Source organism: Catharus ustulatus, chromosome 8 (assembly GCF_009819885.2).
Source record: "Catharus ustulatus isolate bCatUst1 chromosome 8, bCatUst1.pri.v2, whole genome shotgun sequence".
NCBI classification, from domain to species: domain Eukaryota; kingdom Metazoa; phylum Chordata; class Aves; order Passeriformes; family Turdidae; genus Catharus; species Catharus ustulatus.
Genome location: NC_046228.1, coordinates 21877499 through 21949587, shown reverse-complemented (window position 1 = coordinate 21949587; position 72089 = coordinate 21877499). Strand labels below are relative to the sequence as shown.

Genomic DNA, 72089 nt, shown 5'->3' with positions numbered 1-72089 from the left:
AACTCTAACTGTGGCTCGACTGCAGGTAAGGGAGAGATTCTACTGCCTATTACCACATTTCTTCATAATATATGCATCTTGAAAGAAGCAGCAGGACAAGCAGGCTTCTCCATGATACTGAAATATTAGTGTTCATTCCTTTCCTTTCCAGTCCCAGTGCACTGAGACACTGCACTGACAAATACAGGTCAAATCACAACTGATGGCTCTCTGAGCCATTGCTGTGTTTGGAGAAGTTACACCTAGAGAGAATTGGGTCAATGTGTTTATTGACAACATTCTAAGGAAAAGGCAGGCTGTAGCAAGAAGTGATTAAAGCTATTAATTTACAAGCATTTCCCCCTTTTGAATCACTAATAAACCCTAATAAATGTGTCCACTATTAAATAAGTACCTGTTAAAGGGATGCCATCTTGCACAGCTGACATCCTGAGAAATGTGATGACTGCCAGTTCTACTGTGCTCTTGCAAAAAGTTCTGAGCAAATTCCAGTCTGAGGAATTACATTGCATGTACCCCAGCTTCCCCATTAAATTTTAGCTGAAAAAAATTGCATCTTATATAGTGAACATATAAGGGTTAGCTAGCTCACAAGGGACTGTATTTTGTCATTACTGTGAGGAATGATTCACTCATACACTCTTATGCTTGGAAACAATTGCTCATGGAAGCACTTTTATCTGTACATTCATCAAAAAGTTAAGGAGTTGTGTCCCAGAGGAGTCAGCTGATGGCTCAGATCCTACCTTGCAAATGATTTTCCAGAATTTCTAAGTATGCTAGGCACACAACAAATTAAACAGGCATTTAGTACACAGTGAGGCCATTCAGTGACTGTACAGGAACAGAGTGACTAAGCACTCAGCAATAGCAATGAGTGTTGGCATGGCTCGGAACTGTTGTCAGTGCAACAACATTTGCAAACATCTCTTTTTTGCAGGCTGATTGCAACACCTGCTTTCCATTAATAGCAAACCAGAGGAAGTGAAAATCACCAAGAATTTCTTACTAGCATAACACCAGTTTAATTTAGAATGCAACTGCTATGGAAATTGGTTCCTAAACATCTAGAAGCTTTCAGACCTGCAAACTTTACCCATTGCTCCATCTGAATTGACAGTTTGCATCCCTGATACTTTTCACACCATGGCCCCAAGAGCTCTGTCTATACTTTCACTTGTAAACCAGATTCTGACTTTCTGGCAAAACTCACTTTCATATATGGAATTAGATTCACTTATGAGTTCAGGGCCAGCAGGATATAGACTTTGTATGGATCTTCTGGACAGGAATCAAATCCATTTTATAGAAGGTGGCTAAATTCCCTAAGTGAACTAGCCTTAATATGGGCAGAGCATTTTAAGTTCTCGCTACAGAATACCAAATTTTCTTGGAAGAGGTTGATCTGACAAACTTGGTCAGAAGAATCTGGGAAAAATCTACCCAGCTGTAATTGTGATGCAATGGCTCTGCAAGGGAAGGCCATGAGGTTAGAAAAACCTAGATACTGTTAGGCTCTTTTTTTATTTTCCAAGTGTATGCTTAGTGTCATTCTTGGTTTCCAAAGGCGGAAAAAAAAGGCACCTTCTGGCTTCAAGCTATGAGCATATTTTTCACTGATGGTCAAAACAGCTATGATATCCTCTCACTTTAGAATGAGATTTTGAAAGACTCAACCTTAACCTTTGAAACCTGAAAGGGACATTTGGGTAAGAGTCACCTCTTTTTAGGTTTGGGTTTTGTTTTTTTTATGGGGAGAAACCTACAGAATTGATTTCTAAACATATTCTAATCTCTCTAGACCACGCCAAATATTTATCCCCCACAGAAAAAATATGAATTGTACAGATGGATATCATTATCTTCACATGGCACAGTAGCCCTGCGCATTGCTTATGAATAAGAGTGAAGGCTAATTTAAACATATATTCCTAATTATATACAGGAACACCCTTCTTCAGGTGATTGGTAGGTATGACAAGCTTTATTATTTTGGTAAGCTGTTTTATGGCTTGCAATACATTTTCTTGTAAATTTATATTTCGGATTTAACATTTCTAAATTTTGCAGCATCCGTGACACAATCAGCAATTGTTCTCCAATCTCACTCTTCAGATACCTTTATGTAATGTTCTCAAGTGATAAATATTTCTACCTAGCTGCAGATATTGTATAATTTGAAAAAGAAGGATTTTCAAGTAAGGAGAAACTGAAAAAAATTAATATTAATAAACTGCACAGAAAGAGAAAATGATAAATACTGTATGGCTGAGATCCATGAAAAGAGCAGGGCATCAATTTGTAATGGACAAATAATTCATAACAAGTAACACATTCAATACATTTAATCTTTTTTTTTTGTATTCTGGCAAATTGCACACCAGCAGATAGCATTTTTCTCTAATTCACATACTTGCAATTCACATTTTCCAACTATGTACTTTCTGCAGAATTATTGGTCTTAAACAGTTTGTTTCAAAGTATTCCATAGTAAATGATATGATAAAAAGAGGAGCTAAGTTGAGAGAAATTATGAATTCAAACTTTAAATAAGTGTTTTATTTCTTGACTAGACAGGTGTAACAGTTAAGGTTTAATTTTCTGATCTAAATTTTCATGTTTACAGGCTTCTTTGCTTTCAAGAAACATTCCCTACATCTAATTAAAATATTCTACTAGCTCATTGTCTTGAGTAACTCTAGAAGGTAATAGAAAAGAAGCAAAAAAACCCACAAGCAAAATGAAAATATCTGAAAGAAAGAAAAAGGAATTGATATTTGACAGGGAGTTACAGCAGTTTTAAAGTATGCCATAGAGTAGTATTTATCAAGAGCTTTAAGACAGTCAATACATTCAATAATTTTCTATATTAGTTAGTAAAAGAGATGGGCAAGAAAAGACAGGTCCTTCCTGCAATATGGGAATGAAAACACATATGCAGGAGTGAGAAAAAGCTTTCTTTTCTTCTGTATATTATGGACCTGGGCTTTTTTCTGCATTGGTGGGGCTTGTTTGGAGTAATCAAAAGGTAAACAGAAAATCAGAACTGATACTGAAAACCCATAGCTGAGAGAAACATCAGCATTTTTATGTAACTTGAATGTCCAAGGAGATATCTTACATAATATCTTTATGTTAATAATGTTCAGTCTTTTCTGAACTCATACAAACTCAATTAAAAAAAATCCAAAGCTCTTCCCTATTCACTTGCCTTATTCACTCACAGTTATGAGGCAGGATGCCCAGAGTGACCACTCCAGTTCTGTGCACTGCCCTGGACACCTCTTGGCAACACTGACTCTGTGCCTTCAGCAAGGGACAAGATGCCATGGGTGAGTCCTCAGCAAAAGCAGCCAAGTTGCAGTGATGTTCTGATAGGTGTGTGTCTGTGTGTTAAACGGATCCTGCATTCACATGTGCATTAGTGTGGGAGAATTGTCTCATTTCACAATGGAAAGAGGAGACAATTTTAGCTCTTGAACAGAGCTCTTCCATTATGAAGTGGGCTGAGGAAAGAGCCACAGAGCCATCTTTCAGAGCAGAGCTCAGACACTGCTTGAAGAAGTAATGTGCAGTGACATGAGCCTGGCTGCAGCAGGAAGCATGAGGCATATGTCTTTACACTTACTTGCACTGCCACTAAGAGGGAATTCTTCCCAGTATGACACAGTAGTCTGCTGAAAGCATCTATTGTAAGAGTTGCACGTTTTTAAGTACATTGCTCGTTCTAAATTAGAATTCTCCTTTCAATAAGCAGCAGAAGAACATATATGCCTTCAATAAACACATATCACAAAAGTCTATACAGGTCATGCAAGCTCTGACATGCCCAGGTGGAGGCTCATGAATACACTGCTATCAAACCTCAGTCTCAATTACAGTGTGTGTGAAAGATTGATATCAAAATTCAGACAACTTTGTCATTTATTAATATGATCTTAGGAAGGGCTTGTTTGGTCAGATCTATTTTGTTATCTGCAGTTCTTTGCTTTTGGTTAATGAATATGATGTTAAAACTCATTACTGTCTTTCCAGTAAGAGTGATATTTTTACTTGAGCTTTCAAGGCATGCAATAGCACCATCAAACAGCGAGAAATCCTTTTCCATGGGAAGTAAAACATTGATAAATGTCTTAAGGTCCTGTCTTTTGCATTTCCTTCATGTACTGCAGTCTTAATCTCAGAGACATTTAACTTATAGTTCTGGCTTAGACCTCATAGTACCTCATCAAGTATGTTCAAATTGTCCCTAACCTCCCTGGCAGGAGTTCTGAGATCTCTAGCCGTATCCTGCAGGTGCTATGAGTCATACAAGCTTATTCAAAAAGTGAAAGATCTGTGGGAATTTCCCCAGGAATGTAATTGCATCCACCATGAATACTGCAATACCATTAAATACACTTGACCAGTTTTGGGAAGACAAAGTCAAAATGAGTGGCTATTCTTCTATCAAACTTTTCTTACAATGATGCCATTTGTTCAGCACTCCATAGACTTTCTGTGTACACTCAGTGCAACGTGTAACCACATTTTCCTAATTTCTCACCCAAATTAACCACATGGTACCAAAACAGAGTAAGAGGAGTCATTTGAAAAAGCATGAGTCAATGCAGAACTATCCTAAATCTGATTTTATGAAAGGAATGAATGTAATAGTGAAGAACTAAATTTTGTTTTGTTAGAGTTCTGTAGGCAAAAGTGATTCTGCTGCCCTCAGATAAAGAACAGTATTATTTGTTTTGAATTTGTTGCTGGGAGCAACAGCATTCCAAGCTCTGGCAAAGGAAGAGTGCACTGAATGGGAAGAAGTTTTCACCCTTTTCTCTCAGACTGTGAAATAGAAGAGAAAGTCTAGGGTGTGGGAAGATCTGAAGAACCTAGCAGAAAAACTCGTTTTCTCACTTAGCTTTTCACCACTTCACTGAATAGCCTTTACCAACCCCTGGTCATTCCAATTTGTTGGGACCTGATTTTGTCTCCTCAAAAATGGTCCTTCATCCAAGCCCTTTCCTCCAAACCTATGCAGCCATAATAAGGTATTTTAAATACAAATATGGAAGAAAGATGACAAGACAGACTACTACATACATTAATTGCGCCAATGATATTTCTACTTACAGTAATTTCACTATTATAAGCCGCACTGAGTATAAGCCGCACTTCTGGGTGTCATCAACTTTTCATTCTTTGTCCATACATAAGGCACACCTGATTATAAGCCGCACATTACAATACAGAGTGTGATAAAAGGTATCTATTCTATCACCATCTGTTGAGAGTGGGAGCAGTGATCCTTATCTCAACGGCAGATATTCTGCTAATGGGCCATCCATTGAAACCAGGCAGGGCATTGTTCTTTATCTTTTCACAACCCATCCTTCCTCCAGCCAGTCATTTTCTGCTAATGGCCCATTGAGTCCCACTGTGTGACTGATTAAATTACTGCATCCCATTGGAAGTTGCTTCAGCCAGGGGAAAGAGCCCAACATTTCTTACCAAGATAAAAACAGAGGTTTTGGGACACTAAGGGAGCCCCTTTCTCCACTGGACTCCAGTGGAAAACCGGATTTCTCCACGTCACCACTGGACCTCCGGAGGGAAACTGCACCTTCTACAGGAGCACTGCTCCAACTGAACCACATCTGTCACTGCAGGAGGATGCAGCCACCATGGAATGGGACTGCTACCAACACCCTTCCTGACAGGGTGTCAGGTTGTACTCTGACTTTGTCAGGGTTTGGAGTTTGTTTCTTTGTAGTACTGTATTTCTATTTTAATTTTCCTAGAACTGTTATTCCTAATTTCCATATTTTTGCCTGAAATCCCCTTGATTTCAAAATTATAATAATTTGGAGGGAGGGGGTTTACATTCTCCATTTCAAAGAGCAGCTCCTGCCTTTCTCAGCAGACACCTGTCCTCCAAACTAAAACAGCAACTTTTTATTTTTTGTCCATATATAAGCTGCACCTGATTATAAGCTGCACTTGGGGTTCGGACCAAAATTTTAGTCAAAATGGTGCGGCTTATAATCGTGAAATTACTTGAAGACTTTTTGGAAGGGGGGTGTGTCCCAAAAGACATGAAAGTTTGAGCTGACTACTTTCTGGTGTAGTCTTTCCCATAACTGGAGTTTTTCAACCGACCTTTCAGTTTAGGGTAAGCTTTTCACATTCAGGTGGTCTTTTTGAATTTGTCATCAAGGTTCCTATGCCTTGTCATTTGTTGTTCACCAAGAGAAACTTCATCTCAAATTAAAAGTTAGCATGATATGGTGTCCATCAAAAGTAGCAATTTCTTTTTATTAGAGAATATTATTAAATTTTTTATCATTATGCCTATCATATAATATGTAGCTTGGTAGCTAGTTTGCGTCTCTAGTTAAACCAGTACAGCTCATGTGACTCTGTTAAACTACTAGTTTATCATTTTTATCCTTCCTTCTCTTTTGTTCTCTGTTGGAATCACCTCCATCTCCAAATATGATTAGGAATTGATGGACATAAGTTTTCCCATGCTTACTTGGACACATTTCAAATGACTTATGAATAAATTAAATTCCCCACACACGAAGTCCCATTGCTTAAGAAATCTCAGTGTACTGCTGGAAACAATCCTGGCTGGATGGGAAGATGAAACTGATTATTTAATAGAAGTTTTCCAACTCTCCCTTTTTTTTTCTTTACCCTGTGGGCACAATGCTTTGAACTGGACAACTTCTGAAGTTTAATGAAATTTCTCCTACTTCTATCAAGGCTGAATCTAGCTCTTCAACAAAAGCATTTTGTTTTTCATGAGAAGTACCTTTTCCCTTTAAAAGATAGTCAGAATGCTTTTTTCAAACAGTGGAAGGAATACAGGATTGGAATAAATCAAATAGTAGTGTTCCCAAATTGGCGCCAGTTTTTTTTCTGCTCTGTATTCAAACAGAATTCACCATGATGTAAATGGCAGGTTTGTTTGGTTGAGACAAACTGACTGGTCTATGCATGGAAACGAACAACCAACACTTTCAATATATAAGGGTGTCTTTTCACTACAAAGACAGCTTAGGAGGCAGGTTTATCATTTGACACACACAAAAAGGAAGGTTTTATGGACAATTCTGTAAGAACAAACACTCATTATTGACTTAGTAAATAATAATGATAACAGCATCAGACTGGTGACTGCCATGAATGAGTAACGAGCTTATACTCTTTGTGTATTTATTATTAGATTTTCTGTGCTCATCAGAAATTGAGTGTAGCTTCGTTCACTATATATATCTTCATATTCCAATCAATATAATGGCACACTTTTCATAGACATCAGACTTTAATATTAATTTGCTCATATTTATACATCACAGAAAGACACAGAACATCTTCACTTCTATGATAAAGCCTTCATTCAAAATAAAGTATGGTTATATCATCACTGGGGTTAAGAAGATTTTATGTTTACTACTCAAAAGATTAATGGGTCACTCAAGCATTTACATTCTCATACATTTTTATGACAGTGCTATGAAGTAAATTTGATGTATGTTCAGAAGAGAATGATAGGTTTAAATGTCTAACAGCTGCTCTTTTGAATTTCAGCAATGTTTTAAGTGTTGCTACCATTTAGCACTTCCACCGTTCACTGCAATTTACTGTTTGCCTGCATTAGTTATTTGTGTTTGCACAGGAAGACAAAGGAAAAGAATTAGGTGCAGCATAGAAACAGTTTGACTTCCTTTAAGCCACCTGAATCTAATCAATCTTACAGCACGCACTGCTCAGGAAAAAAACAACACTTTTCAGAGTGTTTATTGAAAGACTTCACTGAAAAAGCGTACTAGGCTGTGGGCACAAATACACACCCTTTCTTGGATGTAGTTTGAAGCTTATTCCACGTTTTGAAATGCATTTGATGGTCCCTAGATCGCAAAACCAGTTTTGATGAGTAAACAACCCGGAGGGGGGCTGATTTCAGCAAAACAGCCCATTGAAATTGCATGGAGTTGGGAGTGGCAGTAGCAGCAGGAAGTTCTGGTCTTTTAGCTCCAGTCAACTGAAACGGCTTCAAATGCTGCTGCAGTCCTTTCCTATGTGACACATACAACACTAAATGCAATGCACTGGTACACTTCACTTAAGACAAGACTGTTTAACACAGCAGGGAAACACGGTTCTCTAATCACCCCCTACTACGAACCACAGCCAACACAGGGGCAATTAAATAAGAAAGATCAGAATGTCACTACAGGCAGGAACAAGCTGTGTCAGGGGACAGGGCAGTCATCATTAGGGACCACACAGACCTGCTTCCACTTGCTTTTGGGATTCCATATATAGCATCAGTTGTTTCATGAGTACCTGTAGTCTATAGCAGGCCCCCCAGCAAATACAGGAGGAGTGGACAGAGCAGGCAGCTGGGGATGCTGCACAAAACCCTTCTCTAGCCCACTCTCTACTGCATAGAGACTCAGTTCTGTAATGAAGTTACATGTGTGACCAAACATTCTCATTTGTCCCCATTTTGAAGAGGGCTTAGTTCACCCCTGAATCAGAGTTTCACAACTGCCTCATTATGTGAGCAAGCAAAAGACAACTACACTGAATTCCAAAAGCAGACAATAAATCTTTCAGAAGCCTAATTTTATTTTAGGAATGATGCCTCAGGCAAGACTTGTGTGGCTTAGAAAGAGAAAATATTAAAACATTTGCAAAAGTTCTGTAAACCTGGTTTAGCCAGTTTCTGCTCTGTGTTACACTATTCTGAAGAGACTTAAAGCTTAATGGCTCCATCAAGTTGGGAAATAGAAAGAATACTTTGCCACTTATAGGAGACAGGCTCTTGTTAAGTCTAAGGTTATCATTGCAACACACTTATTCCACTCACTTCAATATTGTGACAGCCTGGAGGAATATAACATGGAATTTAGTCAAAGAAGGACTCTAACAGAGTTCTAAAATTACAAGGCAGAGTTCATCACCCATGCTACCATTACTTTTTGGTCATGCAGAACAGAAAACTCAATCCTAGTAAATACTAACTATGCATCTTGCTAGGTTGGCTCTAACCTTCCTAACAAGGTTTTTGCTGTTCCAAGCCACATCACACAACCCAGTGACATCCTCTGGTCTAAGAACAGAACAGAACAGAAAAGTAATCATAACAATTAGATTTAGTCCCTGGCACGTCACAGCACCTCTAATCCCTCAGTACCTGGTCCACCATAAGACATCCCCAACAACAATCCTGTAACTTCTGCAGAGACAATCTGTGACTACCTATCATGTCTCAGTGAAAGGCACTTTGCCATGTGGGAATTAAAATAGAAAATTACTTACTAACTCTGCAGCAATAGCATGATACTTTGGAGATGCAAGAGAGACTTAAAGGAGAAAGAAGGAAAAAATAAAACCTAAGAAAATATTTTTATAACATGGAAACTAAAGGAGGGTGGAGTAGATAGTTTATTTATCATTCTCAGAGTGATGCGCATCTCAGAAGAGTCTCTGTACAACAGCATTAGCAGCCATCCAAAAACTTATGAAAATTAAAACACAAAAGGAGAAAATGTCTTGTGAGCTTTTAGATGCTTCAGAGGAGTGAGGGCCAGCTGACTCAGGCATACAGAGTGAAGTAACTCACAACTGCAGAACAGAAATAACACAAAAGAACTGCCCATTGTGATCTGGATGCTGGCTAAGCGAAGCTTTGAAATAATTCAGAGTGGCAAAAAAAAAAAGAAAAAAGATGCAGAAAAAGTTTACACATGTCCAGTACAGATAAACTGACTTCTTTAGAAAATTTAAGTAGAGCACACAAAAATTTGATCATTCAAATTATTGGTTACTTTGCCTAAATTCATTGTCCCTTGTTTCCCTATGCTTGGGGCTTCTGCTGTACACAGTGAGGCTCTTATTGGTTTTCCACCTATCTCATATATTGATAAATGATTTTAAAGCATTTATTCAGACTGAAGATGTGTCAGCAGAAATACAAATTTTTAAGTTGTTTAGGATATGGTATGATTTCTAAGAAATAACTCACTCCAATAGAAAAATTTAGACAATCAACTTCCCTAAGTTTGTAAAAATGCTCATATCAAACATCTTCCCACAAATATCTTCCAGCAGAGATTAATTTCCATAATGAATTATTAAATAATTATAAATTAGGTTGACATTGGGTTGCATTAACATGCGAATTTGGAACAAAAAATTTCTCAATATCATTTTTTGACAATTTAATTTCCAGGATCAGACTCAGAATTCTTTTCAACTTAAATACTTATTATGTGGGCAGCTGTCCCTGAAAATAAGTTTAAAAATATATTAAAAACCATAATCACAAATGTATATTATTATTTCTATTCAGTAAATCAGATTCAGCCTCTCATTATTATAATGATACTGTTTAACATTTTCTTCTGTACATAGATTAGTTGCACAATTTCTCCAAACATGCTTCATTATGACTAATAAAAAACCACAGATAAATAAGTTTACATGCACAAATTAGGAAATATAGAATGTTATTAATGCTATTTTAATTTATACTCCCAAGAAAACTTACAGCAAAGTATAAATTTACTTGCTGAAGAAAAGAAATGAAAAGATAATTAAACTCTAATTAGAATTACACTCTGATGTACAGATGCACGGATGAGCAATTCCAGCTAGAGCATCATTAACCATGTACACTAACATTTGTTCATACTTATAGCTAGGCATGAATTTATTTTAAAAACCCCCAAGACCTCATTTTAGTATCCAAATACATGCTTAGTGCCCCCTAAAGATGGTGTGTTTAAGGTACTCAATAGCAGCAGATTATCCACATGATGAAGAGCAAGCCCAAGTGAGTGCTTTGCTGAATTCAAGTCAAAATGTGACTGTCCCAGGCTTAATTTGTGCTTCTGTGCTGCAGGAGGGGTGGAGTGGGGAGATGTGGAAGCAGAGTGCCTCATTCTTACATAATTTTGTATCAGCAGTGTGAATTGTGCCAGTCCTTGAACTCCTAGGGCAGAAGTGGGAGGGTTTAGCTCTAGGAGGTGGACAGACACAGCAAGAGCATGGCTCACACACTGCTTGACAGCCAGCACAACTAGACTGATAGATATGCACTTAAAAGCAGAGGTGGGATCAAGATGTAAAGCACAGCACAGGGAGATCACAGTGTCAGCACTCTGCGTGCAAATTATGTAGTGCCTGCCACTGATACCATGCCATGCACAGCTGCAATTCTTTATGTGTCTCTTTGCAAGAACACACCATAGCTAACCCTGCATGCCAATTGGCTATGCAAAACAAATATGCAAAGTGAATGCATATTTGCTTATACATAAAGATCAAAAGCAGTGTCATACCATTTTTTGAGTCATGTAATGAGTCACTGAAGAGCCACGAGTAGAGGGTAGGAGTCCTCCTTCAAGTACATCTAGATACACCCCTACCACAGTCTCTCTCACCTACTTGATCTAAAGCTGAGTATGTAGGGATTGTACACCTCTGTTCTCTTTGAAGTCTTCAGACACCACAGATGATCCTTATATCCTACAGCACCCTAGCAAACCAGCCTAGGCTAAATAACTCAGTGGATGCTCTTCTCTCTCCCTTCATTACCCCAAGCATACTTTTTGGTTTCCATGTTTCATAGCACACTGACGTTTACCCTAAAGAAAACTGACAGATCAGTGAAGAGACAACAAATACTTGCCTCTGTAAGCACAGAGAAGGAGGGAGTGAGTAAACATGTACCCTTCTCCACTTGCTGGGGTTGGAAAGGTATTTCCAAATGACATGAAATGAAATTCTCTGATTTCTACATTCAACACAATCTTTTGATGACTCTAGAGTAGCTGGAGTGAATCATCTAAGATGTAAGGATGCTACAGCTTTGTTCTAAATTGCTCTGAAGTTTGTGCCACACTTTGCAACTGCAAACAAAGTGGATCTAAAACCCTGCAAGTCAGAACGATTTGGTTTTACATTTGCTTTGCTAGGCTGATATGATGCAAAGATACTGATAATCTAGAATTACTCACTAATTTTTACATGCTTCTGAATAGTCTTTATAGAACTAGAAACCTAAGACATTTCATCTAGTTACAATGAGTCCTTTGTTGTCAGCAGCTGTTTATATGCTTATGTTTTCACCATTATCTACACAAAACATTTTCAATCATAAGAACAGGCAGCATTCATTTTGGCTTTTGACCTATTTTTCATGCCACTGATTATCTTGACCTGCCTTTAGACTAGCAGCACCATACTTTCACATTTTTCGCTATGGGAAAGGTCTCTCCTTTGGAGTCTATGGAAGAAACATCATGGGACAAAATACAAAACACTCCAGACTCAAGGCTTCAGCATTCACACTGTGGTCAGCATTAAAGACTGGATTATATAGCTAGAAAATTGACAAACAAAGAGACATCTCTGATGGTCTTGAATTCATTCTTATGGAGAAGGGAAATCTGTTACAGTTTTTCTAAAAGGCTTCACAGGGAAGGAATACTTATGGAAGCCTCTAGAAAAAGCATTTTAAATTATTACTTCCATTGAAATTAATGATACAAAAACCTGTTGACCCCAGGAACATGACTGCAATGTCTGTAAATAAAAGATAATTGTAGGAAGCCATACAACATAACTGATGCCATCTTTCCTTTAATCTAATGGAATTAATCTACCCATACTGCATTTTAAGGAAACTCTACTGCAGTTTATTCCTCCCACTGTACAATATTTTGTTTAATTTCTAGTCCTTTCAATAATCAAAAAGTTCAAGTCTGCCTAAATATTTATTTGTTTCAGGCAAGAAAGATTTGAGCACCAACAATTCTGCCATATCTCATCCTCCCTAGTTAAGGTTATTCTGATTTGCAAAGCTAGTTCAAAGATTTCAACATCAGAACGTTGTTCTGAGCACATATGCTGCAAAATACTAATAAAAAAAGGTTCAGGCAGAGCTAACACAGGATACAGAGCAGATGCATCAAATTCATAAGGAGAATGTCTGTGGTGGGAAAAGGCTCTCAAAAAGGTGCCAGTGCTCTTTGAACCTTTAGACACTGGGTGACAGTCTGGCCCCTGCCCTCCACATCTTGTACCATTATTTTGCTGAGGTCACTCCAACAGCACACCTGGCTGTATAAGAAAAGCTCAAGCAGTCCCAGGGCAGACCCTGTGGTGAAGAGGGGGAAAGGGGAAGGCAGGCTGCAACCAGCAAAGTTGGGCTTCACCCAGAGGGACAGCACCAGCAGCTGTCAAGGCCCTTGCACAGTTCTGTGTTTGCAAGGGGGGACAGTGGCTCAGAGCACTTTGAAAGCCATGAATTTTCTGACCTGTCTTGGGAAAGAGACAGAGCTTGACCAGTAAACCTTTATTTCAATTCTCATTCCTGACTGATGAAAATGTTTTCTGCTAGTTGCCTTAAAGAAAAGCAAAAAAGAAATGAAAGCAGACAAGCTTTTTTAGCATTATTTGTTAATATTTTTTGGCAGCTGTACATATACTACTCTCTTGCTGTGACCATAATCGAAGCCTAATGTTGCTCCCAAGGAATGCTGTGGCAGTATTCCCACTGACTGCACTGCAAGCAGATTTGGGGCCTTTGTTTGGTCAAAGCTGTTCCAGATGGAGTCCAGAGGATTCCCACCCAGCATTCCAGTTGTAAAGAATGACTCTGCCTTTCCCTTCCAACAGGACTTCTCTGGCTCCAGGTACAGCTGACCTGTTAGGATCAATGGTGGAAATGGCCCACTACCATTGTGCAGAATGACCTCTTGGGAGAAAAGGGCAATGCCACGATTTATTACCTACATACCTGTCTAATCAATATTTAGGTGGTTATATTCAGTATAATTCAGTTTAATGTTGCATATATTGAAAGGGATTCTGGTGCTCACAGGATAGCTGCTCCTAGGATAGAAATACAATTGTAGTACACCAATGGAACAGATTTTTGAAGGATGTGAACACATAAATCCTGGTACTGGTGTACCTACCCACATGAAACCACACCAGGAGTATTATGCAGGAAAAATGTAAGGTACCTCAGAAGGAAATCTGAAAATCAAAAAAGAGAAAATTCTTTCTTTCTTCTGGGGTCTTTAATGGTGAAAAATTGCTTAGAAACTTATATTTGCATCACACTTCATAAAGTACTAATATTTTCTGTCATTATTAGTGAGATACTAGCCTAGCAGTAATTTTTGTGATGAGCTGAAATGGGGCTAGTTGTCAGATGACAGATGTGCAGAAATAGCAAGCTTGCTCATATTTTCTATTTCAAAACTCACTGGTCACTTCTGAAAATTTAGGCTGCTATTATCATTATATATTACTTTGAAACAAAACTCTCCCTCCCTCAATTTTGTTAGTAACTCACTGCTGATCTATGGCTCTAATTTTTTTAAGCAAAATTATGTTTGTTCATAAAAGTAGGACTTATGAGCAAAGACTGAAAATTTAGGCCAGTAGAAAAATAACCACCCAAGTTACCACAATACCCAGCTTGAAATTTTGGTCCAAAGCATTTGATTTAACAATACCATAAAGCATTGCCAAGCTCTCAATTCAGATGAGAAGAATCACCAAATCATGCATAGAAGCTTTTCAAATCCATACTTATTCAGAAACTTCCAGGATAAGAAACTAAACTTTGTTCTTGCTTATGTTTTAAGGCTGAGTCTGTGCAGGCCCAAAGCCAAGCACCCTGATCAGCATTCTAGTGAGAAACACTGACACCTGTGAAGAATCCACTGCACCTGCATGCTCAGATGGAAGATTTTGTGATAGGGATGACTGCTGGTATAGGACATTGATACCTTTGGTACACACTGCAATCACCAGTTTAAGAATTTGTTTCATAAATCCAGGTTTCCTAGCTCATGTCAGTCTAGGCTTAGAAACCTGACAGACTTCAAACACATAATGACATCCAAACACTGTGAATGTGTTCTAAGAACAATTATGCTATGATGTGGTCCTTGAGTTAAATTTCGTTATTGTGTGCATTGAGGAACAATTGCACATTCCAAGTAAATTATTTAGACATTCCTGTAACACATCTAACATGCTTGTGCATTGAATCAACTGTCTGATAAAAACAGTAGTTCTGACCAATTATGTGGAGATGAAAGCAAAACAATATGCAGACTTCACTTTCTTTTGATAAATTGTAGATGTACCTGTTGGCAGAGGTGCTCCATTGGCTCGATTCCTTTACAAGACTAGCAAACACATATAAGCTTACAACAGCTAACAGACAGCAGGGGTTGTGGGAGGGGAACAACTTTTTTTTTCTACATTCACTATTATTCACTGAAATAGGCTTGTTTGCTTGTTTCTTAGTATCTTGGGAGCAATGATTAAAAACAAACCCAACAATATTTTCTTTTAGGGTTCTGAAGCAAATAGCCTTCCTTTGACTTCACCAGACACTCAACTGGGCTTTGAGTAACCGTGATTGCCTCCAAGTGACACAGCAGTGACCCAGACTTTGCAACCAAGAAGTAGAAATAACTGTAATGCCTTATGAGCTTCCAAAACCTGTCCAACAGTTTTGCCTTTGCTAACACACATTTCAATCTGATGAAACATGGGCAAGGAGCAGAAAAAGCACACAAGGTATGTCATACTTTGAGTTCAGCAGGCAAATTTGTGTGACATTTTCTCCCTTCCGTTTTCTCGGGGAGTGAGTGAAAGCTTGCACATGTTTGTCAGACTGGCCCTCCATTAAATGTCTCTTCATGGAAATAAGGGGATATTTATGCACAGTGACTAATGAATGGATGCATTCCAGCATCTGCTATTGTGTATTTCCTGTAAAGTCATTTATTATTCTATCTAACAAACACAGTGTTCTTGGGTTGATGCTTAAGATTAATGAGGCATTTACTCCTATTCAAGAAACAAGTTCAGAAGACGCATTTTCTCCCATTCAGCTGTGCTGATAGTTTAATTAATGCCATTAATACATATAAGTCACCAAGAGCTGTTTTATGGTAACACTGAGGAAAGTTGGCAAAGCAAGGAAATTTCAGAGGTAAAGCCACAACATAACGCTTCCCTTTGTTTCCAGGTAGTACAGGACTCAGCAGGCAGCGGGTGATCTTACAGACTACATGAGTAACAAAACCCCAAGATGTAATGAGCTGAAGTAATGACAGAATATCAGTCTTAACTCTCTGCTTGTGTGGGCTTAGTAAAATCCTTAATGTGATTTTACTACAAACTTCTTTTTATGCAGATGTATATCATATTCCACCCCCCTCCTCCCCATGCCCTGTTACAGAAAAAAACCAAAGTGCCCTCTTATTGAAATATAAGAGTTGCTACTCTAGACCATAACCAGTGCTATGGTCTATGGTTTAAAGATATATTAGGGGAATTTTTCGAAGTATGTACAGTTTCACTGATATGACAGGAGGAATTTAATGGCTCTTTCAGTGCTATTGTTTTTCTCAAGTTTCTGCATGGTGCCTTTTACTGTTAGGGATGCTTGATTTCCAGGCCCAGTTAGGCCAGCACAGAAAGCCTGGTATGAACTGGAATGTCACTGGGCTCACATTTCAGAAACAGAAAACTGAAAAGCATGGAGTGAGCATGGGAATATGCACACTTAAAGGAGGTGATAGAAAAATAAAATTACAACAAAAAGGTGGTATGTAGCAGGACTTCACAACCCTGGTCCCAGAAGAAAACAATACATAAAGGCACAACACTCAGGCATCAAAATACAGGCCTTCTCACTCTGAAGTCTTATCTAGAGCTAAATTTTCAACCATAGACTCATGACTGGGTTAATCTCCCTGTTGTCACCCAAACTGATCATCTCATGACCTCCCCAGAAGCAGAGATTATGTGCAAGAAGCACCTTGAAGACATCATTCTTACTGAAATAGAACAGCAGTGCAAGGACCAAATCTACTAGTGATTCAGAGAAGTAAATGCAATAACATACAGCCATATTACAGCTATAGACAGCTGCTTGCTGAGCTTCTAGAGACAGACCACTGGTTTAATTTGTTTGAGCCTCCTAATATAACTTTTCTTTCCTCACTTTCAGTTTTCATCTCAAGAACTGGTAACAGGAAAAGAAACTAACAATAACAACGACAAAATCCCAAACCAAACAGCTTTTCAACATCATTTTAACTCTCCAAACAGGAAACATAAGCAAATCAAAGCATGACTGGCACTGCTCATACAGGAGCACCAGATCTTAGTGTGCCTAGGCTGCTGGCAGTGCTTAGTCACCATACAGTTTTGCTGCTTGAGCTAACACCTTCTAAAGAGCCACTCCCAGTCTGCAGTGGACAACTCCAGGGACAAGGAGGGGTGTTGAGCTTGGTATAGTGCCTGGTAGAACAAAGAACTCCCGGAGAGTTGTACAGACATAAGCCCATTACCTGCTCTGAGTGTTACTCCAATCGCTTAAGTAAATCAACAAAGTCCACGTAGCTCAATAGGATAAAAAGGGAGGCCTTGAGGGAGACATTTATGTCTTCAAGAAATATTTCTAAAACGTATCCTTCAATAAAACAGTTTTGCTCATAGTGAAAACTTAATGATTAACAAAAGAACACTATATGAACATTTGTTACTTATAAAAACATCTCCTCTTCCCAGCTGTCCCTGCCAGAAGCTCTGAAATGGCCATAATATTGTAGTAAATTTCTGAGCCTGAAACAGTGATGCTATCAACAGGTGCAAGGACGTGCTATGGACAGCTAGGCAGTAAGGCCTGCTAGACAGGCATCAGGCATACAGACACCACCCATCCCTTATTGTGGGAGAAATATAGACAGAATTACACATTTTCTGGCCAGAGAATAAAATATAACACATAGTCTAATTCTCAGCATCATTAAAGACAACCAACCTATTATTTAAATTTACTTCTCCAGGTTGTTTGTAAGAAGTTTGATCAACGGCCTCAAGAAATGTAATATTTTTTTCCTGCAGGGGTTTCCTAGTGCTTAGCCTGCAGCTGTTAGCGTTGGATTTCAAGACACACTGTACTAAACTGTATTAGGCATGTGAAAGGACTTTCATTCCTCATTAGCTGCGCATAAGAAAGGATTGTAACTTTTAAAAAGAACTAAGCAGCTTTGTAAAAAACTTGAATATTGCTCTAACAAAAATCATACTTGTTAAAACTTTTTTTTATTCCCAGCTGAACTATGCTTCAACTCAAAGCAAATAAAGTCATCAGTTGACTCCATTCTATTAGAGGACAGCATTTAGAGGGGAGCAGGGGGGAAAGAAATAAAAAGAGTCCAATAGGTCTTGGAACAGTGGTCCCTTGTCTGTCACATCAAGACGTGGCTTCCACTTCACACACTATTGACCATGAAAAGCAATCTTGCGACTTTTGAAGCCCCATCACAAAAAAAGGAGTGCAAGAGAAAACTTTTCTTGAAATGTCAAGGATGGGGGGCTGACTGCTCTCATCTCCTATGATTAATGACTTGTGGCCTTCTTGTGTAGAGGCTGCTAATTAGTTTCAGACTGATTAGGGGTGCAGAATGCAAAATTCAGCTTGATAAACCTGGACAGCCTCCATTCTCCACTTCAAACAAGCCTGGTGCAGAAACTCTGGCATCTAGTTTTTTGGTAAAAACATGCTCATTGGAACTAATGTAATTCCAAGAGACTCTGGCCTTCACCTACTAGAAACTTGAACTGCAGTGTCTCTCTGTGTAATTAATTTTCAGTCTTGACCTGGTTACCCGCTTTTTATTTAAATATTTGTTTCAAACTTTGAGTAAACAGACATCATATACTAACAAATCTTATTCAACAGCATTTAAAATTTAGTTAAAAAGTAAAACAAAATAGCAGGAGGATACTTTAATCTTCCATTATCCCCTTACTAACAAATGAGAGCAAATTCATTATAATGCTTCTAAAAAAATTGCACATGGTCTTCTTGGATGCTCTTTATAAATGCATTTAAAAAGAGAGCAGAAAAGTGGCAGTTCCTCAACTGGTATTGCCTAACATTCTGACCACCTGCTTTACTGGAATACATGCTGAACCCTTTATTTGCTAATAATCTCTTACCATAGCTATAGAAGTGGAAGTCTAGTACACAGGGAGTTTCAATTCCTTCTGCCATGACCCCCCTCCTTCTCTCTTCTCAGTTTTGGATTAATTCTGCTTGTTAAATTGATCTTCACATGGAAAAGCATTACATTCCACGAACACAAGAAGGTTGCAAATACTTTGCCAGATTTTTAACACTAACCTCATCAAACTGATGCACTAAAACATAAGGCTGATTAACTTAATAACTGATTACTCGTCCTCTGGGCACTATCAACCAAAATTAGGAACTTTAGCAGCTCATACAACAAGGTAATATGAGCTTATTTTTTCAGATACCTACAGTTCTGAGAGGGGGAAAAAATGTTTCTAGGCTAGTGCCAAAGAGGGAAAGTTTCTTGGTTAGAGTGGGATGGATTGAAAAATGCTAATAATTTCCTCTCTACTGAATAACACCTACCTAAAAAGACCATGTAAATATATGTGCACAAAGATAAATTAATCATTTTTAATTTCACATATATACAAGTCTGAACACCTTCAACACATGAGCTGCTTGAATTCAAGAGGCTTCTTTTCATGTTCTGGATTTCTCAGAGCATCCTCCACTTGTTCACCCATTACTCACTTGCATTGCTCTACACCCACAGGGCACCTGTTACATCAGGTACTGCATGTTGTGAAGTGAAAAGACAGTCATGCTTCAAAAAAGTAAGTTCCACTATTGCAAAAATACTTCCACATGAGTAAGCAGCAGGCCTTGGCAAGGGGAAAGTTCACAGGGGTAGTGCTCAACTTATGATGAAAGGCAACAGGTGGCCATTGGAAATAGTAACTTGAGGGACCATGAGATGACTGCAATAAATAATGCAGGGAGAGGGCATCATCCACAGCCTCTTTCAGGTCCCCAACAGGAAGCCTAAGTTTATGCCTAACTTGAAGCATTCGAACAATCCCTTTGAAGCCAGTAGTAACTAGATTTTTAAGTACTTGTGTTCTATGCATTTATTTTTACTGTAATTACACAGCATATACACTGTGTGGTGTAAACACTAACAGACCAACCTCAGCATTCTGTAAGGTAAGGTAGCACAGTTCCTCCAGCATCAATATATTGCTAAAGACCTGGGATTTAACTTATTGTTTATAAGCATTTTTCTATGCCTTACCCTGTTTCTTTTTTGCCTCGTTTTGCTTTCAGCAAGGCTCTTTGCAGTGTCATAACTCACAATCTTTCTACTCAGGCTTTGTTTATAAAACCTCTATTGTTCCAGAACAATAGAGTTGTGACCTGTTCAAAGGCAGGACTGCAATCAGGGCCCTCTCCGTACTTTCTCAGGGTGCACTTTGTGACAAAGTGAATAGACCACACAACCCTATTGATGTCAGCCAGGAGGAGGAAAATAGGCTCCCTCAATAAATCTCAGCATAAATCTTCTTGCCCTATCTCACCATCTGTATGAATTCACCTAAAGCACAAAATTAATAAGCAGAACAAGTATCCCCAAGCCTAAAAGATTGCAATACTGCTTGCAGAGCAAAACAGTTTTGTTTCATACTTAAAGCAGTTTTGGGGGGATTCTCGGGCATAGAAAGCAACAGGTGGAAACATAGCTTGGGCCAGGACAAAGTGAATGAGATTGACCCTAGCATCATGAATATGCTTCAGTCTTCTGTGTCAGTTGCCTGCTATAAATATCCTCAGTGGCAGGTTTGTGGCTTCCGTTGCTTTCTTATCACCGATGACTTTGGTTTTCTAATTTTGCCTCCAATGTTACAGAACAATTTTCCACACAACCCAAGTACTAACAGTGAAACGGCCACAGCTTTTTTCCTTATGTGAAAATGTCAAATTCTGTAGTTCTCATTTTGAAGGTCACATAAAGGCTGCTTAGATGTTGGGGATGACCACATCTCTTTTGAAATATGTTTCTAGTCACTCATCTGAGGTGGCAGTCACCCTCATTCAGCTTTACATGTTTTTTGTACACATGTTAAGAACATAAAGTAAGATAGTCAAAGAAATCACTGCACAAAAGAGAAGGGTTTTCCTTAACTTCAGTGGAAAAAGCCTTCAAATGTTGCCTAGGTGTATTCTAGGCAGTTAAAACATGTGCATTCAATATAAAGTTTTCATTATCATTCATGAAAGAAGAAAACAAAAAAGCCAGAGCAAGCACTAAAACAAGCAAACAAATGGAGCATCCAACTTAATTGCATAAGTGTTTGTGGGAAAACTGAAAGCACTTCATAGCAGTACTACCTTTTTGTCCAGTGTCAATACAGCTTCTAGCACAGCAGGGCTCCAGATTGTGACCAAGTCTTTCAAACAGTGCTGCATTGAGCAACAACAGCATAAAGACAGCTAAAGCCAAGTTATTTCCAAATTTGAATGATTATTTATGTTTTTAAGCATTCACTCCATTTTGACAGCAATAGAATCCTTCTATAATGTCTTCCATCTGAACAGAGCACATCAAAGTGCTTTGCAACGAATTACTGGTTAAAATGTGTAAAAGTAATTTAATTGTTATAATGGAAGGCAAAAGATCTCAGTCAAGTCCTGCTAGAGGGAAAATACTACTGTAAATTCATCAGGATGAAAAGCATGACAAAATCTGATTTTATAAATTTATATTTCTGCTGAATCAAGGCATATTTATCGTATATAACCTTATATAGCAAATGCCAGGCAACTTGTTGTATTTCTGGTTAGAAAACACTTCAACTTAAAATGAGTGTTCAGGTACCATTAGCAAAATTGCACACTTATTGGTAACATAAATTATCATACCAGATCAATGTTTGTAGCTCTCTGTCTGCAGACCTGGTCATACCTTCTCAATGACCAACCACTCTGAATGAGTGAAAAACTAAGAGGGGGAAACACCCCTGTGAAGCAAACACTCACCTTGGATGTTCTCAACAGAAGAGAAGGACAGCAATCAAACAGAGCTCCTTATGTGAGAGACACATGCAAGGGACCAGCCTAAGGATTAATTAGGGCAGAGGAAGCCACTGCTGTTTCTCCAAGACTTCAGAAGATAAAAAGGAGTTGTCTCTAGATCACCTTCCATGAGGAATTCATTCATTTCTCTGTGTTTAAAATACAAGGGAAAAAATGAGCAACCTAAAAAGAGCTCAATTATGACATCCCTCCAGATAAGCAAACCTATTTAGAACATCCACAATCTATTCATTTAGCAGCACTGAAATTATTAAGAATGTGTAAAAATTTAACTACCTCTGGTAAAGCTAGAATAACTATGCTTTTCTCTAGCATAAAGCATTTTACAAGGTATTATAAAGCAACTCTATCATGCACAGACAATGCCTTTGCTCCCGAGTAATATGCAAAACACTTTGTTAACCCACATCACTGCTTTTATAGTCTGGTGATTGGTTCAACAGCTGAGTATTAGCACCACATCAATTCAGGTGTCCTCCTGAATGCCTTCATTCACTGTTGCTCTAGGGTGTAGGCTGATTGCCTGAGCACTGAAGGGATGGCAACAACACCCAGCTGCCACTACTATCAGTAGAGGACTTGGGGAAGGCTGTAAGGACAACTGGAGCTCAGGGGAGACTGCAGTACCATAGAAGAGGGTAAGGTAGGGTGGGCCAGGGATACAGCTGCCCAGGCATCCCCATTTCTACTGAGATACTGCACATGAAGTTAAGTGTGGCAATTAGAAGTGAAAATGCTCATATCAGAATTAGAGTTTGTGTGTCCCAAGGACAGCACATCAGCCAGGTAGCTAAGCAGTCAGAAGTACAGTAATTTCACGAATACAAGCCGCACCAATTTGACCAAAATTTTGGTGGAAACCCGGAAGTGCGGCCAATATTCCGGGGCGGCTAATACATTAACAAAATTCTAAAAGCTGCCAACACGGAAGTGAGAGCCCGCGGCAGCCCCAAGCCAAGCTGGAGCCCGGCCGGCCCCGGCAGAGGTGGGAAAGCCTGGCAGAGGCGGGGCCAGCAGTGCGGGGGGCAGGCGGCTGAGCCTGAGCCAGCAGGGCGGGGCAGGGGGGGCGGCAGAGCCCGGGCCAGCAGGGCGGGGGAGCCTGGGAGAGCTGGGGCTAGCAGTGCAGGGGAGCATGGCAGAAGCAGGAAGGCCGGCGGGTGGGGCTGCCTGGCAGCGGGGGAAGCCCAGCAGAATCGGGGCCAGCAGCGTGGGGGAGCACGGCGGTGCGGGGGCCTGCAGTGCCGGCCAGGGCGAGGAAACGCGGCGGCGGTGCAGACGGGAGGGGGCGGCCGGCAAGCCCGGCGGCGGCAGCCCGCGCGAATGTGGTGCGGCGCGGCCGGCGAGCCCGGCGGCCTAGCGAACGCGGTGCGGTGCGGCCGGCGAGCCTGGTGGCGGCGGCGGCAGCCCGCCGGCCGGGATAGCGAACGCGGCAGCGGGGCGGTGCTGACGGGAGAGGGGGGCCAGCGAGCCCGGCGGCGGCGGCAGCACCACCCGGCCAGCCCCGCCGAGCCGTGGCGCTGAGCTGGGCCACCCGGCCCCGTCGGCAACCATGAGCGGGCCGAGCCTTCCTGGCCCCGCCCCGAGCCAGTAAAGCCCGCTATGCCGCGATCCTGTTACTAATTGGCCAATTTGTGAAAGCTGCGCACGGATTCTCGCGACGAACGAAAGTGCGGCTAATATTCGGGGTGCGGCTTATCTATTGACAAAGACAGCAACATTGTCGAGGCACCGGGGGTGCGGCTTATAATCCGTGCGGCTTGTATTCGTGAAACTACTGTAATAACCTGAGAGATCAGCATAGAAGTGCTAGGGGAGGCTCCAGGGAAAAGAACTAGGGATCAGATTTGAGTATGTGAAGACCTGTAATGACAAGTCAAAAAAATACATTCAAGTTATGCATCTGTTCAACAAATTAAGTTACCTGAAAATAGACTGTCTGAACACTTTTCAATAAGTCTAATTATTGGACACCTATAAGAGTGTAGTGGAGCCAACCAGGCTGGCATCAGAAATAATTATAGGTCCAACTGTGAGACCATCACAATGTACAGACACTCTTGAGGCACTAATCATACAATGGCTTGGGTTGAAAGTGACCTTTAAGGTCTTGCAGTTCTAAATCCTCTGCTGTGGACAGGGACACCTTCCGATAGACCAGGCTGCTGAGAGCCCCATCCAACCTGATCTTGAACACTTCCAAGGATGGGGTACCCACTACTTCTCTGGACAACCTGCTCTAGATACTGTGTTGTTAGAGAAATTGTGTGTAAGGGCAGCAAGCTTTGGAGCACACAAACTCTTTTTTGATGACATGAAGGACATAAAAATCAATTACATAGGCAAACCTGGCCTCTTAGCCTTTTGGATATGATGCATAAAACTTTGGAGAAATAAATTTCATATTGCACAATATAAACCAGCTCTGCCAAGCTATGTCATAGCTGATTGAAGGACACCCAGAGCTTCTATTTCTTAACAAATAGGAAATAATTTTCAGCAATTTGTGGTATACTACAAAGCTACCCAAACCAAAAACACTGTGCATTTTAGAAGCTGTATAAAAATTAGTGCCCTGGGATGTATGTGGGAAATAACCAGTACTTAAAATTATTGATAATAGCAACAAAAAAAAAATCCAGTCTCCAAGCAAGTCATCATAACGCTTAATAATTGATTGTAATTGTAATAATACTAATGAATTCATTTATAAAGTAATGTAGCTTTATATGTTTATTCACTTTCTTAAGAAATATTTATGTTGTTATATTATTAAATTGTTATGCCAACAATTTAATGCACTAATATAATTTATAATTATTTATTATTAGTTTCAACACTTAATAAAAAGCAGTTGTTTCACATAAATACCAAAGCAATCTTCAGAGCACATCTATGTCCCCAGCAAGCATTCAGTCTGGCTTGAGTCCTTTTACCATCTGTGAGCCTGCAGCCAGCTGAAAGTCCCAAACAGCAGAATGAGCAAGCCTGCAGGGAGGACCTTGCCCTAACCTGGGGTTTACCAGCATCCAGTTTATCTCCAGAGCCAAACATTTCCACTGGGAAGAGATTCAGCCACTCCTCAACAAGAAAATCATCCCTCCATACTGAGTTAGTAGCTCTGAATAATCTCTCCCACCCCTATACAATTTCCTATGTTTCTGAAGTCTGTCCATATACTGCTTCATCTTCTAAGACAGCGTTCCTCTTCCTCCATTAACTTTGCTAGGGACATGCTTATGAGAGCTTTTTCAACTCAGCCATTTGCTTCATCTGTGAAGGTTATTGGGTACTGCATTAACCTCTTTTGTGCCACTCGGGATGTGCATCTCCTGCTGCACTCACATTCCTGATGTCAAGCATCTCCCAGCAATGAGCAGGGCAGCATCCTCTGTGGAGCTCCAGGAATGTGATGGCAGGTGGTTCTGCAAGGCAAGGGGACACAGATCTGCCTGCTGTGAGCTCAGAGCTAATGGTGAGGCCAGCTGGTCACCTTTTCACTGTGCACACTGATAAGATCTGTCCTGCATAGGAAACACAGACCTGCAATCCCTGGCTCTAGGACTGAGGTGATTATGTGATCAGCACGATCCTGCCTAGTAGTTGGAATTCAATCCGGACTGGATCAGGTGTTGTCCCTCTAGGCACAAAAGATCATCACATCTATTACAGCATTAGCAGGGATGGTGGTGAGGCATGTGGTAAATAGGCCACATCAAAACTCTCTAAAGGCATCACATCTGGATCCCTACTCCTGTCTCCTAGGGTCATCTCAGAAGGCCCAAATTGTGCCCGAGTCACACACTGACATGCATGCCCTTGCCCATGCCACTATTATGACCAGCTAACAATGCCTTTACAGTTCTGTTTTATCTGGTTCATGCCATCAGCACCAAAACCTGATTAGCAAACAGAACAAAGGGAAGGGGATTCACGCCGTTCTTCTAATGTTTATGAGTGCTGGCATGCCTTTTTTATTTCTCTGAACTTGAAATCCTGGACATACTCACCACTTGCCCGCTTTGTTAGGCACCTCCATGGTGTTTGATGATAGCTAGTTGTCCTCTCATTTAAAGGAATAAAGGATCTGACTCAGAAGATTCAGTACGCACAGTATAGGTTGTTGTAGGTCAAGGAATAGACCTTACCTCAGCCCAAAGTACTGAAGTATACTGAGAACTTTCAAGGACACCACTAACTGACTTGTTTTTGATTCTAAGCAAAAGACAAAGTCTTGCAATGGCAATAGCCAGGCCATTGCAGCATGACAAGAGCTGGATATTATCCCAAGAGCTTCCCTTGCTGTTTTGAAAGAGCGGGTCTTGATACAACCACCAAGACCTCATGAAGAGTTGCAAAATTTGCCACCTCAAGGTGTACTGCAATGCAGTTGTTGAAAAATGGAGGAAGCTAACCTCAAGGAGCTCAGACCTGGGACAAATTTTTAAAAATGCATGGCTGCCATTCTGCTTGCACCTTTGCTGTAAATGTGAAGTTCTACAGGATGAGGTTAAGAGCTGGGCTCTGTGGCTGACTCATCTAGCAGACACAGAGTTCCCGTGGGCTGTGTTGAGAGAAACACAAGGAGTAAAGGGATTATACTGTATTGCAGGTCGAGAGCCAGTTTTGGTGGAGTGTTAATCTCCAGGAGTATCATTGCCAAAGTCATTCCTTAATGTAGCAGTTCAAGAGACAGCTTCTGTCTTAGGACCCGAGGCTAACCTATTTGATGTCACACTACAAGTAGAGCAGGTGCTGGGTTTGCAATGTATATTTGATGTCTAGTGTTGAAAAGTGAATTGATTGAAATGCTGTCAGGCTGCATTTTGAATGATTGCACTACTAATGTCACCTAGAGGCAACTTGATGGACATTCTGCCATACATAGAATACAGTAGGCTGGAAATCATCATTTGCAAATCATCACCTTTGAAAGTACAGCAACCAATTCAGCTAAAAAAAAAAAGAACTGGAAACATGTTGAAGAAACATTAACCTGAGGAAGTGAGCAAATCAGGAACACGAAATATTTAGGCTCATGGATTTCTCATTATGGGAATTTTCAGCCAACTGTATTTCTTTTGGGGTGTTGCATTTCAAAACCTGTGTTTTGTTTGATAATGTAATTCCACCACAGGAAATCTAATCAGTTTGTCTTCTAAGTTTTTAAGTTATATACATTTGGGGTTTTGTTCATTTATGAAAGTAGTTTTTAAAAAATCTGTCACTATATACAAATGTAAAAATGAGCAGCAGAACACTGGCATATTTTTGAAAGGATATGGGGATTTAGCTAACTAATTCACATTGAGATTAATAAGAAATTAGTATTTAAATTTTGTTGTTGATCACATAAATCCAAGTTTTGACACATATTTCCTCACCTTGACACCAACCTGGCTTAGAGTTTATAAACACCCATGTCATAGGATAGAGGTAGGGAAGATTTACTTATTTCTAGTGTCAACTCTTCTCCATAAAAACAGAATTCTGCAGTTAATTTTACACCAATCTGGAGATTAATTTTAGCAATGTGGTAAAACAATTGGCTTATAGGCGCTCTCAGAACCAACATCACAGAAAGAGGAAGAAGTAGGGCTAAGGAAACACGAGTACTTCACCACAGTCATCTACTATTGTCAGCTTGTGTTAGCTAGTCAGAAATGATGCTGAAGTTTTTCAAGTACTCTTCTATCAGATTTACTGAGAAATTTGATATCAATTTTCTTCTAGAAAACAACAATGGAAACTGAGATACAGGCTAGATATTCAACTGTTTCATTTAAAAATCCTTGAGGTTTTTCTTCATATACCAATGTATTTATATATATATCCTCAAAGATACTATGCTTTCCTTGAGCATTACAGAACACAGCAGAACATTTGAAATTCTCTATGAATTTGGCACCACACCAGGAAAACTCTATCCCTCCACTAACAGATGGGGAGAGGAAGCCATTTTTAATCTGCACAAAGTCACACAGCAAGTTAGAGTTCTGTGATTAGAGTTCAAAACCAAGTAGAATCAGGAACAGACTTCTCCAGCCCCTTGAAAACCCACTGTTCACGGTACCATGTGTAGCAGTGAGATGTTCAAGCAGACACTGCTTTTCTTGAGCAGGAACATGGAACAGGACCATGGAAAGGCCAGACCTTGACTAAAGGCAGACTGCCTGGGAGCTCTCCTGCTGCAGTGCACACATGAATCCTAAACGGGACCACTCATCAGGGAGCAGAAAGAACAGGGCTTCTCCAAAGAGAGAAGAAGCTGGGAAATGAAGGTGACTTGAAGGAAGCCCCATGTTGCCTGAACAAGATCATGCTGGTGGTTGTAAGAGTCCACTGACAGTCTCAGACTAGGTGAGATAGAGAGTCAGAGTCAGGCAGCATCCTTCCAGGAAGCACAATCAAGAGAGGAGGCTGAAAGTGGGTTTGTGACACAGCTCTAGGGTACACCCAGGATACAGACAGGAGACAAAGTCACCTTGCAGGGCAGGTCTGGAGTCCACCCCAGAAGACAGTCAGCAGCCAGAGCAATGAATGGCACTGGGACACCTCTAACTTGGCTCAGCAGACAGCCCAGGACCTGCAGGCAAGGGTTGTGGGACAGGGCCTCAGGTGAGCCTCAGCAAGCTCTGAAAGCCAGTCAGGGCCCCACACAACCCAACCTATACTTTGGAAAGAGATGGGAGTCTAAAGTCTTGTTTAAGCAAGAAATATTGCTGCTTTATCTTTTAATAAAAATATATACCTGTTTTTATGTGGAAAGGCTGGCATTTGGCCAACAAAAGATTGGGTTTTTCTTCAGCACCTGATATAACCTCTCATATAGGCATGTGTTGGGGCAAAAAAGGTTCTGCTCAAAGGGTGATGGGCAATCTTTTCTCTTACTTGTCTGCTGTGTAGACTTCAAAAATCAGTTTAATGAAGCAAATTTTAAATATATAAATATTTACATAAGAAATAGCCCCCCCAAAAAAGTACCCATTAGTCTGCTTTCTAAATTGAGCCTTAAACCATTAACTCCTATTAAAAATCTTAAATTAGTAAAAGTCTTAAATGAGTAAATGGTAGGCTCCTCAGTCTGTGTGTCATTTTAAACACAAACAAAATTAATGTCTTCTAAGGGAATTTTTCAATATTTAGAAATTAGCTGGCTGCCCGATTATCGAGAATTTGTATGCACATTCTTTTCTTTCACTGATCTCCTCTTTCAACATCAGGAATGGTAACACTCTGGCAATTGTTTACCCAAGATCAGCATGGTTCAAGTGTTACTTAGGATCTCAGTTAGCATTTCTCGGGTTTTAAATGTTTAGTCCTTGGGGAGAAGTGAAAATGACAGCAGGAAGAACCTGGAGTACTAAGTCCTGCTGAAGCTGGCACTTGATGACAGGATGGGAACGAACACACAAGGCACTACATTTTATGATAGAGCAAATAGGGAAGTTTGTATTAGATTGTATCAACTTGTGCTGTGTCTTGAGCACATGTGAAAGAAAAGAAACTGAGGAAAGTTACAGGATACAAAAGCAAGAATAATGCATGGAGGACAAGAAGTTGGGAATATGCATAAAATGGAAATAAATAGTGGAGAAGAAAAAAAAAAACTTGTCACCTCTCACATGACAATTATTCTAAGTGATGGCTTTGCAGTTCAGATGAAAATTTGTTCTTTCCTCCCTCACCCCCAGGCCCACCAGAGGGAGACACTTTGCCCAGGGGGGAATGGCTACAGCATCTGATGATCTGAGCCTCATGTCAGAAAGATGAATAGAGTAATTTTCTCTGAAGTAAAACAGGCAACAGGCAATGAAGGGTAAGTAGTGTTCAGGCAGTGTGCAAATCCATTCTTGGTTGTCCTAGAATATTAGAAAGGCATCTGCCACACAAGGAAAAGATATCCCACACAAAATGCTAAGACCCACGGATCCGTGTTTGCAGAAAGCTGACATCAGGTTCTTTCAGAGCTGTCAGCCCTCTGCGGACAAACTGATGGATCCATGCGTTACAAGCATCCTAGCTCTGAGCGCTTATGCAGAGTTTGGATGCACAGACACTGGCAAACATGTTGCTGACCCTGCTGCACTACCTACCTGCTTCCAAACCCATGTTCCATCTGGTCAGGGTCCTGCCCTCCTAGGCAGTGTTCCTGAGCACAAAGAGTGGACCTTTGTTTCCTGCTGCCATCACTTGCCATTGATCATAGCTGCAGAGGGTGATAACCCACTGCAGACCAGAAAGGCTGTAATACACTCTTCCAGGAAGACAAATGCTTTCTGAGGCTTCCCTATAGCAATAACATAGCCTTCCATCCATCCATCTGTCCCTGCACTTAGAAACAAGTCAGCTTAGTAAGGATTCAACAGCAACAGACAGTTTGCTCTCCCTTACAGGTGTGCTACTCTCTTCCTTAGTAGGCCAAAGTCCTCTTCCAAACTGGAGCCATTTCTGGGAAATGCTACTGGGAAGAGGAATGCCTGCCTCTCCTGTGTTACTTTCACAATATAATTGTAAATCTGTGACACTCTGAACAGGCCACAAATTCCACAGGCCAAACTGTAAACACTGCAGGAATTTGAGGTCCTTGACATTTCACAGAAAGCAAAGCTGTGAGACTGGGGAAAACAAGCTAAAGGCTAAGTTAAGATATGTCTACTAGCTCCTAAGAAGGATCAGTTCAAATAAGGAACTGCAGTCACAATTTCCTGCTTGATTGTCACTTTCTTCCAGTGAAGAAATAGTCTGCAACTGGCCCTTGTCAGGAACAAATTACTTTCCCTTCACTGCCAAGTCAGCTCCACATGCCCTGCACAGAAGAGAAGCAGCACTGCAAAAAGCCAGTTTTCCCCAGAGGTTAGAAGCTACACAGGCTGGTAATCTGTACAGATCGTTTTAAAGGGGTAACTTACCCTGCATTTACTGAGAGCAGTATAAAGGACTAAGTGGGAGTTTTGTTCTAAATTAATTGAAAGAATCTGCCATGAAGTATTTTGCATAGGAATTCTCATGAACGAAATTTTGTTATCCCCTCAGAGCAAGCTTTAGGGAGGGCTAAGAGAGAATCTAAATCCAACTGTAAAAGAAATGTGGTGAAAGCATATTGGTATTTTAGCTTATGTTCTCAGATAGAGCCAATCTGTACAAATAAAAAAGCTAATTAAAATTAATGACAAAGAAAAGCATTTTAAAACATACTATTTTCAGACTTTCAGTTTGTTTGCTTTCAGTGTGGTTAAGATACAATAAGCATTCTGCTTGGGCCTTCCTCACTTCATTCTTTCAAAAAATGTTATGTGTGTAAGAAAAGGGGAAAATCATCAACAATGAGGGTCCCAAGTGCAGGGTACTCACACTGGAGGGGCATTTGGAGTTTATTCTATGGCACAGTCTAAGAGTCCTTATTCAGCAGGAAATCAATGGTAACTTCACTGAGAAAGGCATGTCTGCTGGAGTTCAGGACTCTGAAGAAACTGTTTGAAAATAGTGAGAATAAAATCCCTAAAGCAATGATGTAAGCTTTAAATTCATTCAATTATCAAAAAGACTTCACATGTAGATTTCTTAGTTTCTCATTTAGGAGGTGTACTTTGTTGCTTTGCTTTTCTTTGTTCAGCCTAAATGCACTTTTACAACTTTACTGTATCTACCCTACTTCAGTAAGTCCCGATTTGGACAACTCTTGACTGCTTACTCAAGTTTCTGGACTTGTTCTCTCCTAGGCAGAGAGTAACTTGATCCATGCATCCTGTTGATTCTTTCAATGTCTAAAATTAGCACTGTGCATGCATGCTTCCTCTACCTGGGAGCATGCTCCCCAAGAGAACCAGGGGCGCCACTCAGGCACAAAAGCCTAACTGTTGTTTTTTTGATAGGAGAAACCAGAGATTTTTACCTTTAACTTCCCATACAAGGAAGAGATTCCATCCCACTCTCACATCCAGCATATGTGACAAGTACCATTTTGTTCAGCTAAATGCTGAAAATGTTAACGTGGTTTGTAAGCACAAGTGGTGGCACTATCCCAACATATGATCAGCAGTACCCACGGCTCTGACAAGTCCAAGCATGGTAGAAACTATGTGGTGGTCACCAGACTGCACACTTGGAAAGGTTAAAGAGAATCCCCCCAGCCTCTCATTCCTCTCCTCCTCCACTCTTCCGTTCTCGCAAGGATCTCTCGGGACACCCTTGCTAGAAAAACATTTGTCAGAAAACGGAAGGCAACCCAATGGGAAACATCAGTGAACCTGCATTTACTTTATTTAGAAATGACACCCCATCCCTGTCCCCTGGGGCAAAACTTCTTTTCTAGACATGACCTCAGAGATGTGCTACATGCACCCTGCACAATTTATCACCATGCTGCCTATAATTAGGTTTGTTAACATACAGCCTAGTGCAGTCTTGTTGACTGGGAACTTAATCAAGTTACTATTGAGTTCTTGTATGCATTGCTTCGGGTGACTGTTTTACTTGTAGAATTATAGCTGTGACCAACGTGAGGAAATTAGCTCTGGACACAAGTTTTTTTACTTTTTTTTCCCCCTACATGTGAAAATATTTAGCAAACAGTGACAATGATGGAAAACAGTAGGAAACAAAATGTTCTACATTAGTATAAAACATGAAAAATGCAGCAAGGACCCTCAGTGGTACAACATGTGTTATGCTGGCTGGCAGTCCATTAGGCTTGATAGACATTTCACTTACCTAAGTCAAATATAACAGTCTAGTATTCATTAATATAAGAAGGGGGTTGTGGAATCAAGCCTACCATCTGGTTAGAACGACAGAATAATCTACAACTCATGATTAGGTCTAAGGAGTGGAATTTCACTTTAATCTTTTTCATTGCTCGAAATTTCCATCTGCGCAGTACGGCACATCATTTTTCTTCAAGACAAATGTGCTGTTTTTCATGTTCCAAAATTAGATCAGAAGAAAACGATTAATCATGTCATGGCCTGGGAAAGGAAACAAAGCCCTGATATTTCTCTCTCTCTCCCCCCCCACCCCCTTTTTCCCTCTCTCCCAGCCCCCACCCCTCCCAGCTCTGGCTCTTTGCAAGGTCCTTTCTTTCCCTGCCTCAATTTTCAACACAACTTTCAGAGATTCACATTGTGGTGGGCTAGGAACACGCAGAAAACAGGAATCTAAAATAAAGATGCAGCTTTGATTTGCATGGCCGTTTTTATTTTCCCCTTGCCTTTCCCCCACCCCCAGTTTGCCACTTCATCGTTTCCTCCTTCTCTCTGGCTCTCTCTCGCTCTCCACCCCCTACCATGTGCCCCCTGGCACAGGACGACAGATGGTGACCTGTTTGCATGTGACACCGTAACTGAATCTAAACTCAAGGAAACAAGTCACCGGGCTGCAAATTAGTGAGACCACACAACTGTCAGGTGGCAGTCCCCTTTGACAGTTGTAGGCCATTATAGGAACATTGATGTTTTCGCAGTGTGACAAAAAGGAATCCTTTTTGCAGCAGACCTGTCTGTCAGCTGGCTCTCAAGTCATAACAAATCCCTGGCACTCAGCTGAGGCTGAACATTCGCAGCGTCAGGAGGATGATAAATGACCTGCAGGGCTTTGAAGTGCCTTGGCAGTTCAGATGGGTCCGCAGTGCTGACAGAGAAATATACACAACAGCGTAACCAATAATGAGAACATTAAACATTCCTGCTTTGTGACAGGCTGACAGAAAAACCCAGCCTCACATCAATCATCTGTGGAGATATAACCTTGACAATTAGCCCCCTCTCTGATACTCAGAGTAACCTTTTTTTTTCCTCCCCTCCCCACCTCCTTTTTTTTTTTCTTTTTTCTTTTGCCTGGCTTATCTTCCCTGATCTTTTTTTCTGGTATGGCAGAGAGGGGAAAAAACAGCAGAAAAAAAATCTGACATCAAAACCGATCTTTTCCTTTTCCTCCATGCAAAAATAAAATATGCCAGGACAAAGTTTATTTGATGGACTTCCACCTATTTCCCTTTAGGAGAAAGGAATATATTTTTTGCCCTATCTACCAAAGCATCTGTCACTACAAATACTCCTAGCAGAATTTTGTTTACATATTATGCTTATTTTGTTCCTTAGGTTTTTTCCCTTTCCCCTACTCTTACATTCATATCAGTACATTGTGCTGTCAAGAATCATTTCCACTTGTAAGAGTGAGATGATTAAGCACACAACTGTCCCCTTGTTACTGTATTCCAGGATCATTCAATAAAATAGATAGAATCTCAGATTCTTCCCATAACCTTGTGTTTTCTTTTTTTTTTATATGTGTCTGTAGTGGTTTGCCATTTTTTAAAACCCTTTACAAAGCAAAACTAATCTTCAAAGGACAAATGAAAGGTGCAGCTGATCTTCCTGAAAACTAAACACTTTTAACAACCCCCTGGAACCATTCTCACTGAAGGGCAGGAATGCATCCTGATCTTGAGGACTGTCTCTCCACTCATAGAGGATTTCTCTTGCTCTCCCCAGTGTGGGATCAGCAGAAATTCCTTCTGATATACATGACTGACTTCTTGCCATGGCTGTTTTCTGACAGCAGAGGCATTCAAGCAGTGGGGTCAATGGGAGTGTTTGCTCTGTGAGAGGCGAATTAGGCTTCTGGGCACTTTCTGCATTCCATCCTGGTGGCCTGGAGTTTAAGTTGCTAACTCAAACCCTCAGAGATGTTTCAAAGGACCTTGTAAAATAGCCTCAGTCATAAATAGGTTCAAAATGGCATTTGTTGCAGAGGATTCCATCTGGAGGAATGTCAATAATGTAAAAGTCCCAAAATTTTCTGTCACTGAATAGCAGCAAATCCTCCACGGTGTGTTGTGTTCAGGTCTCCCTGTTCCCAAAGGAATTTCTGTTTCACTTATGCAATGACAAACATATATGCTTGCTCTCATCAAGTACAGCACAGCTCAAATACTTTGATGTGAAATTTGGGTAGTGAAACAGATTTACACACAACCAAGCACTTGTAAATTAAAAAAAGCTGTGTTTCTAACCCTGAAGTAAAGTCTGTCCCCAAGGTCCATTTTCCTACACACACTTTAAGATCCCTGTGCAATGCTCATGTAGTGGAAAGATGAAAAGAAGAACAACACACAAGGCCTTCAACCTTCAGTAGAGTTATAGAAGAGACAGCTACAGACCCAGATGATGCTACTGAAATGATATATTCCAGAGTCTGTCAGCTGAATCCTGCTGCTGTCGAAGTATGTCCTGTGCACAGGGCCACAGCTGTTGACTTCACTATTAGATGAAATCAACATGAAGGAGAAAAGAAAGTTATTAGAAAGATGATCAACAATAAGTGGCAAAACCTGTTCAGCATTTCCCTGACCTCATTTGTACCCCAATCATACTATTCTGATAAAAACAGAAACCATGCAGTGCCTTTTTCATAATACAGCAATGGAAGATTGGCCTCTGCAGAACCAAGAGGAGCCATTTCACACCCAGGTAAGTACTTTTAAGACACTGGGCTGACAACAATGGGAACAGAAAACTTCTCTTTGCCTTCATTATACCTGCTTAGTGACTACTGACTGAGTGTCATAGCACACTGGAAACACACTGTGTACCACATTCCACACCCTATGTGCAGGATCTGGTGTCAGACATTGTGGTTGCTATGCCTTGCTCAGTCTTTAGAAAGCCCAGATGTGGTAGTGCTTGCCCACTGGGGGCTGAGGCTACAGCAGAGCCAGGCAGCGACGCACTACAGTGTCCTCTCTTTCCTCTGGATCTGAGACTGGGGTCTGGTGAAAGAGGGACATCATTCAATCTTTGACTTCTCTACTGAGAGAATGAATTTTCCAAAGACTGATTCTTTAGCTCATTAAAAATATCGAGCTGTTTGTTTTGAGCCAGATGACCTTTTCTCACCATGATAGCTGTTACAAAGGAAAGGGTGTTTGCAGCCTTACTGTATCTGTGGGATCTCTCACGTGCTTGATTTCAATCTACTTTCACATACCTTCAAAGAAATGGCCACACCCCACTTTTTAAATTGCATCATATATGAGTTCTAGGCCTGTTAGGCAAGCTGGATAATGCCATCCCCTCTGCAGATAGTAACACACAGTGGGGGAGCGACACTCATGGAGCTCCATTCCCCTGGCAGTCAGTCTCTGGTCAAAGCAAGTATGAACACTGAGGGCCCAGAAATAATATCTTCCCGCTGTCCTAACCCATTCCCATATGATGCTTTAAGGCCTATCCTACAGTATCATCAGTAACCATGTTTGGGTAGTAACGCTGATGACAGAATCTACAGAGGATCTTTCTAAAATATATATGCAGAATAAATGTATGCTGCTGTCCCAGCAGCTTTCTCCCCTTCTACTTGCTTACCCACAGAAGAGGACAGGCTGCTTTCCACACTTTCCAGTGAGAAGATGGATGAAAAGTTCACGCTTGACCACCAGGCAAGGAGCTTCAGGCCTTTCACAACTAACAGTGCAGAGTTTCTCTCATAGAAGACCACGGCTGTAGGGGTGGGTGGACACATTCAGATCCCACCCTAAGAGGCCTCTCAGTGGAAATGGGTGAAAGGCCTGAATCATTTGCTGAGATGGCAAAGACAGAGTGTAGCCACTCACTCCTTTTCTCCTGATCATATTGGAGGACTGAGCAAGCATCTGGCATGTCCAAAGATTGGTGAGGCCAAAAGTAGACTGAGGCATAAAGCGCTAGTTATCACAAAGGCTCAGGAAAGGAAGAGTCTGGAGAAGCTACTTAGCTCCTCTGCCATTCAGACACCATGACCTGTGTTAGGTGTCTGATGAAATTTTTAAAAACCAAATTTTACCAAAATTATCAAATCTCCTAATCTCTTGGGCCATAATTCTTACTCTAACATTTTATTTGGCTCGCAGCCTTGAGCTAATCACCACTCCCTGCCTCAGTTTCCTCACAAACAGGAATGGATGCATTCAAATTACATTCACCTGAAAGGCATGCTGTAAAATTTAATTAAGCCCTGAAAAGCACTCTGAAATTGTGAGATGAAAAGGTGCCATTAAAGGCTTCTAGTATTATATTTCACTAAGACTCTCAGAAATATTTTGGATGGAGTTGAAGAGAGAAAATAAAAGGCAAATAAATCATAAACATTGCAGAATAAATGCTGCCCGCCCCTTCTTATCTGGAACACACAAGGCATATAGATTACATCTAAATAATCCTTTGTATGAAAAACTGTCCATACATTTGCACGCAAGATGTAAGGACAATGCTGGGTTTATATGAAAGGGAATATACATGTTTCCTTGCACACCCTCAGTGAAGTTAAAAGGGTTAATAAAATATAAGTCAAGATCAAAAGAAATCTGAGGTGACATTTTGGCCTTGAGGCCTTCTCTTGGTTGTGGGAAAACAGAATGAGGCTGCTCTGCAACATACAAGCTGAAGTACAATTAGTGGTGTTTTCAGACTGCATGTTTTTTTTTCTCACTTAAATTTGTAGAGATATAAGCATATGCAATGAAAACACTGTGAATTTAGTTTTATTGGTAGAGAATTACCAACAGTCTTAAAGCTAGAGACAATTGAGAAAATACAAAGCTATGTAACTAGAAGATTATACCCAGCCAGAGCAGAACCAGATATAAGAGTAAAATCATGACTATTAAATGCACTCAAAAGGGAAGGGCATGCATGTGTATGCAGCTGCAGTGTCATGCACACATCCTGAGGACAACTGGAGACAGTTGGCCTTTCATCTTTTGACTCAAGACCTTCCCAAGACCTCTGCGTTACAGCACAGAGAACCACACACTCTATCAAACGCCATTATTTACACAACACATGGCAGGGAGTGGTTATGGAATAAATCAATACTTTGTGATATTTGTTACAAGCCACATGGCAGCTGAGCATTTCTAAGGCCTTATCCAAGGTCTGGCTTGAAGGGAGCTTATTACAGCTATATTAAAATTACCTAATAAGTGAGGTTACCAGAGAAGTGCATTGAGCCTTTTTTTTTTTCACTGGAGTGCAGCCTAGTGAGGGCAGGGCTTTCATTTACAGATGAGCTCCTGATCTGACCCCCTTCAATCCAGACTCTGTTCTGTGTAAAAGACCAGCTGATTACCTTTGCCCACAGCCCCCTCACAATGACACTGATCCCTAAGCATAGCTGTGATTTCAATGTGGACAACTGAGCTAGTTTTAGTGATATAACTCTTAAAAAACCCCACATAACTGTTCAATAGTGAAACTGCCTGTGCAGATCCCTGCTCGAAGACAACAGTGTGGCTGCACAATGGGAGACTGATACCTACTTCCTAGAGGTCCCTTGGCCAGCAGGTTTTATGTGAGAGGAGAATTTCCAGAGGACAATGAAGAAGTGAGTATCTACCTCTCTTAATTCAGGAGGAGCCTGGATCTAGCTCACACATGCATGCTAGATTACTGAAGTTTGATTATGTAAATCCTGCATATACCCCACAATAAGCTTTGGGCATCATGACAAGCTCTTGTAAAACAGCACCACTTCTGGTTTAAATACTATCTGGCCATCACTTTTCTGTGGTCTCGTAAACTAGGTTTTGGTTAAAAAAACACAATCAGGAAACCCAACTAACCTCTCCAGTTTCATTCTGCCAAAGCAAAGTCATTAAAATCTCCAGTGTGGTGAAGACTGTTTTAGAACACTAGTGTGGTTTTAGAACACAAACAATGCTTAAAATACAGTGTTATCAGCTCCAAACACCAGAACAGCACAACTGTCAATAAGCTGCAAATTCACTGGGAGAAAACCCAGGCTTTCTTTGCTTTTGCTCAGTACCTAGCACCTGGTTCACAATTAGGCCAAATACAGCATCTAAAATAGAAAGTGGCAGTAACTGAAAAATACGATCCACTACAGTGGAGATATTGCAGTCAAACAACACAATAAAAACCACTAAATAAAAAAGTTCCTCTTCAAATGTAAGAGACTCATGTAAAAAGAAACACGGCAAACAAAGTATCTTATTATGTTCTTTCTTCTGTGTTAAGAACATAGGCAATCACAAAAGGTAAAGAAGAACAAGCAATTCAAAAAGATGTGCCAGCCCAGCAAGGAATCTCCACCAAAGTCAAATATGCACAGGAAAAAAATAATCTCCATGAGGTTGCATAAAGCACTGAGATTACATAAGGAACTTGTTACACTCTTACTAAACTGCCATACAGCTGAATTTAAAAAAAAACAAAAAACAAAAAAATCGAAACCCCAAAAAACTATGTAGGATACATTAGACACTAGTAAATCATTTAATAGAAAGTCACCTGAAATATTCAACTACATTTGTTTAGATGATAGCATAAAACTGTGTCTAAAAATCAAAAATTCAGCATATTTTTTATTCTACTGCTCAGAGTTCATACATTAGTCATCTGCTGCCTCAGCTATATCAACACATCTTTTTATTTTTTTTGGTCTCACAGTTTTCCTCCTCCACTTTTTTGAAATGGCCATCTCACGTATTTTTTCTCTTTTCATGCTTTTCTTTCTCAGCTCCCTGGTTTCCACTTATAAATCAAATACAACACACCATTATAGAGCACTACAAAGCACTGCCCTTGGACCTCTTTCTTTACCAATGCTTTCACTAGTCCTGATCCTTAAAAGAACTATCAGGTTTGCTTGGACTATCTGAGTCTTCCTTCCCTTTTGTAGTCTTTATTTTTTCACCTATGACATGAAGCATGTTTGTGGCAGCTTTAAATTCACTTTTGCTAGATGTTTCCTGTAGAAAACTCACGTGTGCTATTGCACAACCATACCCTGTACCCTAATTATGCTGTTTCACACCTTTGAGATGTCTGTAGATGAAGTCTTTCAGAGCAAAGAAAGCATTAATTGACATCAGCAATTTCTGTTGAGTAGTCTTATGTACATCCACAGTGTCATTTACACTAACCATGCACAAAGCCCCAAGAACAAATGATTTGAGGGAACTGCCCCTTGGGAAATTTGCAGAGTCTGTGTTAAACTCAAGTGATATTCAGTAATATTTTAAAACCACTAATCAGGTGATATAAAAAATTGATGCATAATTAAATTTGCAGAAGATGCTAAATTAGAAAGTGTTGCAAACACTAGCAAAGACAGAGAAATAACACAGAGAACCTGAAAAAGCTTAAAAATAAGAGCCGGAAATAACAAAATGAATTTCATCCAGGAAACATGCAAAGGTACCATACATCTGGGGGAAATATTTCAAAATTAAATACCAAAAGTAATCCGATCTTGTGGTTCAAGGTGTTAACTGATTGCCACAGCTGAAATAATCCTCTCAACCTTCCTGCTCAGCAACATATAACTGGCAAGGTACATTACAAAGGCTTTTGAAAGATCAGGCACAAGATATTTTTGGAGGCAAGATGCCTGTCTCTTAGAGAAAATCCTCTGCAACATCTATATTCAGAGAAATAGCCAGGTTCATTGAGAACATTCCCACTCTTGGGCAAGCAAAATATTTGCTTACTTCTCCTTTCATGCCCAACAGTTATCTCCATGCCCTCGTTTGTATTCTTACTAACAATTCAGCACAGACCCAAGACACTGTGGCAGTGGCACTAACAGCACAAGTTGAAAAGAACAGGCAAAGGGGATGCTAGGCTAGTTAGAGGGAGAATTATCTGGGCTCTTAATATTCCCAGCCTCTGAGAAACCGCCTCAGCTACTTTTCACTCTCAGCGGCCACAGGCACTGCTACACCAGACAAGCAGCAATGTTGTCAGAAACACAGAACCAGATACTCAGTTGATGTCAGTCAGGGCTTTTCTGCTGACTTCAAAGAGAATAGCAAATTTAATGTGAGTTTGCAGTGAAATAAGATATTGAAATTCTTCAGTGCTGCTTAGTTTTCCATCCTTGGGCTCACCACAATCAGGAACTAGAGAAGAGATGAGGCTTTGTACAGCATTGATAAAACTACAGCAAATATATCACTAGGCTTTGGCTCTTGAATGCCATTAACTCATAGAAAAACTGGAAGGAGTTGAATGGAAATCAATAACAATGAAGGATCTCAAACAGATGGGCTTTGAAGAAAGTCACTATCTTCTTTTGTTACACATAAAAGACAAGAAATGTCATTAAAATAAATAAATTCATTATAGCCCTATAGCAAATCAGTTGCTCTCTAGCTCTGTTTCAGAGCAGAGTTTCTACTTAGGAATTAACTTTCTACTACAGCTCGAAATAAACAGTACATATATCCTCACACATTCCCTGCCCTGTTCTTCCTAGATAAACAATCTGTACAGGAATGAAATTAGAAACTAAGATGAGTCATTGGTTTCACCACTCATTCAGATCTGTTCATTGTCTAACCCCCCACGCATTCAGTTGATTCAATTTATTATGAAATTCCAGAGGTGTGAACGGCTGGACAATAGCTTAAGGAGTCTTTGCAGCTGTATCAGCTCTTGTCACTGAAGGGTAGTATGGTTACACATGGGCCAAGAACAGGATTTCATAGAAAGTAAACTGAGATTGAATATCCTTCCATAACGATTTGCTGTAGCATAAAGAACAAATCATACACTTTCACAAGAATTTTTGAGTCAAGTTTACAGTTTGTGTCAAGTTGACAGCGTTTGCTTCTGTCTGATGAGCATGAAGCCAGTCTCCTGTCGTGTGGCTATCCTTAAAAAGGCAGACAGAAGCATATAAAATGTCCAGCTCCTGATCTTATGGAAATTACTTTCTGAGGGCATTTATGATAGCAAATTGAAGGGAAAAAAAAAACAAAAGACAAAAAAACATTCTCTAAATAATCTCATCATAACTGTAGTCAGCTTTTTACACTGGGATAGCTTGAAAGCTCTAAGGATAATATGTTAATGCAACTAAAGACATTTAATGAAGCGACTGTTGCCACACAGATACCAGGGAGATAAGGATGATCTCTGGTCAAGCACAATACTTGCATAGTAAGTGATCTGGGTCTCTCACTGTGCATCCTGTACCTAAACAAATGACTTCAGAAGTACCCTAATTCCAGGTCTGTAAAGTTAGTACTTTGTCAGCCACTTCTATTCATGTTTCAAGCTACATATATTTGCAGTGTATGTCACAATAGGGAACAGATTTGGAACAGAAGAGTGAAGATATTTCCAAAGCACTATTACAGGCAACTGGCACCATCACATTTCATCAGGCATGTATGTCTAGAAAATCTTCTCCAGCCAGAAGAGGGAGATCTGTGGTTTGACATCTCCAGACCAACAACTCATATGAATCACTTTGGGTGGGCTTACCTCGCACTTCATCATCAAAACCCATGCCAAGGTTATGGGTAGCACCATTATGCATAGTCAGGTATCTTTGGCTCTCTGTGGCATGTAGGTTTTCCAGCTGTCATGAGCCCCTGCTCTCCACAAGCTCTTTATAAGAAGACTGAGCATGAAGATGGAAATGCAGTCGTGATATAATGGAGTGTGGTGCCTGATACTATCAAGGCTTTTAATTTCAGTCTCATTGCTGCGGGGTTTGAGCACTTCCAGCTGAAGTTGGGTGCTGCCATCATCCAACTGTCTGATAGAGAGACCTGCAGGCAAAGTTGTGGTTATAAAACTTGAGATGAGCAGATCTTCTATCTGTATAATGAGCTAATTAAAAATTAATTTAAACATAGTCTGTATAAAGTGCTGAAGCATATGATGTGGGGTATAATCCTATGCTGGATTTGACAACTCACAGCTGCTACTGCATATTCAGTGTTTTTGAACAAAATGATATGTTCCTTCTGCCAGACTCCAATGAGAATTTTCTCTCACTCAGGACTTGAGAGTCTGACTCCAGGATGCAGATTGGTTAGTCTGTGTGATGATGTGCAGAGATAAGAGCTCAGATCTAGAGGCCATTTGACTGTGTTTGCACACATGCTGTTCCTTAGACTAAGCAGTGTTCTAGAAAACAAGCATGGATACATCTGCTGTCCTTCCCACCATTCTTTGTTCCAGACTTTCTTATGCTGCACCAGCTTGTGTGTCTCAGCACTTTCAGTGTTGATGTATCCATAAATAGGATGAAAATATCTGTATTGGCAATAAGCACAAAAGGTTTTTTGCCTTCAAGGCATATAGACCTCTGCGAACTATGTGGAAAGCTGAAAGGCAAGCTCTGATTGTTTTCCTCTGCCAATGAGTCTCAGCTAGGACACAGATCTATATGAGGCGTCAGGAGCTGGGGAAGCAAAAATCAGAGAGGTAGGAGTGCACTCAGGAAGCCATGAAGAGAAGGAGCTTGTACAATTCTTGCTCTCTTCTTGGACAGGGATCTACCACAAGTCATAACTGAGCCCTGCCCTAAATGAGGCGCTAGTCACTACTGTAGAGACATTGGGAGTCCTGGATACACCAAACTCTGCTCCTTGCAGCCAGGCCAAAACTGGGATAAAATAGTATGGTACTGCTTGCAGAACCAGCTAGAGGAAAAGGTGTTCTCTTGCTTGTTCAGCAGTGATATTTAAATAGCCTAGAATGAGCAAATACTGCGATGGACTTAAAAGAAAATCTCTTTCAGTTTGAATGAGAGCAATGGGATGGTTGCCTTGGCTTGAAGACTGAAAAACATATAAACATGAGTCCAACTATATGAAGCAGTATAGGAATAATTGGATTGCTTCTGACAATAATTACTTAGTGTGATCATTTTTGAATCTGAAAACAACCACTTCCACTGATGATTCACTAAACATTGGTATGTTGGTAGTTTGCTTACTGTATTATTAAATAAAACATTTTCTTTCTTGCCCAAAAAGCATGTTAATTAACCATAATGAGACATAGCCTAGAAACACAATTAAGTAAGAATTATGCATGGTCACACTTACTTTTGTAGTGTTACCAGGTAGAGAATCACTATGACTCTAGATAGGAATAACCTCAAACTTTTAGAACAAAACAGAACAGCAACTATGAAATAACTCCCTAGAAGGAAAATCTTGCATATTCAGGGAACTTTCTTAAACAGCAAGAACACGTTTGTCCTTTACTCACCACCTTTAGTTTGCCAGTGTCCCCAAGGCAGGAAAGGCACAGGGACCCCAAAAATGTCTGAGTTATGGTGGAGAAGTCCAGGGATGGTAATCTTTGGATTAAGAAAGAGAACCATGAATAACAGGTAATTATGTGAATGAGACACAGAATATTTAATTTGAGAAAGCGCCTTCCATTATTCCCTTAAAAACTCAGTAGTAAAAAATCAGCATAGAATAAACCCATTAATTAGCTTATTCTAGACAGCTACTGTGTATTGGTCATTGAATTCTCATGAGAGCTCACAAAGACCTTGTGTTGTTCCCATAAAAAGGTACATCTGTATGTTTCTGCAGTAGTACTAAGCTACTTTTGTTTTGTGCTACCTACAAAGATTTTACATAAAATTTCAAGCCAAAATCGAAATAGTTTTTTTATTTTTCCGGAACACTTATGTACATATTAAAGGTGCAGACCATAATCAATTAGAGCCCTCTGTACTAAAAGGACACTCTATACAAAGGCCAGAGCTCATCAGGACAGGAGATAGGTTCTCTTGTGGGCTCGTCAAGACTTCTTTATGAAGCAAAGAACAAATTTTCAAAAGACCTAAGTAACACTTAAAACTTTGGCCTCTTCTCTTCTATGCCCATAGTGCATTTTTGCTTGCTCTTTCATAAAATGGAATGACACGTACATGATATTAGAGAGATGGTCATACTACAGGAGCATGTACAGAGCAGCATGGATAAGAAGAGGTTGGATTCCTTCCCAACCCTTCTGCACATACATATGCCAAAAGTTTGCTAGCCCTGACAATGAGCTTGATATCTACCAAATGAGATCTGATTGATGTCTTCCCAGTTTCAGCTGGTCAAATTTTTAATGATTGCCTGGTACAAAAGGAAGAGAAGCAATGCATTAACTGTTGAGCATAGAAATGTATGTTAGAAAAACTAAACCTCCATCATAAGAAGTAATACTCTCATATCCTGTACCTCACACTTCAAAGCTCTTTTGCATGTTTCCCTTACCACATGTATTGATTGGTGATTTTTACAGCCCATTCTTTATTCATTTATCCAGGAAAACGAAATTTAAAGGATGACAAAATACACACCCATGCCTATTCCCTCATGCCAATTTTATAGACAGAGATATTTTACTAAAAATAAGAAAAAAAATAAAAGAACCTGAACACCTGAATCCTCTAAGTGATTTTTAGGCAGTGCTGATTAAGGATGTATTGGGGTTGCATTGCATGGCTTTGACAGCAGGGGAGGCTACAGGGGTGGCTTCTGTGAGAAACTGCCAGAAGCTTCCCCTATGTCTGACAGAGCCAATGCCAGCTGACTCCAGCACCGACCCACTGCTGCCATTAGCAGCAATGCCATGGCCTCTGGGATAGCACAGTTAAGAAGGGGGAAAAGCACCCCCATCCAACAGCAGCTGGGAATGGAGTCAGCCAGGGTCACTCATCCCAAAACAAAGTTCCCAGGAGCTGTCTGGAGTTCTCTTGCAGCCCAAGCTGTTCAACACGGAGGCTTATCACAACAGTTTGCCATAAGGAACATGCAGAGCAAGGTTCCCATGGCAGCTAACTCACACTCAAGATCAATTTTTAAAATCCACAGCTTAATTGCCACAAATAGAGTTTTCTCCAATCTTTTCTATTTTTTTCTGCTTTGTCTGAAAGAAAACAGTAAAATTATGTTACATCAGATTTTGTTTTAGGCTGTGGTTAGGTCTTGGAGAACAGTTGATTCTTGTGTAAGGTCCATGCAGCAAGGATGAGAGTTTACATGAGATATAACATGATCAAAGACTTTTGATTGTTATATCTTTCTCAGGCTCCCCTGACAGCTTATTTTCAAATTAAACTCCTCCTTAGAAATACTCCTTCAGCTTAGCTTTTCAGAAAATCCCTGTATATGACAGATCCAAAGCACACAACTGCCAAGAATCGTCTTTTACTTTCCATTTACAGCAGTGCCATTCTGGTTTATCGGGAAAGTAAAACACACAAGTATTTACAGGAAAGACTTTAATTGTTTCAATGGATTTGGTCTTTTTATCCTCACATTTCTAAGCACATTAAGCACGTCTACATGTTTCTTTTTTTCTTTTCACTTGCTGAAGGAATCATCTAACAAATTGGGGTCTAAATGAAAGAGTAGAGATGCAGCTACATTAAGAGTGTGATTTCATGGTCAGCTTTATCTAGCTGAACTCTGAAATACTACTGCAAGGGACAAATCTTTCTTTCCCCCATCTCACCTGTCTGTCCTCCACGCTTTGTGTCAGCACAGGGAGATGCATCCTCAGCAGTCAGCCAGATCCAGTCCCCAGTGCAGTTGTACAGCTGGATGAGTGCTGCTGCTGACACAACACAAGGACCAGGGACAGACACCCTTTCACCACCTTTTGGAAGTTTAGAAATAGATTAGCCATGGCTGATATAAAACTACATCCAAGTATCACCCCTTTTTGGTGAAGGAAACAGCAGACTCCTGTGTCATCTGCGGTACAGCAACAAATCAAATTATTGATAAACAGTAAGCATTTGGCATACCTGCCTTTATGATACCATGGTCATTGGTAACACAAATGGAAAGAGACACATCAGACAAATGTTTGTTTCAAGAGATCGGACAAAAAATGTAAACTAAACCAAATGAAATTGTAAGAGAAGTGTTATGGGCAGGGAACTGTGAGACTTAAGCATTCATTTTTCATTACTTTCATCTTCATCTCAGAAGATACTACTTCCAAAACCATACTGAATATTGGTGTCATGAAAAGGTGGCTTAGGAAGCATATCTAAACCAAATGGGGAAATGGAAAAGGCAACACACTATTGGCTTCAGCAGAATTTGGAGAAAGCCTTTAGCATTTTTTTATCCATTCCCCCCATTGTCTGCTAAATAGAAAAAAAAGACAGCAGAAAAACTTCAAGATCTGTTCAAAGACAAGTTTGGGGACTACAGAATAACTTGTGCAAAGTCAAATTATTATTTTAGAAACAGATATTCTTACTGTTGAGAAAAAAGGGTCACTTCATATCAGAAGAATAATTGGAGCAAAAGAGGCAGTTTCCTCTAGAGCAGTTAGCACTAGCCGTTTTCAGTGCCAAGATCCCAGATTAGATAGACCACCACTCTGATCCTGAACAACTTCTATCCAGCTCACTGCCCTTCACCTCAGCACCAGTGGCACAGTGCCTCAAGCCCTGACTCTGCAAGACAGCAGGATACAGACAGCAGTGCTCTGTTCTGCACTAGGATGTACAACAGCAGTTCCCACGGCCATCACACGGAGCTACGTGGATACCTATTGCCAGGAAGGGTGAGGTGAGAGCACTTGGAATGCAACTACTGAAAGTTCAAGTCAACAGGTTTGGAAACTTGGCAAAGACAGCGTAGACAAATAACTCAAGGTTTGCAGGGCACCTCTGTGACTGGTATAAATCAGATGAGTACTACTGAGTTCAAGGGAATCTGCCAACGCACGACAGATGAGCACCCACTCCTTTGCAAATGCTCCTCTGAGTCCTGGTATCTGAACTGCTTGGATCTCATCCAGTTTTCTAGTGTTTCCTGCAGGCCAAGATGAGAACCATACAAAACATTCTGCCATTCTCAACTCAGTGAAAAATGAAATCACATTTGATCATGAAAGTTGATCCTCCATTTTTTACATCAGCAAAGATACAGAGGAGATGTAAAAAAGAATAAGGAACTTCCTCTCCTTCTGTCAAATCCCCACCCTGTAAGTGCTTTCCTGCTGCTGACAGAAATGAAAGTCAGGCCTGGATGAATCCAGCAGAGATACCCAGAGGCACCGGAGCAGCACTGGGCCCCTCCCAATGCCACATGTCAGTTCAAAGCCTTGAAAGGCTGCAGATCTCCCACCGTGCTGCAGCTCCGCTCCCGCCCCAAGAGCCGCATACCTTGCAGCAGTGTCCTCCCTTTGCAGCAGTGTCTCCTCTGTGACAGTAGGGCTTTACCTTCTCTGCCTTCTACCAGTACAGTCACAGCTGCTCTCATGGTGCACAAATGCTGAGCAGCATTTCTGCTCCTCCTGCTCATTTTACCTCCTGCTGCAGGTCAGTGCCAGCCAAAGCTTCATTTGCTGACCTTTGACCACTGCTTCTGCACCAGCTCCCTTTTGAGGTGCTTGCTTTGAAATTGCCTTTCTACACAACAAGGTTGTCATAAGGATTTTTGAGACAATGGAGCCTGTAGTAAATGGGAGTCTTGATAATAGCAGAGAGATCAGATTTCATGCCTTCAGATTCAGTGTCACTCCATGCATGCTGCGCACACAAGGTCAGCTGCAGAAAGTACGCACTGCTGTGCTCTGGCCTGGAGCTTGCAAAATTGCTTTCCTGCAGAAGCACAGTAGCTTCCTCCATAGCAGTCACTGCCAACAGTCCCAAAAAGGCACCCAGCTGAAATATTGAGGAAACTTTTCAGTAAGCTTTTCATATGAACCATAAGACTTCACTGGGCATTTAGAGAGGACATCTGGCAGCTCCTTCACTGGCCAACAGGATTTGGAGATGCCTCCAAATTCATGCATCAACAGACTGCTTAGTCTGGGACCTTGCAGTTTTCAGGCTTACTGATGAAAATAAGTATGAAATAAAGACATAAAATACAAATGAAACAAATAAGTCAAAAGTAAATCAAAACCTTTCAAAAGCTAAAAGTATTTCATACAAGTTGAAGTTAATTTCTTAGCACAGTAAAGACTCGGCTACTTGGACTGTTGATTTCGCCAATGTTTTGACTACAGCAAAAGATGGCTTCTAGTTGCAAGGCCTGGCTCTATTAATACCTACTTCCAAAACAACTGAAATTGTCAAGCATCTGATTCAGCCTCTTTCAGAAAGTCAGGCAGGGCCTGAACTCTCAACAGAGATTTGAATTTTACTGTATTTCAGGGCTGATAGTGAGACGGTTGAAATACCAAGCTGCTCTGGTAAATCTTCAGTGAAACAAACACAGTTCTCTAACCCCATCATTTTCCCAAGACGCTGCTGTGGTGTGGGCTGAAGGACTGGGAGGAGAAAGGAGTGGAAGAGGAGAAAGAAGTTCCTCATTCCTCCCTATTGCCTTTCCTGTTTTCATGTCTGTTTATTCAGAGGATTGTCTTTCCATAAGCAAACAACTAGAAACAAGCTCACTCCAAATGTATGTTCTCTCATGTTTCAAGCACTTGCTCTGTTTTTGCTGAATGTTTAGTTACTGCATGAAAAATGGATATGTGGAATGAAGACATTTCCCCTTTGACTTGCACATTTGCTGAAGGTATGTCAAGGATCTGAGGCAAGGGGTATGGGCAAGCTTTCAAGAAAGTTTCCCCCCCCCTCCCTTCTCCTTTACTTGCTTATTAGAAGAGCAATAAATATCAAGCAGACAGACCCTTCTCACAGTTACAAAGCCTACCTGTAACTGAGCTGGATAATTAGCAGCCTTGAAGATGATATATGACTTTCATTACCCTTTGGGACTGGAGACTAAATGAGGACAGAGCTAATTGCCGTGCAAAGCAGTTTGGCATGAATGAGAAAAATGCAGGCGCTGTCTCCTGCCAAAAAAGGGCCCTATTGCTGCTCTGATCTCATGGCTGGTTTTTGCCGCAGGAGTTCACTTGGTGTCCATAAATCATGGTCTGCTTACAGCTGAAACTGCACTGAGTCATCAACATGCAATAAGCTGAGTGACAGATTCCAGCCTGACTACATTAGAACTTCAGACTTAGTCCTCCCCCCCACCCCCCACAACTCATACTTAACAGAAAATTAAACCCAGACTACACAGACATGAAGGCTGTGAGAAACACAAGGCTTGTTTACTTGACAATAGTTTTTTAAGACTGATGTTTCCAGGAAATAACATCATGCATTTTGAAAGGGAGAGGGCCACAAGCATTGAATTTATAAAATGACCGACTGCTATAGCACTTGGTTTGTCCTTCCTCATGTAATAGCTGATTAAAATGTATTGCCCTCCTTTAATGATCTAAAGTGGCACTTTGTCATCTTAGTTCTTATGGAGATAGATTTAGTCAGCTAACTGAGAAAATATTTTGCTGCTCTTTAAAATTAGGCCAGAAGAACCTGAAATTTGATTGCAAACCTGCTTCTAAAGTGACCTGGGGCATATTAACATCCATATTGTACCCTTAAGAAGTGTGGGCTTCTGGGGGAATGTAACCCATCAGTGCAAAAGAGAGTCCTTGAAGATACTCTTTTCCTCTCCCTGTTCTGTTTTACAGATCTTTTGCTTTTCCCTAAAGGTACCTTAGGTCTATTTTTTTTTTAATGGAAGAGATTGTGCTGAATTTGCAATATGGTATCCTGTCAGATCCTAATCAATTAGCCTACATCAGCTCAGCATAAGGCAGATACCAATTTAACTCACAGAGCTAAGCTTTCTGATTTTCTCTAAGGGCAGTCACATAATTCATTCTTTGTAGTGCCAAATTATATTTGACATTTAATTTAAAACTCAAGGTACCATAATGCAAAATCTCACTAAAAATAATGGTGATAAAGCAGAGGAACATTTCATTTGACAGTGAGGATTTTTTCAGCTTATTTATGCACCCAAACTTTTCCCCTCACCCACCTTTCAAAAGCCCAAACTCATGAGACAATCACTTTCAGGTGATTTTAGCCTCTACAGGTGCTTGCATACAGTAAAAGTGCACCTAAAGGTGAAACATACATTGTGGCTACTGATCACCTTTTGGTGGGTGAGCTCTGCCTTCCTCTCCCTGATGACACAAGCTCAACTTTTCATGTATTCTTGCTGCTGTAGATAGTGCAGAAAAACATTCCCATAGAGTGCCTGGGCTAACTGGAATTGTTGTGTGTGGACTGGGGGTGGGGGAGTCAGGTTGAGTTTTTTTACATTTAGAAGACCCAACAAGAGAGGGGGAAAAAAAAGTATTTAATGGCTTAATTCACCGTTCTCTGCCATGCAGCAACTCCATTCACAGCCCCCTGGCACAATGGAAGTCTGGTGGTTCATCAAGCATGTCTAGACTCTGACAATGCTGGTTCATGCACAAATGAAATTAAAAATCCCAAGTTCTCCTCCTTTCTTGAAATGTGCAACACACTGTGAATCCATGGGGAGTTCTAGCCCTGGGCTCACTCAGCACTTCCAGTAACAGTCAAACTAATAAAAGCACTACTGAGAAACACCGTGCAGCTGTCTCTGTCAAGGTGAGTGGCTTGTAGGGACTGACTCTGTTGGTAGCGTGCAAAATGCTAAGCAGCCTGAGATTTGCCTGGCTAATCCAGGGCAGCTCTATGAGAAGAGAAAGTAATGGATAACAGCAGGCTCTGCATTGTTGAGACAATCCCAGATAGCAATAGGCAAAGGACACTGGTAGTGCAATCCTCCTGAGAGTGACTCAACTTTTGTCCTGTCAAGAAACAGCTACTACTTTGCAATAAAAAGAAGCAAATGTCTAATGTTCTCATCCTTTATGTGCCAGATTAGCTCTTGGGGGAAGAAAAATCATCACTGGTCACAACATGCTTCTCAACATAAGATGGATGACTCAGATTCTGGGATGTTAGATCTTACTGCGGATTTCAACCCCTGATTAAGATGAAAACAGTTCAGGGCTAAACTCTGGTATTTTTAGAGTGAGTGTAGGCCTCAGGTTAGGCATTCTTGCTCTATTTCACAGTTGCGTGTAGGTGCATGCATATGCTACTGGGAGACAAGCTCAAAATTTTGCCCATGTGAATGGATCCATTTCTTTTAGTACTTGCTATGTGCTCCACATTTGTGTTATAGAAGACACAAGGCATTATCTGGGGTATGAAATGTGGACAGGAACAAAGTTTCTATGTACCTGAGGGAGATCGCATTATCAGCATACTTGGAAATGAAAAATATATTTGATGTTGATATGGAGTGGCTGTGTGACAGGTTTAAATTAGTGAAACAACTGTGAGGACATAACACTGCTGTTGGATTTCCCTACTTTCCATCAAATTTCATGGTGGAATAAAAAACACAACCCCAAAACTTCTGGAAAAGCAATTCTTCAGCATTGTTAACACAGAGAGCTCCTTTCTTTGGTGTGTATTCTGTAATTCAGCTCTTCCAGACTTCCTGAGCTAAGACTGTATCAAGACACTATTTTTGATAGCAAGGATTTTGTATTTTACTTGTAAGGATAAGACTACCTTTCACAAATCTAGATAACTGCTTTCATAATCAGATTATACTTTGGCTTTTAGAGCATACTTTAGAGTTCTGCGATTTATTAATACTTTTTTGTGGAAAAACGCTTCCATTGGTTTAAGCACTATTAACAACTTTAAGAAATAGAGTATTCCCTATTGCTTTTTTCGTAAAATTTAGGATTGTATCATGAGGAATTATGCAGCCTTCCCAACTCTATTTCTAAGCTCATTTTGCTTAGCCTCTTCTCATCTGTAAATTTTTCCAGAAATTGGCTCACTGCTTTTACCCCTTCTAAATCCTGTATGTAGGGTCCTTCTGAGTCGAGGGAAAGGTATAATTTTCAAGATTCAGGATTTCAAGACCTGTTAGAGATTCATATCATCCCCTTCATACTCCATACTGTTCCAGAAATTATTGCAATTGTGAAACTGTGTAGGTACACCTATAACTCCTCACCAACTTAATAGTAACATTTTGGCACACAAACATACAGGTGCACAAAATCTTTAGAATATTTAAACCAACAAACGATTTTGCACCAAGTTCTTAAGAAAATGCAGCTTGACAAATATTTTTTCAAAATAGTTTGAATGTTTTCAGAAAGGAAATTATGCAGGAACAGATACAATTGTATTACTGTAAAGAAGCTGGAATAGCTAAATGGCCATTTTAGTAGTCCATTTATATCACTAAATTTTTAGTATTGCAGAGACAGATGCTTTAAAAATAAGGAATAATTTAAAATTATAGTAAAAAGTACACAATCAGTAAATATCTAAATTGGAAAACTGACATTTTGTACGACAAAGAATCATTAAATTGTAGGGGCATTGACTGAGATTTCAGACCCTCAGATAGATAAGTTGGTTCCAAGTGCTGACAACTTAAGCACTTTCACTGAAAAAATAAAATGTAAACAAGAGTCTAACTTTAAATTTCTGCTTTCTGAAGGTCTTGTTCATAATCTCTTTTCATATGTGGGACTTACCATATTGCTTTGCAAGGTGTCTATCAAACATGGGGAGCTGTCTTCAGAGTTCTTGCATCCAGTAAGGAAGCTGATTTTTAATTACATTGTGCAAAACCATTAGTGATAAAAACCCCTTATAAATACAAACAGAAAACTTAATCGTAGTGTAGGAAGCCATAAGGATTGGAATGCAGAGAGAGACTGAGAGGATGCAAATGATCTCGTGAAACTTACACAGTCTAATTCCTGAGGAAAATTCTACTTGAATTTATGGTGATGTAAAGAAGGCTCAGAAAAGAGCTTGTTTACTCCTTGCTTAAAATACTCCCAGAAAAATGGATTATAGGGTTTTTTTAATCCTTCCTGCTATAGGACTTTATAACTAATAGCCCAGATACATTTGTTACCATTCTTAATCAAGGATATTTGTGTGATGATTTCAACAAGCTCTATTTTGTTCCAATTTAAATTCCTTTAAATTCTTCCAAGCTCCATTGTGGAATAACTCTCTGCATAATTTAAATTTGTGTTTGACCCCTGTTTTCTGGGTCCTTACCATATCTGTATTGAAGAGCTTTTTTCCAAAGCACAAACAGCAATAATTTAAAACAGTTTGAATTTCCTGGCCACTGTCTGTCCATCTAATCTGAGGAGCTGTAGTATCTTACATTTCCGTGTTACTGACCAAAGTACTTCTGAAATTCCAAATTAATTAGCACTGCAACATTCCAAGCACTGTAAGAGGTTAAACACTGGTTTTCCAATGGGATAAGCAGGGGTTGCTGCTGCTCCACATGCAATAAAACTAAATTACCTAAATAAAAGCAGTAAAGTCTAGGTTTCTAGATAACAAACAATGAAAAATAAAGGACTTGTTTTTCTCACATTGTATTTTAGGAAACAAAGGCTGAGATACAACAAATGTTTTGCCCAAGATTGCCAAGACTAGGCAAAACAAGGACAAAAATTGAGTCCAGATTTCTTCAGACTCATTATGGATCCTGTATCACATGATCATTTTGCTCAGTAAATGAATGGCAATCACAGCCTGACCAGCAGCCTACTGAATTCAACAGGAAAAGCTCTTGCTATTTCCAAAGGGGATTTTGTTTTTGAGTCCATTGGGTTACTCAATGCATATGCTCAAAAGAAGCCTGCAGCTAGAATAAAGCTGCGGACATGCCACAGCAGACTAGATTTCTTCTTTTTTAAGGCATCTCTAATTCATTGGCCATGAATAATATAATATTCATGGAGTCCCATCTGGTGTTCAGTTTTGTGTATAAGTGCTTTGCATTGTTGGTCTGATAATTCCAACCAAAACCAGTAAAGTGATATAAAGGACCTTGAAAACAGTAGTGGGATAAAAAGAAATAACAAATTGAATAAAGGAGAAAAAAATAAGCTTGCTTTAGTCTGTAAGGAACAAAATTGACGCCTTTTAACCTTACACATAAGTTCCGCACCATTGCTTTTTAAAATCAGATGAAAATCATCTAAGATCAAATTGATTTTGGCTTTTACATTCAGATGCACTTCAGCTTCTCACTTACTGGCCTATACAAGTAATGTCTTCAGCCAACCTGTATTTAGAATGGGTTGAAAAATCAGTTTGTATGTATTCCACATGTTTATTGGAATTTTCTCATTTCCATTTCACTCAGAGCCAATCACAATCAGTTTAACTTGCTGGGGAATATGTCAAGAGGCTGATTTAATGGGTGTTTTAGCAAAGAAATTATTCTTAATACAAAAAAAAATTTTTTTTTGCTTTTAACACATTGTCTCTTGCCCATTTTGTGTCAATAAATGGAAAGATGGATAATCAGAACTGTTCATATTTATTCTGAAGAGCTCTCTTCTCCATCATGCGTAGACTGATAGTCAATCATGAAAGAACTGTAAAATGACATGAAAATACTTCCTAGTTTACATCTGCTCCTTTCTGCTAACAAAATCTGGAGTATCTGCAGCCTTCCATGTATGGACTGGCAGGGTAGGCTTCTGAAATGGACACTCTCCTGTTCACCTGCTGCCATCCAACTGTGGATCATTTGGATTGGATAACTGCTATCTGAACTGAAATTTAGTCATCCAGTCTGAGAGCAAGTATGCTGAAATGATGCAACATAACATCCTATCAAGGCTATAATAGGACATAGAACACCTGCCATTGACTTGGATAGAAAGGATAAAATGCTCTGAATTGCTTTGTTTTCAACATTCTCTTCTCCATACTCCTCACATGTCCTTTTTTACTTAATTTGTCACTGATGCTTTAAGGAGAGAGAAATGGCATGGTTGAAGAACAAGAAAATGTGAAACAGATGCCCAAGTTCTATTGCTGACTCTGTTGGTGACTGGATAAGCTGTTTATATCATTGCATCAAGTTTATTGATTTAGATGGGTTAGTTTTATGTTTCCAAACTGAGAAGATGCACAACTGCCTGCTTTCCACTGTGAGTCAGTACTTCAACACATCATCTTAAAAAAAAGAGTTAGAATGAGTCTGCAATTAAGGTGGTAAATATGCCTCAAGCTCTGCATCTAAAAATTCAACACTTACAATTAAATGATATCAGGAAAATACTGACTGTAAGCTCACAGTAATTCAATTAAGTTGCCTCTAAATGAGAAATTAAAAATGCATCACAAAGAGATATTGTGGGTTTAATCAATTGCTTTAAGGGTCTCTGCAAATCTCAAGTAAGATGTAAAAAATCCATGTGCAAATATTACATTGGAGAGATGATGAATGGGAATGGAGTGGGAGGTTATATAACCTGATAATATCAAGGATCTGAAAGAGCTTAAACTATTTAACTATTCAGCAGTGAAAAGAAGTCAAGAGGGATCACTGCAGACAAGGACTGGAAATACAATATAGAAGCTGACTTGCACAACCTGACATTCCACTTCAAAGAGTATTAGTGCTAGAGAGTGGTTACAAAACTATAAGTCTTTAAAAACAAGTCTGATTTAATAAATATTTACTGAATTTTATAAGAATTGCCTGGCATCAAGCTATAAATATTAAATTGTAATGTATATGTTAAAAGAATGATGTTTTTTCAAATAATCAATTTAAGATTATAAGAATTTTTTGATTAAACATAAAAAATAATAATAAAAAATCCCTGAAAGCCAAACAAAAATAGTGATGGTTAAATTCCAAAAGAACAATCCACTCAAAGTTCCTTTCATGTGCCAAAAACTATTATTTATATTGTTTATGCACTTTCATCATGACAGCCCTAACACTGAGCAGAGCAGATAGAGTCTAACAGTTACTACATTAGAGAAAAAAAGCTCTCAAAAGGTAAATAAAGTGAAGTGAGGCTATATTTTTGGATCCTGGAAGATGTAAGGCCATTCTGATATTCTGCTTATATTGATTATTTTATATTGTTTAATGAATTTCTGTACTCTGTCTACAAAATAAAGACTGGCTCAATGACTAGAGCCAGCACTTACAGGAACCACCCTATTAAAACTGGTTTTGTTTGTGCCTGGAGAATCAGAACAATTCCAAACAGTTTGCTTCTTATTTTACTTGAAAGCTCCTGTTCCATTAGTATGACATAGTTTCTGAGACAAAGCTTAACCACAGTGTCTTTCCCCTTTAAAAGGTAATGACACCATCTAAGCAAAAATAACAGTGGGGGAAAAAAAGACCCCCATTATAGCAAACTGTGGTATTAATGAAATTCTGTTTGTATTAAAATTTTCTTTCAACCCCGGTCTTCCTGTTCAGGGGGATAGTGTCAACCTGTCAAACTTTTAATCAAGAGCAGTTCATTGATGCTTCCATTATGTCAAAATGCCTCACCTAGGTGACTTCAAGGGGAGACAGCAGGTCTGACTTTCTTAACATCCAAGGCTATGAATTTTTCATTTCTCACCCCTCAACTTTTAATTTCTAGTATATGTATGTGGATAGACACAATGTCTTTTTTATTACATCAAATCCATAAATAGTGAACATTTCAATCAAGTTGTAAAGTCAAGAGATTAAAGAAAGATAAATACATGAAAGAATAATTTCTTAATTTTTAGGGTGGTAAAAAGAGGCTAGTTAGAGGACTGAAATCTATGCATTCACAAAATCTTTTAAATGACAGCTACTTCAGACAAAATTTCACCACACAGTATCATGATTCACAATCTAGAATCTCCCTAAAAATTATGTCGCTGAGGCATTGCATTTGCAGACGTGCTGATAATAATGATATAATTTGGCATACTAAAGAATCCTTACTTTATTGCATAGAAGTCAAATCTGGGGCCAGATCATGACCTCCTGCAGTAGCTGCTATCCATCAGCAAGACCGAAATGTACCAAAAGTCAGTTTAACGAAGTACCTCAACCTCATGCTCTGTTGGCAGAATGCTTGATTTGGAAGATAAAAATAAAACCCCCCACATGACAGCTTTACAATGCCTTCCTCTGCAGCTTATCACTTACTAACCTGCTACAAGCAAGTCATAAGGGAACTGTGGATAGGAAAGGCTCTCTCTCCCCAGTTCCAGGGAACCAAAAGGATTGCTTAAGGGTGTTAAGGAGGTGACTGAGAACAGCCTTATGAGAGTTCTGATTTCCATTTCAGTATAGCACAGTACATCATTGACCCCATGTGATAGGTAGAAAGGCTTTCATACTGTGTGCTACAGACAGAAGGCAACTCCCAAGAAATGTACAGTCCTCCCAGGATCTCTATTTAGTCCTGCAAAAGTTTGACTGAATTTCTATCACAGAGCTTCTGATTCAACAGTTTCTACTATACTCACAAAGACACCTTTTTGCATTTATAGGAATATCCCTTATTTATCAATTAGATATACAGTGAGATGAGTTTTGACTGAAAATACTTTGTTGCTTCATAATCAGGAAGTGAAGTCAGGGAGAATTATGACAACCTGAATGTATGGTTAAAGAAGCTTCCGGATCTTGGGTTTTTAAGTAAGTTTGGAAAGGTATATTAATGGGGAGTATACTACATAATCCATCTAAACTATTTACTTTTCACTCTTCTGCCAAAGGAAAGATTCTCATCCAAACAGTTTGGTTGGTTTTGTTGTGTTTTTTAAACATACCATGTGTAATTAGCAGATGACTATATGAGTCATTTATAAAGCCAAACAACAAGACCAGAACTCTCAAAATGTGAAATGACCAGTTAATTACAAGACTGGTTTAAATTATGTTCCTAGGTATTACTTGTTCTTTCCAAAATGGGTTGGATATCTGTACTATTAATTCAGCCCTGAAGACCAATTTCATTCTTGCAAACATATTACACATTTAAAATGTAGCAAGGTTTAAATCATACAAGCTTATTATATTGTTTTAACTTCCAGCATTTCATTATTCTACTTAATGGTTTGCACATTATTTTATACAAGTACAATATAATTTTATTGCATGATATAAATAAAAAAACCAACCAAAAAACAAACCTATGTCCCATATGCTTCCAAAAGAGATGAGAAGTGATGGGATAGGAGACCTAAAATTCACTGATGTTTTGCCTACAGACAGGAAAAGCTGAAGGTTGTTCAACATATGCTTAATTGGGAAGATACGTACTCAAAGTACTAGCAACATATTCTGAATTTGTCCACCCCTCAAGATCGGATTGGCAGAAATATAAAGCAACTGAGCCAGCCCAATCTTCCTCTCATTGTAGTGAACTGGAACATTGACAGCTTTGCCTGGGCCCAGAGAAGGCGTTAATTTAGGCCCTGCGGTTTCTACACTGGAGCAAGTCTTGTAGCTGGGGATCACAGCTTGGAGAGACCCATCCTGGGGGGTAAAATACTAAATGTGCTGCGTGGTCCCTCAAAACATCGAGGAAGTGAAGGTACAGCCTGCAGTCTCGGACACAGCTTCCTTCTTCCCCTGGGGAGCCTCAGGTGGCAGTGACTGGGGGTCAAGAACTACATCAGAGTGGCTTGTTACACAATCTCTAGGACGCCAGGTGCCACTGGTTAGAGGGATGGAAACCAAGGTCCCAAAATGAGTGGAAAGCATTCTGATGCATTGCCCCTACAAAATGCAGATATTTGCCTTTAGCATGTGGAGATCTACAAGGAATTAAAATACGCATTTCAAATTGTTCTTTTGCATACAATACATAAATTACTTTTTCCCAAAACTATTTCACCAAATATTTCCACAAAGTATATCCAGTGAAGCACTGTATCTGCAAAGATGTTTAAGGATCGGTGCTTCCCAAGTGCCCTCAATTGCTCCTGTTCTACTTGCCTTGACCTGTTGCATCATGTTATGAGATATCAAACTGCCATCATGTTCCATTTGAGAGATGATTACGCTTCATTGGTGGGCAAAGTTGCTGCTTGCTGAGGGTTTGTGAGGTTTGATTAATTAGTGCTTATGAAGTGCTTTGAAATTCTTGCATGAATGATGTTACAGAAACACTGAATATTGCTGCTGTTATACAGGCAGGTACACGATTAAAGATTTGATGTTGCAAGGTGTGGCTGGGCCTTACCTCCTCTTTGGGAAAATATTCTGGTTTCCTCTGAATTCCCTCTGGCAAGCTAGTACAGTCTTCCAACCAAACCAAACCAAAACACTTCAATCGTCCTAGGGTAGGGAAAAATAATAAAAAAAAGATTAGATGAAGGATATTTCTGAGAACTCATTGCCTGTCTAGGATATTGCACCTCTAGGTGGTCTGATAAACTTCAAGGGCACCTTGGTGATTAAGTTTCTTCTCAAACTGACTGGATTTTCTTCAACTTTTTTTTTAATGAACTAGAGCTCTTTTAATTGCTTTCTCCTCTAGGTATTTTACATAAACACCTGACTGCCTGTTAAAGCATCTTCCTTAAGCATCCTTATCTGTGATATCCTCTCCTTGGCTGAAGAGACCTACCTATCCCCCTCTCCAATCTCTCCTGCCCAAAGGGAGCTGTTACACCTTGTATCCCTTTCCATAATTTCTGACTCTGAACCTGACAGCTCCCATCTGCTCTGGGAAATGCAGCACCCCACAGGTGATTCATTCCCAGCCAAGGCAGGAAGCTGTAGGGCTCAGCCCACATCCAGCCTTAAAAGACCCAAGCTGAAGATAATTATCACACAGACATACCTGTTCAAAGATTTGTCCAACTTGCTCACTGTGGCATGCTTGGCTGTGGCCATGACCATTTTGTTGTGGCCCTTCAGGAATGTGTTGCTTCCCAAAGCAAAGGCCAGGATTGCTGTCTAAGGCACAGGTGCCCAGTGCCATTTGAGACAGCTGTAAAGCATCCAGGATACATGCACAGGAATAGCAGAGATGACGCAGGATCTAAAGCAGACTGACACTCCACCATGGTAGTGAATGGATGCCAGGCAGATATCTGCAATAGCTGAAACAACACCAAATGCCAGTAATGAAGCCACTAACATCTCTGTGTACCGTCCAACTTCCCCGTTTTCTACTACTATTGAGGGCACTCAAAAGGATTTGCTATATTGATCCTCTGTGTTGATCACACAATTCACATACTTCTGGTCTTTCTTACATTAGCCTTACAGACTATGATCACCTGTGTTGTTTTCAATTCAAGTCAAAGCACGATATCTGGAGTTTCATTTTTCCTGCTTGTTCTACTCATTTCACATCCTGCACCCAGTAACATTTTTTGTTACTTTTCATAATAACCTAATGACTAATTTTGTACACACCTTTCTGCATACAGTAACCTCTGGGGTTTTGGTGCTTTGCGCCTGCTTAGTTTCCTAAAAACTGTAAAGAAAAAGTATTGATTGGTTTTGCCTCAGGCTTTAATAGACAAACTTACCTAGACTGCAAGGTCAGAGTCTGAGTACATGCCACTATTTAAACCATGGGTACATTTAGCATTTAAGAAGTTCAAAATAACCAGGCCAAAACACCCTTGTTATCTAACACTGCCAGTTTCCTGGCTGCTGCCAAGGCTGATGCCATAGTCCTATCCTGTTGCATCTTTTCAGAAACAAAGATCTTACGAAGAAGTATTTAAAGGTACCACATTTTTCAGACGCTTAAATGAAGAGCATCAGGACCCTCTCGCTCAGTCTCAGCCAGCGAGTTATTGCACATTTAAAATCTGCACCTTCAGTTTTCTGATCATTGTTCTTGTCTGTGCATCTTTCAAAAACTGGGTTATTAATCTACTGTGCCATAGTTTCTTTCATTAGAAAATAACGAGTTTGTTCTGACCTTTTCCTAGGTCTGGGCTGGAATTCCATGAGGCGTTTCTTGTCAATCACTGTATTCTTTACGCAGTTTGCACTGTTCCATCTATGCTTTCAACTGGGTATTCATGCCTGGCCTGTAGATACATTTCCTGGCTCATCTCAGGCATGTCTCTATCCCCAGGTGTGAAATATGTATCCACTGCATGATGTCAGCTCTTAAATCTCCTGGGATTACTGTTCAGCTCCATTTAAAACAAAATCCATGCAGTTCTTCATTCACTTCCTGGGGGTGGGCACAAGTCTGTGGCACTTACTGCTTTCTCTTGGCTGACCATGGATTGCACATCGTTTTCCTGCCTTGTCACACACCATGCTGTTTTGTGAGACTGCCTTGAATGAAAGTATTTGAAGGAGCAGAGTCAGTAGTAGATTTTCACCTGATTATTTCCCCTTGTTGGATATACTAGACCACCATCAGCAAACACTGCAGTTTGCATCCTTACACACAGAGCTGTTTCTGCTCCCCTTTCTCAGGCACCCCTACACTGCTGCTTTAAGTGCATATAATGCCTTAGGGACTTGTGTCCCACTGTCAGTTTTCTTCTCTCAATGCCTTTTCTTTCTAATACTTGAGTATTCTCACAAGATTCCATATCAATAATTTTCAGCAGTCAAGAGAAGTCCAATGGGATAGATCCATAGTTGAGCTCACTCTCAGTCTGCCTTCATTCACCCTAATGTTTTGTCTCCAGCACCCACTAAGAAAAGTTACCACAGATAAATATCATGCACCTTTTTGCCTATTATTTTACATTGCTTTACTGGAATAAAGATGCCCTAATTTACAACACAGGCAACTAGAGGCACAGTATCCAGTTTATATCCAATATCTTTGAATTGGAGCTGACACTGATAATCATATATGCTCATCAATACCTGCTAGAAGGTGTGGCAAAGGCTGTCAGGCAGTTGAATAGCTCTTCTTCTTCAGCATGCAATTTATTGACTCTCTGATTTCCTTCTTAATTCTTTAATCACCTACCCCATAATGACAGGATATATCCCCACAGAAAATAATGCATGTGAAAAGGACACAGATGGGAGTGGACAGAATGGAGGTATACACCTGGCCCAAGGCAGGTAATTATTCCTACTTTGCCAATTAAAACCACATTGCCATTTTTGCTGGTTTAACACTAAGCATCTATTTTACATTCAGCTCTTTGCTTCAGAGCAGATGTGTTCATTCTTACTTTTTAAACTATGTCACCTTTCCCTCAACATGGGCTTAGGTTAATAAACTGTACATCAGGCACTGCTTAAAAGCTGGCTTTGCAGGATGATAACTGATGAGAGAATTGCTTTTAATTACTGTACAAGTGAGTAGATAAAAATCACAGTCCTAATAATCAACTCCAGAAACTGACAGCAGCAAAGTCTCACATTTCAAATGTGGATTATTTTTTCTTTCAGCATTCAGCTACAGAAGGCAAATGTTAGTGGTTGGATCATCTTCTGTAAGCAAGCCAAAGTTATGTGTAACATTTTTGGATGCTAATAGGACACAGTTCTGGCAGAACAGAAATAAGAGTAACACTAAAGATTAGAGCAAGCTTGGAAGGGAAGAAAAGTGCTTTTCTCAGTTCAGACTTTCAGAAGAACAATAATCTCACCTACATCTACTGCTAGAACTTTGAAAGTCCAAGGACAGAAAAAGCAAACAACTTGCTTGCACAGCTATCAAGGAATGAGAGAGAGCATGAGGCTTCCCAGATTGCCTTCAAAACCAGCAGCATTTGGCCCATTACCATCCACACCAGGCTAATGTATTTTTAATACTTCACCTCCTAAAGAGATACTGCAGGCCATGAGATGCAAATTAGGCAGCCAAAATTGAGTGAGTTTGTGCTGTGAGAAATTTCAGGGGAAAACAAAATAAATGAAAGTAGGATTACAAACTGGGTTTGGTGCTCTGGTGAGAGGAGAAAAATGTGCTCATAAAGCCCAATAAAACTTTCTTTTTCTGGTTTATTAGGTGTTTGCAAAACGTCTCAGTTGCAAAGTACAACATGTTCTACTTCTGAAGACTCATCTACAGCATGGAGGCCCTGATAAATCAGCTGCTTTCTTTTTCAGCCAACTACACAGCACATGGGAAGCTGAGGTTACTATTACGGCTTTGTTAAAACATTAGATGTTGCCTGAAAGCTGCCATGTGAACTCCATTTTGAATGTATTTCAATGTAGGTTTTTACAATAGGAAAAATAAACACTTAGGAGCTCAGGAAACCAGGATCTAAAATACTGTAGACATGGATTTGTTTATTTGTTGCTTTCCTGCTATAGATCAGCCTGTCAGGATACCTCCTTCATGTAAATATTTAAGATTTACAACAAACTACAAAAGATTTACAACAAAACTATTCTGATTAAAATAAAAATAATTAAAGGAGAAAGGAAAAGGAGGATACAGTTTATTTTAAAAAAACCAAAGAGGGATATGCGTCTCTTTGGACCTATCAAGTGTTATCTTGATGAAAAGGAAAAATATTCTGATTGTCAAGGTGTTCCATCCAGCAAAGGGCCCTTTGCTCCTTGGAACCACATGTTTAAATTACCATATTACTTTTTGCTTTTTTTGTTTTGTTTTGTTTTAATGGAGCAATAATGTTAGCTCTCAAAAGTCCACATGAGAAACTGAAAATCCAGGATTTGAGAACTAGAGAAGTTAAGAATAGTAGTCATCTGGAAGTCTCCTCTTTTCATGTCGGTAAAGTATAATGTTACTTCACGCCATTTGGCTGCAAATGTAAATTACACCTTTTTTCAGTTGTTAGGACAGGATAAAAAACCACATAATTCTAATGAGTCATAAATGTTTCACCATTTTTTTCTTCATTTAATTCATATGGTGCCAACACCTGTGAAAACAATCAGCATCATAGCTGTGTGCTCTACTTAAATTTGCTTTAGGGTATGCTTGAGTAAAAGCTTTTATATCTCATTTCTCTACATTATTAACAACATGATGTCCTGAATCATTCTATAATTTAAGTATGCTCATTCCATTCTCAGCCATTTATTAGGACTAGAAAAGATGCTCAAAGACTATGACAGTCTTAAAACAGACACACACATACCCATTCCTGATTCTTACTGTAACAAAATATCTATAACAAGATCTTCACTTTATTTTTTATGTGCTTTGGCAGTTTTGCACCTTGAATTACGAATCTAAACTGTTAGTACAAGAGCCATACTACAAAGCTTTCTCCCAAAAGGCTTTGCAGCCATTGCTCTAAGGTGAGTTCTTTTCATGGGAGCGACATCTGCACTGATCTGAATTTTAAGCATTGCCAAAGGAGAATACATCTTGTTCAACAGTGGGAAAGAGCAGTGGTTGGAAGCCTAGTTCTGCAATCACTAGATGGTGCCAGAGAGGAATGTGCAATGGAAACTGCAGGCAATGGGGTGGGTAAGCTTGGGGAGAAATTTAAAAACACACTTCAGTGTCTGAAGAAGTAACACAGTGACTGGAGGATACAGAGAAGATCCTAAACCCTACTTGTCTTGTAGTGGACATCAGGCCTTTGACCACTTTGGGAACCCTCGGTAATTCCACCTGGCATCTACATAGCCCTAAATGACTTCAAATTGAACCGTCTGTAAACTTTTACCTACAGTTTTATAACATAAGTGAAGGGGGTACTGAGCTCTCCCTATATTTCAATGAGATTATGGCACAAACTTCCCCTGTAAAATTTTCCATCTAAACCCAAGCAACATCAAAATGTACATTCCAGTGTTAACCAGCATATTACAAGTAACCATCCAGGGCCAATTAGTGATGAGAAAGCAGGCCAGAGCTGATAAATGCTTCAAGCAAAATGTTTGCAGTTTTGATTCATTGCAGTAACTCCCTTGTAATCCAGAGTGGGGGACATACTCCAAGTAGCTTAAACCAGTTAGCTCAAATCCTGGGAGCAGTGCAGGCTCCAGCAGGGTCTTGGGTAAGGACTCAGATTGTCACAGCTCAGCAACTGAAATCAATCCAAGCTAGATAATTAAAAGCTTCTGACCTGCAGCCTTCCTTCTCTCCATACTGAAGCACAGTATCACCTGCATCCATGAGGATGCAAGGGCTGAGCTGACCACTCCCTTCCATGCCTACAGCATTTCAAAACTGACTTTGAGGTGGTTAAAACCAAGTAGTCTGCTACTCATTTCAAATAACTTTATCATTAAGTTATTCCAGTACCCTGCGCATTTGTACATAGTCCTTGGTTCCTTCATGGATAAAATCTGTACTTGTGATTACTCACCAGTGCCTTCAGTGGCAGTTTGCATAAAAGATACCAATAAGCTCTAGTTAGAGGATGAGCCTTCTTTTTTTCTTTGCTTCTCTAAAGACATTTTCATAAGAGGCCTTCCACACAGACATAGGGGAATTGGGAGCAAACCAGTCCTAGTCACAAAACACTTACTTGCATATCTATTAATTTACAGCAGCATGTACCAGACCCAGTGTCATTCAGTGCCAAATGGATATACACACCAACATGACTAGATGAGGCCAAATCTCAAACCTTTCTCTCCATATTTCAATGCTCTCTGTTTACTGGTACAAAAAAAAAAAATCAACTGCTTCTTCCAATTTCACCTTTTTCTACCTTTCTTCCTCTTGATCTGCTAGATTTTACTTTGAAAGCCTGTATGAAAATCCCTGTGATTTAGAAAAACTGTCTTCACCTTTATAAGCTAGAGGTTGCCCTTACACAATCCGTTCAAAATCCATCAGCACAGTAGGACTGTGCTTGCTTTACACTGTTCAGTTCTCAGTAGTTTACTCAGCTGAAGGTCTGTTCAATTTGAATTTCTGCTAGGAAGTTTAGAAAATATGAAAGAAATAAAAGAAATAAAAAAGAAATAAAATTGTAAAAAAAATATTTAAATTTCACTGAAATAATCTCCATATTCTTAAAGTATTCAAACTTCCTGGCCAATACTGTACCCAGCACATGCGGCATTTTCCATAGTGCCATACATACATTCTTAACTTTGAAATGAAACAAGAAGGAAATATTTATACTGGTCGTACCTTTGTACCTTAATTTAATTAAATGAATTAATTAAGTTAGGAAGTCCTGAAGCAAAGAGCAAACGAGTATGAGCTTTACTTTTCTTTCTCAATAAAACTGATCTGTTATTGAAATGCTCAGCTGAAAATCAGATGTTTTTCTTAGGGGAATACTCATTTGCCTGGCTGTAAGCTGCAAATCTTTCACAGTTTCAGTTCTTCTGCTATGAAGGCAGCTTCTGTGCTAAGAATTTTAGGAGGACAGTCTTGAAATGTTATTAGGAAGGACTTAGTGTATACTTCATATTTGATGTAGGTGCACTCTGCCTCCTAATGGAAGTCGCATGTGTTTTTCCCCCAAGTATGCACCGGTAAATAATGACCCATCATCAGGGAGTAACTGATGACAATTGATCATATGGCCATCTACAGCAGCAAGAAATTAGAGTAATCTCTCAAGAGAATAATCAGAGAACTATTTACCAGGGTCATTACTAGCAAAGAAGTTTGCTGAAGAAGAAAACAGTCTCAGTCTTCACTCTGAATTTTCTTTTCTCCTCTGGATTTCATTTTATACACAAGGTTTACATTTGGTTATAGAAAATTTTATGAGGCAGACTGAAATGTTGAGGGGATTAAGGAATGGGAGACAGTCTTTCACCTCCAAGTGTTCAGTTCAAATCCAGCTTAGGTTAGTAATGAACAAGAAGTATTTACCATTGCTGTTCACTGTCTGTGCAAAATGGATTGGTGGTTCTGGCCCAATTCCCAGCAATAAACCTGCATGCCACAACTGGCAAGTCCGTTGCCATTCTCAGCAGGCAGTGCCAAGAATCAAATGAAGCATAGGAAGCAAAGTTACCTCTCCCCCACTACAGGCCAGGGTGGAGGCACACTGGCAGGAGAAGCCTTCTCTGCTGCCATCTGAGCAGGGCTGTGCCACAGTCCGGCACAAAGACATCAGTTTAGTGGGCTGACAAACTATGTCTTTTTCAGGAACTGAATTTACTAATTTCCTTAAAATAATAAAAATAATCAGGTGCCATCTAGTGTGGGGCAGGTTAGTGACTCAGACTAGGTCATGTTCCTTATGCTAAAGTATAGATTAACTTGCAATTACAGAGATTGAAACTATGTAAATGCAATGGATTCCCACTACTACAAGGCAAGACTTGTCTTGCCTGTGACAATACCCTAGAACAGAAAAAAAATCAGGACCTTTTTTCCCCCAGAAGTCACATGAAAGATTATTTCTCAGTCTAGGAGACTTTGACTCATTAGCACCAGAAGCCACTAGACCAGGAAGTTTGTTTTTCCTTAAACCATAAACTTAGAGTAATTCCACTAAAATAAATTGAGCCAACCACCCACACAGAGCAGCATAAAAGGAAGCAGAGCACACCCAAATCTTTATCTGGCCAATACCAGAAAGAAAAAGTGACAAACTACAAAATGCCACCACACTTCTGTGCTGAGGGCATCAGCACCATCAACAGGAAGGACTCTGAACATCCTTGCACATGAGCACAGCAAGAAAATAATCCAACCTAGGCTTTAAGCTTTGGAGTTATTTTACCACTGAACAGTGCTGATTGAAAAATGCATGAATTTTGTTCTAAAAATAGCAAGATGGGTCAAGAGAATAATGATCTCAGTCTACGCAGCTAGATGAATTTATGGTGATGCCCTCTTTTATATTTCATAGGATATTCACTATGGACCCTACATTTTCCATGGCTTTGAACACTTTATTTATTCATATTTTATTACCAGTGTAAACCTAATTATCACAGCATCTTCATGCTGAAAGTGATTGATAGATTTTGCTACTTGCTTGTCAAGATGTTCATGTTCACTGTATTCAGCTATCACTCCAAACCAGAGACTGATGACTGTTCTGGCCTATTAATAAAAGTCTATTACAGCGCATTGATGCTACTTCTTTCAAACAATATTAATGCAAGCTCTGCAGCAAGAGTCACATTTTAACTTGCTACGATACGATGAGGCCTATTTCATTACAATTACTAACTTTTTTATGTTTTACTCAGACTGTCCATTCTTAGATATAAAGAACAATCAAAAAGTCATCTTCCTTCTTATTTTCCTATTGTTTTAAAAATGTGTTGTTCATCAAGCCATTATTATAAAAGCAATTAATGATTTTTCAGTACCTGTACTTGCAACTGCTGAAATTGAAACAATATGAAGTGCAGACAATTTTATGAAACACTGAGTAGCTACCTTTCAAAAATAAAAGAATCACAAATTGACAGCTCAGACACTGGAGGACTCAAGACCAATCATTGATTGTGAAGATCTTATGTTAGAGCTCAACTGGCAACAGGCAATGAATGAAATGCATTTCTGCAAATAATATGAGATAGAAAAGCAATATAATAAAAAAACCCCACCAACTCTGAACACGCTCAAAGCGGCAAAGGCAATATGTTGTCAAATTTTTTTTTCTTGTTTTCAAGCAGGACATCCTATTTGCCTATAAATAGTTCTTTAGTTCTTTGTTGCCTTCTGTCACTTGAATTTTGATTCAAAATTATGAAATGTCTTGATCCTGCTAAAGAAGCTAAATTGTTATGAGATAAGATACTTCCAATACTTCTACATATGGGGACAAAACTCAGTCTGCAAGTAAGGAAAATGGCAAATGGATACAAGACACTGACCTCTAATACCTCAACTTCTTTTTTTTTTTTTTTAAGCAGAACTTGAATAAGCCTCTAATTCTAGAGCTTCCATATTCACTTCACAGTATTTTAAGCAGAAAAAACCTGAAAAACAATAAAACTGACTCTGTCCAACAAAATGCTTACAAACTGTTTAGCTTTAAACATGGCATCAATACATGATAATTTTCTTTTGTGAAGATACTTACCTTGCAGCAGTTAAGCATGTGCCTAACTGTTTCACTAAGTGTCAATAGCCTTATAAAAACTACAAGGTTTTAGTATGAAATGACATCAATTCTTTTGTTTCTAATGTGTATAATTTTCCAGAAAATCTAGGTTCAGTAATCACAATCTGAATTAGCATGCCTAGATACTCAGTGTGCACAAACTGTTGGTGCTCCACTGATTTTAAGCAACCCATTGAAGATACAGCCTCAGGAACTAAAGCAGTGCAGGTAGCCCCAATAGCTCTCAAAGGCTGCAGACTTGGAGCTCACTCAGAGAGGTTGTGCTGGATTTAGTGATAATGGCTTAAGAGGTTACCTCTCCCAGCTGTCTGCAGCAGTCCCCCATCAGAAGCTGAAACAGAGCCATCAGAAGGTGATATGGTCCAGCCTTCATCCATAGAGCTCCGAGCCAGCACGTTAATTTTAACTGCCAATGGTCTGCAAACTGTAACAATTGATAAACTGGCACCTGCTCACATCTGCTGCCTCCACTAGTAAGGTGGAAGTCTGTGGCGAAGTGGCAGGGTAGCCATTAAGGGCAGTAACCCCTTCTTCCACCCCAACAAAATTAATAGCACTTGTTTTCCAGAGCCCTAATCTGCTCAGAATGGAACAGCATGTTGAAAGAAGCAACTCCATTTAACCTCGTTTGGGGGGAATGAAGAGCAAGGATTTTCTACATTTCATGAGGCAGTGAATGGCAAAGAATTAGTTTATCTACAGTACCCCTTGTAATTTTAATTCACATTGCCCCCTCTCAGTGAATAAATCTTGTTAAACCTTATCCTCTTGGAGACCATCTGGATGAAAACTATTCAGGAAACGTCACCATTGGTACAAGAACTTAAATCTCACCATAAATCTCAGCATGTCAAAGCCAAGCATGCATGCCTTAAAGAAACTCCGCAGCTGTGACTTGCTCAAAGTTGCAGACATGTGTGTCCAAATGGTGCCTCACAAGAAACACACTGCTACATTTCAGTAACTCTTAAAAACAAATGAAAGGAAACTCAGGAATTTTCTCATTTTCAGATAGCTTTACCCTATTTTCAGTATAAAAAACCCAAGATGGTTTAATAAAACCTACATAAAATTTACTACCCTATTATAACTGTACTGGTTGAAATGATCTCCACCCTTGTCCTTATCTTGCTGTGATTACTTCTCCCTCTCTTCCAAAGTACATGTGCTAATGTGGCAACCAATTCTGAAAATCGGAAATCATGATTACTTTGCTCTGTAATCTGATTGCCTGTATAGTTAGACACCTGCCTTCCTGGCAAATTTTTTTATGGTAACAGGGTAGGAGCAGGTTGGCCTTTTAAGTGCCAGATACAGACAAAACAGTTTCAATCTAAGCTCAGTGAGAACACTACTGATATCCAACAGCTCATATTCTCCTCTCTCCACCCCAAACCTAGTGTAACTGTTTTTACAGAAAAGGATTTTGTGTTTAGTTCACTGAAACATAATTCAAAATTTACAAGACAATCCCTCCAGTACGTGAAAAAATAGAAAAGTAACTAAGAGAATTAATCTGGACTCAACGCTTTGATGAAAAAAAAATTGGGGTCCATAAATGCAGGTTTGCTGAAACAAAAGGCACTGCAAATTTGCTTAATTTTCCTCATTTCCATATAGGGGGGAAAAAAAATCCAAAAATATCAGAAAATAATTTAAATTATTGACTTCTGGTAATTTTAAAAAACTATTTCTGAAAAAAGATTGAAAAGGAGTTTGTCCAGAAGCATTTTTCAAGTAAGAAAAAAACTTATTAAACATAGCTAAATCCTAAGCAGCATATTTTATTTTCATTAAAGCAAAATATTTTACTAAACTAAAATTTTTTCAGCTTTCTGTCTTCTGACAGGATTTGCACATTGGAACTGCCAGACAACTTGAAGATCAGCTACTTTTACACTGTGAAAGCAGCTTTGGAGCCTGGGAATAGGTTGATTAGATGTGCTAGATGAATACAAGTTTCATCAGCCAAAGCAAATAGAATATTTCTGATATATATCAACATTCACAGTTGATGAGCCAAGCTTTTTCCAAAAGTTGTGCAGGTTTCCTGATGAGTCAGCAAAGTAACAATGATGGACTCAATGATCTTCAAGGTATTGTCCAACCTAAATGATTCTATGATGCTAAGATTGCTGGACTTCACATTTTAATTCAAATACAAGTGATCCAGGTTTATTTTTGCGAGGTAGTCCAGTTCTGTGCAGCTGCATATCACCACTGCAAAGCATCTCAGTTACCATCACAACAGCAGACATGACCTACTAATGCAGGTTGTTGTTTGACTTACTATTAAAAATATCAAGCAAAAAATTTAAAAAAAAAGAAAGAAAAGAAGCTCAACTAGTCTTAAAGGTAATAGGTGCTAGCAAGACATGCAAAGACTGCCCTGGTGGCTCCCTATAAGGTGACCATCCTTTCTCCACAAGAGCAGAGATATTCAGCAATAATTATCAGCCTCCCACTGGAAAAGCAATGCTGCCTGGGCCTCAGTGGACAGCCTTCAGCATACAGTTGTCTAGGAACTGTAGAAGGAGCTGGTTGTATCCCCCATAAAGGGGGGCATTGGCTACCTCAGAATGCAAGATGCTTGGCAATGCATTGTTGACACGCGAGGTGTATTGTTTCTTCTTTTTAAAGCTGTGTCCCATGCTGGGCTCTAATTCCTCCCACATGAATTTCTAGACCAAACTGGGGAGCTAAATGAGGAAGG

General features: G+C 39.7%; 1 long non-coding RNA gene across 1 annotated transcript; it reads right to left on the bottom strand.

Annotated features, from left to right (window-relative positions):
- Positions 1-46283: 46283 nt before the first annotated feature.
- LOC116999165 lies at positions 46284-60428 on the bottom strand. The gene is made up of 3 exons (XR_004418530.1): positions 60289-60428; positions 59686-59780; positions 46284-46407 (listed from the first exon to the last, which is right to left on the bottom strand). It is a non-coding gene; the product is annotated as an uncharacterized LOC116999165 (long non-coding RNA).
- Positions 60429-72089: the final 11661 nt, after the last annotated feature.